The sequence below is a fragment of the Argiope bruennichi genome, chromosome 6 (assembly GCF_947563725.1).
Source record: "Argiope bruennichi chromosome 6, qqArgBrue1.1, whole genome shotgun sequence".
NCBI lineage: Eukaryota > Metazoa > Arthropoda > Arachnida > Araneae > Araneidae > Argiope > Argiope bruennichi.
In genome coordinates, this window is record NC_079156.1 from 86,228,909 (window position 1) to 86,289,856 (window position 60,948).

The 60,948-nt window shown below is 29.1% G+C and overlaps 2 protein-coding genes across 2 annotated transcripts; both read left to right on the forward strand.

Annotated features, from left to right (window-relative positions):
* The first annotated feature begins 16,692 nt into the window (after positions 1–16,692).
* On the forward strand, positions 16,693–51,435 carry LOC129971486 (acetoacetyl-CoA synthetase-like). The gene is made up of 19 exons (XM_056085304.1): positions 16,693–16,797; positions 18,288–18,413; positions 19,528–19,631; positions 22,287–22,404; positions 24,899–25,009; positions 25,702–25,799; positions 27,725–27,839; positions 28,466–28,547; positions 30,823–30,976; positions 34,459–34,536; positions 39,698–39,890; positions 41,958–42,083; positions 42,270–42,383; positions 44,235–44,360; positions 45,386–45,455; positions 46,632–46,690; positions 47,308–47,510; positions 49,575–49,733; positions 51,251–51,435. Exons 1-18 carry the CDS (start codon positions 16,737–16,739, stop codon positions 49,719–49,721), a joined length of 2,085 nt encoding a protein of 694 aa, XP_055941279.1. The 5' UTR covers positions 16,693–16,736; the 3' UTR covers positions 49,722–49,733; positions 51,251–51,435.
* Positions 51,436–54,686: 3,251 nt separating this feature from the next.
* LOC129971811 (glutamate receptor ionotropic, delta-2-like) lies at positions 54,687–55,937 on the forward strand. The gene has a single exon (XM_056085787.1). The coding sequence runs from the start codon at positions 54,687–54,689 to the stop codon at positions 55,935–55,937; it is 1,251 nt and encodes a 416-aa protein (XP_055941762.1).
* Positions 55,938–60,948: the final 5,011 nt, after the last annotated feature.

Sequence of the window (60,948 nt, forward strand, 5' to 3'; positions counted from 1 at the left end):
ATTAATGGTTAAGTTTATGATTAATATTGTTTTTGCAAATGAATAATGCAATTAAATTTGAAAATGAACAAAGTAAAATTAATATGAAAATATAAAATAAATTGCTGATGTTTACTTTAATTTTGAGAATGAAGCTTATCATTAAGACTTAAACATTCTATCATAGCAATAAGAATTTTAAAAAAAAAATACGTTCTTACAAATTCTGGAAAATTATTTTTTAATACTGAACAACATTATAAAAATAACATTTTTTTGTTTATTTTGTTAAAATGTGTATAAAGTTCCCTCTTCTCCCCTCTACTGGCCTCATAGTTACAATGATCTAAAAATAAACAATTAAAGCACTTTTATTTTTATTTTTTTTCAGTAAGAAAACTATTTCAAAATATCATTTAATGAAAAGTTCTAATCATTTTTAATCTGAACTTCAAAGTGAAGAATTGTGTGACAGACTTAAGCTTGATACAACAAATCTTTTAGGAATGTAAACAAAAAAGTTTCGAATTTTAGCCTCAAATTATTATTAAATTCCATATCATTTTTACCGGTAAATTTGCTCGTAAAGTACAAAACTATGACAAACTAGTTTTACATATTTCCGCCCGTCTACGATCACTGGACAACTCTAAACATTAGTAGATACACTTTATATGTGATCAAAAAAGAAAAAAAAAGACATTATTGAAATTTCAAGATGTTGGACAGATTTTGAAATAAAAAAATATTATATAATAAAGTTATATATTATATTATTTTTTTATTATATAATATTATTATTTTATAATTTATTATATATTCATAATATTATTGCATGCAAATATTCATAAACTATTTGAATGAAACAAGAAAAATAAATTTTGAAAATTAGACCAAAAATGCATTTTAATCTCATTAAATAGAAGCAATTTTCTAAATTTTCATACCGGGCCTAATATTTTAATATTGACGATAATAATTTCATTTTGTAAAATATGAATAAATATTTATTTCAAACATATAATATTTAACGAAATAAGTTTATTTTTCCCTAATATTAAAAAAGATAGAAGTTTTAATAAGATGTTCGAACGAATTTTTAAATAATATTTACCTACGTTAATTAACAGATGGCAATTTTTCCATGTACTCGTATACTACTTGTATACTAAGCACTGTATAAAAGAAAAGACGCTTTATCGCTAATGAAAATAAAAAGAAAAGACAACGTAAAAATTTGCCTCCGGCAAAAATTAAAATTAAAATGAAGTAGTGAAATAGTATTAATAAAATCGTGAAAAGCAGATGGAGTATTTTTAACAGAAAAATTCAAAGAGGAAATATATTTAAATATTCTTTGATAAGTATCACGTATGTAAGAGTGGAATGAGATATTGTGAAATGTTAAATGTGGAATTATTTTCTTTTTAAGGATTAATTAGTATGTGCAATAGTTTGATTACAATTAGGGGACCAATGTGTTCATCAGTAATGTTTTTTAATTATTTTTTGAAGCAAGCTGGCAACAAACAACAAATCGATCACGAATTTAATTACATACTAGTTTATAATTGCTTTCATTGTGAAAAATTATTCATATATTAAGTAATTATTTGATATAATATGTCTTATACTATTCATTTTCAATATAGAATTTCTTGTCACATATTTTTATCATAATATGAAAAAAATCAAATAAAATGTTTATTATTTTGACTTTTAAAGTTATGTTCATGATTTAAAAATGCTTATAAAGTCCTTCCTCTCTTAACTTGCTTCTCTCATAACAAGTGGTTAGCATAACGAGCAAAATAAAATGTAAAAAAGTGACTTGTTTAATGGGCGATGTTTTACAGAACCATTTTGCATGTTTTACATCATGGTGTCATATGATGGAATGGGCTATATCAATCTGCATTCAGCTATTATTTGAAGAGCACCCTTGTATTTACATAGAAGAAAATGCTTTCTTCACAAATTCGCAAGCAACTATTTTCATCAACTATTAAAATATCAACTTATGAAAATTTAATAGCCTTTTTTCAATATGTCATGTGTATTTCAGAAATAGATTGTTTTTGAATCAAGATTATTAACTTAAAGTGTGAATGGTTTCCCAATTTTTTTTATAAAAAAATTTATCAAGGGAAGCAAAAAAATTTTTAAAGCTTGAAATCTGGCCATTATTTTAAAGTGGTAGAATAATTTATGTTATTTATAAATGTGTAACTTAAGAGTGAATATTTCAATTAGAAAAGACTAAATGATGTTTTTTTTTTATTTAACATGAAAAGAATTAAAAAAAATTATTCCCCTATAAAATATGAGACTATTTATATATTTTGCCATATAACTAATAGTCCTTTTAATTTTTGCTTACGTATGTTATAAAATGTGTTGCTTCCTTGCATATAAAATACTAGCCGCCTTTGGCGACCAGCCGGTTCGCCAATCTTAATACACATTAAAATTTTAATAATTAAATATTTTATGGAACTCTTATTTTAATTTCTTCTTCATTAAAATATTTTAAAACTTCAAATTTTAATAGTCATATAATTCACTCATAATATTATAAAGGCCTTCAGCCATAACGTAATATGTATCTCTCTACTTTTCTGTTAGCTCCCGTAGAATTTATGCTTTAAATTAAAGTGGAAATGATTAAACTGCAATATATATATATAATATTTTTTTTTACTGAAACGAAGCCTTTTTTTTTTAAATATGAGTACTGAAAATAGAGTCGCTGAGTATTTAAACCTTATGGGCACTAAAGAATATTTTTCTTAATTTATATAATATCTCAAGAAGTTTTCAACAAAATTTTCTCAGATTCATCATGAACAGATCGATTAATTAACAATGTTTAATTTTAAATGCATCAAATATTAAGAAAATAAACAGAATCCTTTGAAATAAACCACCGAAAACTTCTTAACCCTATCATCTTTAGCGTGTTAAAAACTGAAGCCTTACTCATTTGGCGGAGAGTAAATGAAAAGATTTTTTTGGTGAGAAAGTTAGTTTTTAATTAATAATTAAAATTCTAATTAAAAATTCAAAAAACGGGACCCTAGGTGCACATTCCCGACCTCCAAGGTATGCATGTGCCAAATTTGGTAGCTGTACGTCAAACGGTTTGGCCTGTAGAGCCCCAACACACACACACGCACACACACACACACAGCTTTATATAAGTATAGATTATATCAATTCAAAACTAAAACATTTCATTTGTGATTAATTTTCTTGAATTTGTTTTTTGTACTTGTCAATGCCTAGGGAATTTATAACTATTAAATTTAATTCTTTTAATCTTAACTTGTCATATAATCCGTAAAATCTAGAAAATAAAAAAAATTCCATACATTTTTCATTATTATTTGCATTAAAATTGTGTATTATATGTAATAGCACTAATCCACGTGTGGTGATAATCCTCTGACAAATGTAATTTTTTTTTCATCTAACATCTCATGATAAACTGTTTTCCCTTTATTTTGCTTTAAGATGTTTAATGGATTTCTCTAAAAAAAACAGTGATAGATTTGATTCTCATCTATGACTATATTAAAACTTTTTAAATTCATCGTTTGACATTGTTTTTCGTACTTGCGATGTTTAAAGAATTATAATAATTTAAAAAAATAAATGTTTTGATATAGTAATAAATAATTGTAACTTTAAACTAATTATGTTTCTTTATTTCAGCGCCCGAAACGCCCGTTCAAGTAAAGTACGATGATCGTCCAAATATCCCTATAGATTTCTGCTTTACTCTATTACATTAATAATGAGTGATAGCATATCAAAGACCCGTACTTATTTTTTGTAGTGATTTATTCTAAAGCAAATAGGATTCAACCTATCCATACAACATTCCAGTCCCCTCCTCCATTCCATAACCAATAGTTGTAGGAAGGAATCCCATTTTGTATAAATTTCCTTAAAAATACGAGTTTCACTGCGGTTTTTGAGGGTTGTTGAGCGCTTTTCTGATCCTTGAAAGAGAAATTCAGTTTTAAGTACTTAAGGGTCCTAGACCTCCTAGGCTCGCAGAATTAGATGATTAATATAATGTAAACATAGAATTTTACTAAAGCGCATTTCATTATCAATATTACGGTTTGATGTAAGTACGGTCCATTACGGTTTACGTAGGGTGCTTGCAAAGTTTTCTGAACTTTGAAAAAGAAATATAGGCAAATCGACATTCTGAGGTCTGAAGTCACCTAATTTCTTACATTCATAGCATTAGTATTTTATAAATACTGAACTTTCCTAAAACTTATATCATTATGTTGTATAATCTGTATCAGTATCTGTATATAAAATCATAAAGTATATACAAATTCAAACTCTTTTTCATCTCACTCGTTATCAACCTTTTTATTCAACAACATAATTTTCTTGTTATATTTCCAAAAACATAATTTCTATAGATCTATCTACCAAATACTAAAGGTGGTAATGCATTCTTAACATTCAAAGTTCATAAATTAAAGCAAAAAAAAAAAATTATAAATATTGTGTAACATTTTAAACACAGCTATATATCTAAACATGTCCAAACTCGTATTCTGACTTCACTTTTTTAAACATTTGCATTTAAGCTAAGGTGTATGTGACCTTGTCGAAAAATTCTAATAATGAATTTGAATATGAGCCATTGTGGTGGAATGAAAATCATTATGATCCGTGCAGTGGAAGCAACAGGACGTATGTTTTCGGGAACATTTCTTTAATAATCATATTTCACACAAAACAAACACGAAGACAAGACAAGACATGCAGCTAAACAGAACAGCCTATCATCTCATTCCAATTACAATCGCAATGCACTATGGGATGTGTACTTAATCAGGTATCGCCATCTATTATCCAAAGGAGAAGATAGAGTAATGCAACTGCTACACATTGTAATTATATATTTCAATGCGACTTGTGATAAATTTTATCACCTAATAAGCATTTATATATATGAATGAATAACATTATTTAATGGTTTAAATGTTAAGGAAAAAAGAAAATTCCACAGTACATGAAAGTATATTTATATTTTCCTTCAGCGTAATTAAAACATTTCAACTGTGTTTTTTAAATTGGCTATCCCCCCCCTCTGAAACACTTCAAAGCTTAAACAGTGACTCATTCATCTATAGAAAATGTCGTTTATATGAAGAACTAAAAGATCAGATTCTACTGTAGTTTCTGTAAATTAAACAAAAATCCTGAAAATACCTTGACATAAACTCCCAACCAAAACCATTGTGTACCAGTACCTAACATTTTTGTTCAATATACACGCTGTAATCTCCCGATAACGTCATAGATTGTCACTTGCCCTCCTGCATTCTCTATTTCTTTTAAAGAAGTACCAAAATATATTTATCCTCTACACATTATCCATGGAGAAGGAACATAGATAGAATCCTAAATCAGTACTTGCTAATCAGAATTTGCCATCCTAATCAGAATTTGCCAATTTTTATTGTATATGCAAGCTCATGATCTCCAAATACACCATCAGTAGTCACCTTTCCCTTTCACCAGTTCCGTGAGATATCATTAAAAAATATCTTTGGCGGATACCTTAGTTTTTATATCTAGACTGATTTCGCCAATTAATATAATACATTTGCAAGCATAATTGACCAATCAGCATGTACGCTTATTGTGTAGTTATAATTTAAAATTAAACTTTTTTTGTAGTTGTAAGAAACACTTCATCTTAATAGGTTAATATGACTAAATAAAAGCTATCTCCTGTGAGCAGCTCATCGCCGAACGCCTCTATTAATTATTTATTTACAGTAAAATATAAGATTTCAGCTTTTAAAAATGATAAAGGCACCTGCAACGAATGTAATACAGTTAGTTAACGAAATTGACAAAATACCTCATTACCAATAAGAGAAAATGTTATTACTAATATGGATTAAATTTAAAATTTCAAAACTCTGATAGATAAAAAATCTTCATTTTCGAAAATATGTGAGATGTAACAAAATTAAGAAGATAATACTTCTGATCTCAAATAAATTGAAGTCTTCAGAACAATTTTTTAAAAATTAAAAGGAATACTTAGAAATGCTGTAGGCATGCCATAAATAAAAATATTAGAGACATCCAGACTCGTGAAACTAAATTAATGTATTTGAGCTTACAAGTAGATCATTACCAGTAATAAAACGAATTTGTAATCAGTTTAAAATTTCAAAAACAAAAATAATGAACCTTTGAATTAATTGAAAATAAATAACCTTTAAGTTACCCTTATAAATGCTTTAAATCTGATAACAGCTTTTCTGCTATGATCGAAAATGCGAATGAGTTGTTCATCGGAAATAATTTTACACTCGAATAAACTTCATCTATTTTTCTTCTCGTTCTTTCTAAAAATAAAATTTCAATGTTATTATTTATTTTCTTACTATTGATTTTAGAAGTCCTAACATTTTTCTGGGTGATGCAATCATAATCAAGATGAAAAGTGGGGATTGATCCCAAATAATATGAATATCTAACAGATAAACAAAAGAAAATGGTTAATTAAATTTTGATACCACATCTTCGTTCTTTTCCTTTCTTTCCTGGAATAAAACGTTTTGAAATCTAAACTCTACTTATAATAAAGATGTATCTCTCTCTCTCTCTCTCTCTCTCTGTGTGTGTGTGTGTGTGTGTGTGTGTGTGTGTGTGTGTGTGTGTGTGTGTGTGTGTGTGTGTGTGTGTGTGCTTGCGTATGTACGCGTGTGTGCTTGTGTGCGTGTATGTGCGCGCGTGTGTTTGAGCTCTATAAATCGTTTACTTTACAGCTATCAAATTTAGGTACATAAACCTTGGAAAGTGAAAATATGCAGCTAGGAGCGAATTTTTTAAATGTTAAATAATTTAAAATTTGGCTTTTATTTTCTGCGATATGTTCCAGAATACTATTGTACAATAATAAACTTTACATTGTTTCAAATTTTTAAAAATAATCCTTTTAATACCAAGTTAAAAGTCGTGCAACGTTTTCCAGAATTTTGGCAACTTCCGGAAATGATTAGATTCCGGAAAAGATATAAATCTGGATTCTTTTTTACCTGATTTACAAGGACAGAGTGCATTGTTCCCCTAAAATTCAAACTATATATTGCGTAATTTTCTTCCATTTTTGAAAGCTGAGGAATAAGGATTTAGTTTTATATCCCTGTAATTTACGACAGGGATAAAAAAAAGGTGAAGTTACAATACCACGAACATTATGAGATAGATGAACTGCACAGTTACACTTTTAATAGCACCATAATATTATGTGAATGGTCTCCAGCAGAAAAGTTCGAATGCACTTGAACAGAGCGTATATGCGACAATGAAATTAATGCAAATTTAATTCCTGACACTTTTACATTATGATGGGTATGATATTATATTTGGACGATTTAACTGAAATTAAATGTAATGAATATTTCCGTTGAATCAACAGGTGCCTAAAGGCGAGAAATATTTGTGGCCACTATATATTAGTCATAGCTGTTTAAAATAATTTTCTTTTCAGTTGCAGAAGTAGAAAACATATTTTTTGAATGAAGATTAAAGAGGAATGTGTCGAGAGGTAATAGGGGAGGATTTTGTAGGTAGAATTTGTAGAGAGAAGGCAAGGAAAAAAAAATTCGGTAACAATTTGAAGAAAATAATTCCTTCGTTCCCCCCTCCCCTGTTTCCTTTACAGATGCTTATTGATTAAAGTTAATTTTTTCTGTCATTACCTGTCATTCCTAGGTTTCTGAAGAATCTGGAAAATATTCTTATTTTCTTACATGGTAAAAATATTGTGAAAATAAACGTGAAGAATACGTTTGAAATCGAAAAATATTTTGAATTGTCATCAAAAAAGACCAAAATAATGACTTTTTTCTAAATGATGCTTTGCTTTTTTCACTGAATTTTTCTAATATAAAAAAACATACATCGTGAATTTGATATAAACCTCATTATAATCATTTGGAAAAAAATCACAAAAAGGAATGATTATTTATAACTATAACTTTCAAAAACTTTCCGCAAGCCCGGGACAAATATTCTTAACAACACAACATCATGCCGATCAATCACCGATCAGGTGAACTAAAATCTACTTCTAAATGAAATAAAACTTTAATTCGGACACTGTACTCTAATTATTGATATTTAAATCTGCTTTATTTGGCTGAAGGACTTCACAATCTCAAAATATAATACATGACATATTAAAATCAAAAATAATTCATCAAAAACTTCAATCTAAATATAATTAACTGCTCAGAAATACTAAATTATACATAGTTTTATCATTCGTATTTTTAAACCTACTCTATCGCTCATCACTCAAAATCTGTGCAGTGAACACAGCACTTTTGAAGACGAAAAGACGCCTTTAAACCTTTAACACTTTACACCTTTTAAACACTTTAAATTCAAAACGGTGTCTCATATACTCAAAAAGTAACATGCACCTAGAGTTAAGCGCCTATCCTGAATTGATTAAGGAAGATACTGTAGGTTTCTAGTGTTATTCTTTATTTCTCTTTCAGGGTTAGAGTGCACTTTGAAGAAAAATAAGAAAGTTACAAAAAAAAAAATAATTCAAAAAAATAAAAAATAGGTCAAAAAACCCTATTAATAAAATGTACGCTATACAATAATAAAAACACGAAAAAAAGTTAATACAGTTATTTGTAAAATTGGCGGAGATATTTGCAATTAAAATTAGGAACTTTCCGTGAAAACCGTTCATTAACCGTATTTTTTCGGTATTATACAGTTTTTCCGAGTTAAGCAATGGCAAAATGAAATTTAAGCAACGAAGTAAGTAAACAAAAATGATAAAAAAATTCTGAAAAGTGCTTTTTAAAGCGGAGGAAGAGAGAATCGGAAAATGCCTCTTTATTTTTTATATTTTTTTCAGTTTTACCAGAGACTCTTCTTCAAGTCAAGAAAAGTTCATAATTTTAATCGTAAATATCTTCCCCAATTTTAAAAATAAATCAATGAAATATTTTCTTGTGCTTACATTAATGTATAGCAATATTTTTCTACTTGGTCATTTTGAACCGTTTTCCTTTATTTTTGAAATTAATTTTTGCAACTTCCATATTTCTCTTCTAGGGACACTGTAACTTATCTCAATAAATTCAGCACAATTACTTTATTATAAGCACTTAAATTTAAAGGACTTAAAAGGCTTTACCGATCTTCGTGTAGATATATAACGTTTTATATACATGATAATTTATGTATTTATATTAAAATTACCGGTTACCAACAGTTGATTTGGGGTTATGAAGCGTATGCAACAATTTTGACTGTTACATGAATAAAGATTTTAAAAAAGAACTGTCGTCAAAAGGGTCTGATGCAAACAATCTTCTAGCAACTGAAATTAAATCCTTACCGCATCCTCAAAAAAATGTAAACAATCGTGCATACTAATATGGAAATAATTTTCTTTAACTTCAAGCAGGATCTGAATTTTTTTCAATGGATTCACTGAGATTTTTATGAGATTCACTGAGAGTGCATTCTATTAAAAAAATGTAAACAATCGTGCATACTAATATGGAAATAATTTTCTTTAACTTCAAGCAGGATCTGAATATTTTTCAATGGATTCACTGAGATTTTTATGAGATTCACTGAGAGTGCATTCTATTAAAAAAATGTAAACAATCGTGCATACTAATATGGAAATAATTTTCTTTAACTTCAAGCAGGATCTGAATATTTTTCAATGGATTCACTGAGATTTTTATGAGATTCACAGAGAGTGCATTCTATTAAAAAAATGTAAACAATCGTGCATATTAAAATGGAAATAATTTTCTTTAATTTCAAACAGGATCTGAATATTTTTCTAGAGATTCACTGAGATTTCTGTCAATAAGCCGATTTTGGGGAAATTAAAAATGAACTACAATTCATCTGCGTCATTCTTGTTGCATTTACTGAAGTGATTAAATAAAAGATAAAAGGATAAATGAAAAATTCTTTGATAGTTTTGAAATTTATCAGTGTCACGTGATGATATCACGAAATATTTTTATACAATTGCAAAGATGCTCCATATAGAAGATGCTTAAAAGCTTCCAGTTTAATAATAAATACAATAATGTTTACAGACTCGGGAAGTTTAAAATTTGCATCTGTAAAAAAAATATATTTGTAAAAAAAGAAAAAAAAAATAGGGTTTTAGAAAACATGAATAGATTTCTTCTCAGATATTATGAAATTATTATATCAATAAATTTATTACATTTTATCTTTTTGTTTATGTATTATATATAAGAATTTAGCTGAACAATTTTAAATTTAATACAATTTATTAACTTAAAATTGAAAATCAATTCTTCAAAACAGATAATTTAATATTTATTTTATTTTAATTATTATTAGCCAAAGATACATCCTTTCCAAATTGTAAATCTAAATTAGTATCTTTTTCTCATAGTACGGAACAGGTTTTCAGGCATGTTAATAACACGTGAAGACGGTAATGAATGAATTGCTGCACTCCTTTTTTTAAAATCAAACTTAATTTAGAGTCGAAACTTCTTTGCCGATGTAATCCCAAGAGTTTTTATAGTATTAAAGTGAGGTGAACAACATTTTTACACTATTTCAATTCTTTGCTTCCTATTCAGTTAAATGACTTCTGCGCTGCATGCTGATTTACATTTTAAATAATAATTAATACCAATAGACACAGATTTCCTAAACAGATTGGAGCACTTCCATATTAGATGATTAGGTTGTGGCGGATTAATAAGAGCGAGGATAGAACCTGGGTCCTTGCGGTTCGCATCCCAGTAACATGACCACAATACAAAAGCAATTGCTCGTGTAGCGTAGCTGTTAACTGGCTTATAAGCTTTCACCGCAAGATGATGAAATAACATTGGATTGTCTCCCATGCTTCTTCGTTCTCTTTAGTGCCAACATAAGGGATTTTTTAAATGACTAGCTTTAATTCACGTATTGAAAGCCACCATAGAGATAGAATGTGCCAAACATTCACTAATATGTCTAGCCATTTAACAGGTTCTCTCAGTTTGTTTATCAATCATGCATGGATAACAATTTAAACGATTTCGATTTTTTCAAGATGCGATAGCTCCCAATTTGAATAAAAGGTATATAAACAACTATTATCATTAAATCCGGTTCCCATATATAGTTTCATATATGCCTCTATATTTGATATTTTTTGGAGATAAAGATCAAATATCATACAAAAATATTCCTTTTTTTCTTTCTTTTTTTTCTGCGATCAGCTCTAGTTCACGAATTCAAACCAGTCGCTGAAAGAAAATATGTGCCCAAATATTTATTAATGTATCTAGCCATTTAAGGCGCTCCATCAATCTATGTTACCATCATGCATGGATAATAATTTAAACGATTTTGACTTTTACATGATACGATAACTCCAAATTTGAATAAAAAAATATATATATAAACAATTATTATCATTAACTTCGGTTCCCATGCATAGTTTCATATACATCTCCATATTAGATAATTTGAAAGATAAATCGGCATTGGTTTCTCTACACTCTTATCAAATCTCATCCAAAGATATTTCTTTTTTTGTGACCAACTCTAGCTCACAATTCACAAATTAAAAGAGAATGTGCCCAAACATTCACTAATGTATCTAGCCATTTAAGGCGCTCCATCAATTTATGTTACCATCATGCATGGATAATAATTTAAACGATTTTGACTTTTACATGATACGATAACTCCAAATTTGAATATATATATATATATATATATATATATATATATATATATATATATATATATATATATATTATTATTATTATTATTATTATTATTATTATTATTATTATTATTATTATTGTTATCATTACCAGTGGATTCCATAATTCCCTATAAATCTCTATATTAGATATTTTGGATGATAAATGGACTTTGATTTCCCTCCACTGTTATCAAATCTTAACCATAATTATTTCTTTTCTGTGATCAGCTCTGGTCTAAGAATTGAAAGCAGCGAATGAGAAAATATCCAAACATCTAATGATGTACTTACTGACTTTGCAAATATTCAAAGATCGGTGTTATCAGCTGTGCCTGGATAATAATTAAAATCCTTTCTATAGTTTATAAGATTATTCTACATTTTTGTAAATTAAATTGAGATTTGGAACTTTAACTTGCACTATTAAATATCAAATAAAAGTTTTACATATTTTTATACTGGATCGGAATACATAGTTAATTTTTTACAGTGAAACAAATTATTAACAAACATCAGACAAATATTTTATGGAAATCATTTATCCCCCTGCCTTCTTTAGTAATTATTTTTAAAAATTATTAGGCTCAAACTGAATAATATTCGATTATTCGTCAAAAACTTATTAATACATTATCTAGAAATTTAGATACATGTTAGCTTAAGTGTTCCAAAGGCAATGAACTAGTGATCTAACTTTGAACTGAGTTGTTTTTGCTGCATAGTTGCCTAATGTAATTTTTACCAACGAATTTTGTGAAATTTTCAATAGAGAAATACTCGATTAGCTATAATTTTTTAGAAAATGATCATATTTCTTAGATTCCAGTTCATTTCCTTCACCATAGCTGTAAGTATGTCGCGAATAAAAATAATTGGAATATGTGAAATAGAATTTTTTGTAGTGTTTGCTTTTTGTTGCAATTTTCATTATTTTTTACCCAAATTGACGCATTTCACAGAGTATCAATTGGCACAGAATTTCCAAATCAATATTTTTCATTATTTGCAATCACATCCAGAAAATGAACTGAAATAGCTCATTAGGGGGATTTTTCAAAAATTTGTCTCCGTAGATAGACTGATACCTTAACCACGTCATTCAGTCACTGATGTAAAAAAAATGCACTTCAAATATGCTAGATGCTTTGACATGTGCTACTATTGCACTTAATCGAATATAAATGACTCAATTCTCAGTTTTCCCTCACTGAAAATAAACAGTTTAATTGTTTTTTATTATAGTTTGACATTAAATATAAATAAGTAAATATAATTTATGAAAGTAAAAACATATAATTTAAAAAATAGATATTCCAGATAGCAGAGTTATTTTCAAGTTCGTGATTCTGATAGAACAATAAAAACATGAACTTAATGGTGGCCGTTGAAAACACGTCATCTTTATGCACGATGTTGAGAAAATAAAAAAAAAAAATAGGATGCAATAATTTGTTGTTTTTGTCAACTGATAAAAATCGCCTGTTTTTTTTTAACAATAATATTGTCCAAATTACAATTATAATATAAAAATTGTAAAAAGTACATAAGTTGAATCATTAAAAAAGGAGTTAAGAACTATAATCCCTAAACGCAGAAAGAGATGATAATATTTTTCACCATGATATTAAGTAGCGAATATTTGATTAAAGAATTATAAATTGTAATATATAAACTACAGAATGTTATTAACTGCATATTGCTGGATTCGTTTTATCTTCATCAAATTTTACAGTTGAAAATTGAAAATCAAAAATTTGGGAAAGAAATATTCTCTCACTATCTTGAATTAATTTATTCTTGTGAAATCTAAAGTTTTAATACAGAATATACAGAAATCCTTTCTGACACTAAATAATGAAATCAATTACTCGACATGCAAAAGCGAGATTTGCACTAAAATTCTTTCTATGGCGTAATTTTATTTCGCTCTTAAATTTGTCCATAGATGGTTCTGTGCCTCAAAAGCAGCAAAAAAGTAATAAAATCCTCTTAAAGCGGTTTCCTTTTCACGCTTTATTTGCATATAAACTTTTAAGGATTTTTTATTATTCATAAATTTCGCATACAATGTAGTCTTTTCTAAAATCAATGCTAGCGAGACACGGGATTGAAATTCAGTAAATCTGGATGCGGTTACTGTTATGAAAGGCGTACACATTGAAATGTGTTAAGATAATTATTTAATCTCTTCTTATGATAAAACAAATTCTCTGGCAATGTTTTCCTTGTGGATTTTTATATTTTTAACTAGCCGCCTTTGGTGACTAGCCAGATCGCAAATTTTAATACTTGTGGCGAAAGCTTATAAGCCAGTTAAAGCTACGCTCCACGAGCGATTGCTTTTGTATTGTGGTCATGATACTGGGCTGCGAACCGCAGGTTCTATCCTCGCTGTTACCAATTCGCAACATGCTCATTTAGACTTTTAATTAAATATTTTATTTAACTTATCTTTTAACAGCTCCTTCATTAAAACATTGTTAAGATTTAAAATTTGATAATCATATATAATATTATAAAGGTCATTAATACTATTATAAAGGCCTGAAGTCATAATATATATATATATATATATATATATATATATATATATATATATATATATATATATATATATATATAATTATCTGTCATGTCCTGCAAACATTTTTTTTAAATATGAGTGCTGAAAAAAGAGTCGTACATCATTTAAATCTTATGAGTACTACAGAATAAACTTCATAATTTATGTAATATCTCAAGCATTATTCAACAAAAATTTCTCAGGTTAATCATAAAATTCAGTTTTTAGTTTTACTTTCAAAGGATTTAAATGAAGTGAATAGCAATATTTTATTTTGTTTCGGTCTATAAATGCACTTCAAAAAGTTATGAAGCCTAAATTTTAGACAATCCTTTGGTCCCAAGGAATTATATTCTGCGGAATATTCTTGAAACTTTAACTTAATCAATAAATGAACATTTATATCATCTAATGTCAAATCAGATCGATTTGAAAAATAGTTTAGAACAATCAATATTTTCATAATCCCTGGTTGCTGATCGGGTTTCCATCTTTGAAACGGTCGAAGATATGGACTAAATCGTCCATTTTTATTGAATAGTGATGTTCAAATTTTAACGAATCAGTTTTAGTAACTGATTAAATTGATTGAAGTGCAACTCTTTTTATTTTAAAGAATGTCACAAGAATTTTTTTTTTTAAATATGACTCACAGAGCAGAGGATCTAGATAAAAGCTAAACATTCGTTATTTATCAGAGCATTTATTGACTCAAGTTACATAAAATATAATTATTTACTTCATTTAGGTCGTTTTAATAAATGTATTTCTATTATTGAAAGTTTATAAATTAGCTGCTGGACACAGAATTGAAAGGCTATATATTATATATATATTTAAAGGAAATAATGTTTCCTTTAAATAAAGTTAATTTGTTGAATTTATGATATAGATATTGTAAAAATGTCACAGAAAACCTTGTCTTGTATATATTTTTTCTAAAATATATTTTTTCTAAAATATATTTTTTCTAAAATATATTTTTTCTAAAATATATTTTTTATTTATTTTATTTCATACATACACGTTCTGAAAATTACACTTTTCTAGGTTTGCAGCAATAATTAAATTATTTTTTAATTTGAATTTTTGTCAATGTGAGGGCAACTCTTTGATAAAAGCTAATTTTTTTCCCATGAATGCGTAACGCGCCCGTGCAGATTAAATTTTATTTTTATTTTTTGGAAGATAAACTGTTGAAAAATATAGTTAAAATATTTTTAAAAATTCATTAAAAATAAAAACTTACTTTCTAGGTCAAAACATTGATACCATTAAAAAGATACTGTTTTAATCTTTAAATTGATGAAATAATAGTTTTTGTGCGATAACTTTCTTGGAAGTAATCACGAAAAAACGCGAAATTTGAATTAATTTGTTATTAATTAAAATTGTAATTAAAAATTCAAAAAAATCGGTCCGAGGTGCACATTTCCGACATCCAAGGTACACATGTGACAAATTTGGTAGCTGTAGGTCAAATGGAGTCACCTGTAGAGCTCCAAAACACACAAACATTGAGCTTCATTATATAGATATAGATATAGATGTATACAGCATGTCTATGTGAAAAATTCTAATCTGTGTTAAAAAAAATAATTTTTTCCCGATGAGGAAACGTTTAGTGCGTATCACACTTTTCTATACCTAGTAATTAATTTCATATTTAATTGTAAAATGTACCAGTATCTTTGGATACACTCTATATTATTTAAATAATTATATCATTCTAAATATTAGTATAGAAATGTCATCGAAAATGTCTTCTCATGTTTTTCTGAAACACTTACTTAAATTGATGAATCTTTGCATTCTTTTGTATGCGTTTTCTTAAGTTTTTTTTCAAAAAAAAAATTTAATATCTGTCTTGAATTGTAGACAAGTCTATTTTTCAAATGGAAAATATACATAATATCGAAGAATGGCGGCAGTCCATTTAATCCCTGAGGTTTCTTATAACCATTGCTGTTTTTTGCTCAATTTCCACGAAGATGATTATCAAAAAATTTTCCTTCACAATTTAATGATCGAATATTGGCTCTTATTCTTGAAATTACTTCTTTATTCATTTTAAATATACGCCTGACCATGATAGCGTGTATTTATGCCAGCATATAAAAGTGAAAAACATCAACAAAGATATTTACCTCTCAATGTTTTGAAGAAAATTCAGCGATGCAGAACAAAAGAAACGGTTCAACGCTTGCTTCATCTAGATGCAACTTATGAGTACTTTCTCGATTAACCTTAAACTTGTCGAAAAACCTTGGTGATAGTCTTGTTTTGTCACGTTTTCGATATCATAGTTTCCTATTTTATGAATATAAAGTTTTTATCAGTTGCAAATCAGTCACTGATTCAGGTGCTACCACATCTCGTTTCCGATTCACTCTAACTCCAAACATGCCCGTTACTGCTTATAGCCATACTAAAATAGAAGAAGTAGGCTGCGAAGGAATGAAAGGTAAAAATTGACAATCTTTTTATATGAACTACATTGATTTATAAACATATCTAAAATCAATAGAGATAAATAATTAATTATTTTAAAGTGAAATGCGATAGTCAAAATATCATTTCTGATCTAATTTATTGTTATTAAACCTTTCTGTTGGTAGTATATTCCTCAAGAACTCATCATTGGATTTCTATAGTAAACCAAAAATAGGTTTTTTAAAATTTTCTCTTCTATTAGTGGATTTAAATAAAATATTGATTTGTTTTAAAATCTAGGAAACAAAATATAAATTTTAAAAGTCATTGGTGCAAGTATTCTAAGTAAATTTTAATTGCATTCATAATATATTTTCCACTTAATGCAAGCTCAGAGTTTTTTACCTTGCATATTTTTGTGTCTTAATTTCTTATTTTATTACTTTAACAAAAAGCATCTTCAAATGCAGCAGCAAAAAAGACTGTTTTAAAAACATTATAATTTTTAACATTTTGCTCTTTCTGATCGATAATTTCATAAACTATTATTATAATTATGGAATCTTATTCAGTATAATGGAATCTTCTGAAATTTGCAATAAACGGGAGTGTAATTCATTGAAATTATTAAAACACTGCATTGTTATCCAGAACTGTAAAACTTCTAGAAATAAATCAAAACTCAATTTTTAAAAATTTCTTTTTAGAAAACCTTAATGAGATTGAATAAAAGTTTACTAAAAAAATTCAATAAAAATAATAGTTTAAAAATATTTTTATTAATTTATCATAAAATAAGTTTCTTATTTGAATTATTTTCCTTCTTTTATTTAAAGTATATTCGTTAATACAGCATTATTTATTACAAATGTTGTGGAATCATGTATTTATAATTCATTATTATAATTACTACGTAATATTACAATCAAATTTTTCACATTCATTGCCAGATGGGGCCTCAATTATCAATCAAAATTAAATGAAATTATACAATTCATTCATTGATAACTCAAATTAAGTTCTCAAAATAATGAAATACTGTATTCTCATACAATAATTACATAAGGTACATATGATTATGTAATTGTAATTACATAATCATACAATAATTCGCATAACGCCATATTTTCTAATTAATTTTTAATGAAATTTCTAAGGTACTGATTTGGAATTACATGAACACCATTGATTTCTGCTTCAGTAACATTGCTTATAAAGTATGCGTTGTCAACTTCACCATAAAAAAATAATAAATTTCCGGTAGCTCAATTTACAACAATAAAACGTTTTGAAATAATGCATGCATTAATATAAATTGTTTAAAAATCTATTTTAAGATTTTAAAGAACTTATTAAATTATTAATTATTTATAAATATTTTGTATTAAAGCTCTAAATGTAATAAATGCAAATTATGCTTTATCTCATAGAATATGTTGCATGTAAATATTTATCAGTCCTATAATGTGTTTATTTTAAATTACTTTGCAAAACGAACTAATTCTAATTTTCTTATCCTAGATTCGGCAAAGAATCTTAAAAAGGGAAAAGAAGATAATGATTATTTAGTTTGGAACAAAAAAATACCCAACACAGAGCTGGAAAAATTCAAGAAGATCATTGAAGAAAAATATGGTTTACGCTTTGGTAAGTAACGAATAGTTAGTTATCAGTCGTATAAAAAATGGATGTAAATTTTATAAAGAGAATAAGTAAAATTTGTTATAAAAATTTATTTACTGTATACTTTTTTCTAGTTACTGAATAAAATATAAATAATTAGATACTTTTAATATAGATAAAAGAAAATGATTATTAAAAACAGGAAAAGTTTTTTAAATGTAATTTTTAAAGCCTTTAGTGATGAATTAAAGTGTAAAAAATAATTTTCATCAAAAATATCACGACGAGACAAAAATCGTAAAAGCGTAAAAATATCTAATCAATCGATAAATAAATTAATTCGCTTCGAATCTCATAAGAATGAAGATTTTATTTGTATTATTTTTAACGCCGATGTTCTGTTGTTTTTATTAATAATCTATCTATGAATTCAAAAAACCTTTAAAAATTTTAATAAAATCCAAACAATAAAAAAAAGATGTTGGAAGGGAATGCCTGATCATCTTTACACCAACAGAATTCCGAAAAGAAACTTCCAATTCCGCTGGAAAATCAGCCATTGATGTTCTTACTAGTAAATGTGACTTATTTTCTGGTAAGTGCGCTATTGATTTGTAGAGATCCTTCAGGGCATTTGCCGAAGCATCATGCATTGTTGAGTGGAGTTTTCCAAAACTTATTTATTTCTATTTTTCAATGGAAGAGATTTCAGAATAAGTCTCAGTGCATGGTTTCAGCAGAAACAGTTTTAGCCGAGACACCAGCTAGTCCATTGCTATTCAGTCCGGTGTGAGATGAGACTCACTGAAAGTTGATGGCGTGTCTTAAAGATAGTCGAGGAAAAAAGCTTGATGCATTAATGACAAGTCCGCCAATATTAAATTATGAGGATGCGTGTTTTAAATGACATGACGAGTTATGTATTCCCTGCAATCGTGACATCACATCAAAGGCTTCTTCTGCCAAATTTATATCCTTTTCCATTAAATTTTAATAATTGAATATATTACGTTATGTCATCGAATAAGTAACCCATTTCTTCTTTTTCTGATATACAATCATTTTATTATAGACATTAGATTTATTATAGCTATTTTACAGTAAAATAAAATATTGTGTTTTGTTTCTTGGTTTTCAGAATCCTATCGGGATTTACATGAATGGAGTGTAACGAATTTCTCCAACTATTGGGAAGAAGCATGGAACTACTTAGGATTGGTTGCTTCAAAGCCCCACGATGAGGTAAATAAAATATCTTTGTACATGTCACCATTAAGTATTCAAGGATTAAAATATTTAGCTTTTAAAATCCCAAAGCATAAATATAGAAATAAAATATCATTTTCCAATTTCATTTATTTGTTCTTTAATTTTTTGTTATGTTTTTATTGGTCTATATCGTTCGTACTAGTATAAAAATGGAACACACGAACGTTCATCATCTGTTGTTACGTGATATATATATATATATATATATATATATATATATATATATATATATATATATATATATATATATATATATATATATATTGTCATGTCTATCTCCTCAAAATAGACATGAATATCGATAACAATGCCCCTTTAATAATTTGCTTATTTCTGAGACATTTGCACGTACAAAACCATGAAGTTGTAGGTGATATTCATATTCAGAAATCGCCTTTCTGAATTTTGAATTTATTTTATACTATCCGCCTTTGTCGACCAGCTGGTTCGCCAATCTTAATGCTTCGTCAAAATTTTAATAATTAAATATTTTATGTAATTTCTACTTTAATAGCTTCTTCATCAAAATATTTTAAAACTTCAAATTTTGATAGTCATATAATTCACTCATAATATTATAAAAGCCTTCAGCCATAACGTAATATGTATCTCTCTCATTTTCTGTTAGCTCCTGTAGAATTTATGCTTTAAATTAAAGTGGAAATGATTAATCTGCAATTAATATAATAATATTTTTTACTAAAACAAAGCATTTTTTTTAATATGATTACTTAAAACAGAGTCACTGAGCGTTTAAAACTGATGGGCACTAAAGAATATCTTTTTTAATTTATGTAATATCTCAAGAATTTGTCAATACATTTTTTTCAGATTCATCATGAGCAGATCGATTAATTAACAATGTTTAATTTTAAATGCATCAAACACTCAGAAAATAAACATAATCGTTAAAAATAATCGGTCGAAAACAGGTTAAAAAAACTACTTAAAAACCGATGTACTTAAAACTATAAGCATATACAAATAAATATATAACTAACATAAATACAATTTAATTACAAAAGCACACAACTAACCTAAAATTAATTTAAGTCAAGTCAACATCCGTTGAAAATTTTTGTCAACAATCAGAACACAATGCGCATGCGTGAATTTTCAACGACAGTTACGGTAACGCAAATGCGTGAATTTTTCTACGCCAGTTGGGGTAACGCTATGCAGATTAGACATTTTTAATTTCCTTTATTCTGTTTCATTTTAATTCAAAAGTACTTAAGAATGAATCTGAAAGATCGATTCATTAACAATGTTTAATTTTAAATGCATCAAACATTAAGAAAATAAACAGAATCGTTTGAAATAATCGGCCGAAAAATTTTAAGCCTAGCCTGATTAGCGTGGTAAAAAAACTGAAGCCTTACTCATTTGGCGGTGGAGAAAATGAAAAGATTTTTTGGCGGGAAAGTTAGTTTTTAATTAAAAATTAAAATTCTAATTAAAAATTCAAAAAAATGACCTCAGGTGCACTTTCCCGACCTCCAAGGTATATATGTACCAAATTTGGTAGCTGTAGATCAAACGGTCTGGCCTGTAGAGCGCCAACACACACACACACACATTGAGCTTTATTATAAGTAACCAACAGGAGTGATCTCTCCAAAACTTTCTGGCATATTCTATAATAAAGCTATTATCCCAGAAGGCGTATGGCATTTTCATAAAATAGTTACGAAATATTAACCTTTGGCATAAATATAGAGTACTATTACTGAATCTATCATGCAATCCTTGGCAAGTTATTTGGCGATTGGCATGCGGTTAATAGTATCTATGAATCAAATTTGTGTTTTAGAGTTTTTCTCAATCGATTGAAACAAAGATTTGGCACAAAAATGCGCCTTTAGTCATAAAATCCCATACCAAATTTGATATATTTAAGTATATATAATCTTTGAGTTATCACGTTTGCGTGTTCCTGAAAGTACAAACCGACAAAGAGTCAACTCTTAGTTGGACTGGTCCCAACTTTTGACAGATGTCCATTCTATAGATGATAAATCTGTGTACCAAATTTCATATACATAGATCTCTTCGTTTTGTAATTATTGGCTAAAATTATATTCGAACAATCGGACAGACGGACTTCCTCCGAATAGATATTACTCAAAATTTAAAAGAAATCTGATCTGCGAATTTGGTATAAAGACCGTATACCAAATTTCGTCTAACTGAAAGCGGTTTTGAGTTATCTTTGTAACAGACAGATAAACAGACGGATGGACGTTTTCCAAAAATGTCTTTTTAAACTCTGGGGGGGGGGGCTAAAACACGGAGATTCGTCACAATCTGGGGTTCGAATATTTTGACAATTACTGTAATTTCTCTGTACTACCTAAACGAGCAAGAAAAAAAAAACACGTTGCTTCGAAGTGTTTGCTTACTTTCAGGACACTATTCTGCTTTATTCAAATGAATTTATTTCCTATTCAGTCATGACTTTATTCTGACAAGAAGCAATGAAAATTCCCAACTTATGCTGAAAAAAATTGTGAATGAAAATAATAAATAAAAAAAAACGTAAAGTAAAAATTTATCAAAAGAATACATATTGAATGACACAAAACATCGAATATATCATACTTATTTTAAACTAATGTTTTTTTATAGGTTTTCGTGAAGACTGGTCCAGGATTTTTAGACAACGAATGGTTTACAGGAATGGCATTCAATTACGCTGAAAATATTCTGAGGATAAGGGACAACAGAGAAGCTCTGATATACTTAGGTAAGTTGTTGGAATGGTAATTATGAGAATTTGTATAAAAAATGATGTAATAGTTCAATAAAATCTGAGCAACGTATTTTGTAATAAATAAACTTCTAAAATTTCATAAATTTTAGAAGACAGATTTTATTAAATTTATATTTTACAGTTTTATCAAATAACGCTCTGGTGGGTGCAGAAATGGTGAGGGTCAGATATCTCCTATCGATGACGGAACGCGCTTCCTACTGGAAGGGTAGTAACGTGGCCGGTCATGGCTCTTAGGACTCAACCATGGTTCACACCAAAGTTGCTTTCGCGGCGGTCCGGTCAATCAGACTTAATACGAATGCTTTTATTAGGCGGGACGGAATAACCAGTGTGGTTATCAATTAACAAGGTGAAATTTTAGTAAATGTTCTCCATTTAAATAGTTTAACAGACAAGAAAGCTAATAATCAAGATGAACGAACTAATCGGAAAGGCAGCTATTATCAATATATATATAGCCTCCCAAAAACTATGAAAAATCCCCTTCCCGCTCTTATAGCCTGCATCATTATCAGATTCGAAATTATCTCTGTTTTAGCATCTAGCAACAGAGATATAGTTTCCTGTATATAAATCAATCGATTTATCGGGTTTGCTAATGAACTTAAGCATTAATAAATTTTATTATTTATTATTTATACTGACATCATGTCATTTTTTCATGGACCGAATTGATGGTTATTTTTAATAATTTCTTTCGGTATTTTTATTGTTATTCAGTAGTTCGTTGTTTTTTCTATTGGTGCATAACAATTTGGTTCAATCAAATTTTAATAAGTAATTTGGATTTGAGCATTCGTGAAGATTATGGGTAGAAAAGATCCCATTACAAAGAAACAAGACGATTAATGTTATTGTGTGCTTACGCATAAATTGTACAGCAAATAATAATTGTTTATTATTATTTCTAAGTACTCTGCCAATATACATGTTTTCTACAAGAAATTTCAATAATTAATCAATAATAATAAGGTCTGTGATAGTGTTAAAAGGATAGCAGCTCATCTAGAAGGGGCAAATCTTCTAATTAAATAGTGATAGGCAATTTTCCTTCCATAACTAAATATCAAAAAATTAAAGGACATTAATTGCAATTTTCGAATATTTTAACCCATTATCAGGAAGTAAACAAAAAGAAAATGTTGTAGAGATTGTTTAATATATATGTATGATTGTTAACTTATAAAAATAAAATTTAAAAAGTGCTACTACATTTATTATTTAAACTTTACATTAGGTTGAAGTATACTTCAAAATCAAAAATGCTGTTTGATCAATGAGTAAAAAAATATTCTGAAAAAAAAAACTCCGTTTAAATTTTCTACACGAAAAAAAAATGAATAAAAAGTAAATATCATCACACTTTTTTTTTTAAATCCTGTTAATCCCTAACCTGAAAATCATAAGGATGCAATAATGGAGAGGAAGCAGACAAGTGTTGTAAAATTAAGTGAAATAAACGGAGAAGAAAAGTTTCGATTAATCTGGAATCAACCATCGATTTCAATTTAGGAGCTCTCCGATAACCTTTGGATGATCTTACAGGTGTGCGGAAACATTTGATTGCACTCGAATATCGAAAACTTCACAATTAATGGGTTTTCACATCAGTAAACCAGTTTGATGGATGATTGCAATCACTGCTGGAAAGGCAGGAAGATGATCCATTTCTAAATCGCATGATGGATCCTGCTATGGACTTTCCCTTTGACAATCCAACCAACGTTTGAAAAGTGTGGGGGAAAAACTGCCGTCAGGCAGCTAATGACCCACAACAAAACCTTAATGCCTATTTGGTGAGATTTCCATGAAATAATCTTCTAATATTTTCTTCCCGGTGGTTGGCAGTCCATTCAAAGTATAATGGGCGAAGCTATTTGGGTAAAGGTTATGAAATTTTGTATCATGAAGGTGCATTTCTCATTAATTAAAAGAATATTCTTTTTCTCTGAGATAGCATTATGTCGCATATCGTTGAAACTACAAAAATTCAGCCACTGGGTAAGGATTTTGGAGCCAACTTCCATGTTTTCTTGGCCTTACTTCGAGTGATGATTCTTTTCAGTTTACTTATCCCTGCTTCTACTGAATCACTTGAGCAAACTGAGCACTTCTGAATAGAAACTGAAAATTGGCGACCTCAATTTCCCCAATTTGAATATACCTGATTTTTTCTAATAAATTTTCTAAAAATAGAAAGAAAGATGATTTAATGTTATCGATAGAGATGGAGATTTTTTCTAAGAAGATATTTCTTCTTTGTTGGTTTCCTTTTTTAAAAAACAATAAATTACTGTCAAGAACTTAGTCCCTCGTCTTATGCATGCAAATCAAAATATAAAATTAATATAAGAATCAAAGTGCTAAGTAAATTTTCTTGGATTTTTATGTATAGTATAGTTTTCTTATGGAAATCTTTGTATGGTATTTAGAAAATCTTTTTATTGACGTAATTATTTTGCAGATGAGGATGGCAATATTGAAAAGGTAACATTCGCTGAAATGTTCCAAGAAGTGAAATTATACGCTGCTGCTTTTAGGAAGCATGGATTGCAGAAAGGAGACCGAGTAGCTTGTAAGTTAGAAGAATTTTCAAATAAAAATAAAATTCGCGAGGAACTGTACCATTGTAGTCAAATTAATTTATACAATTCTAGCAAGACCATGCACTAGATATTAAGAGAAATCAATCAAATTTATCAAAAAAATTACCAAAGAAAAGAGGAATCAAAATTTTAATATACTTAAATAAGATTTTGAATTAAAAAGCAAACTTTTTCGCTTTTTGTTACATGATATTGCTTAATTATTTTAATACATTAAAATTTGTGGCCGTATCTGCATGTTTAGATCAGCTTTCTTATGTGTGGAAAATATATATCAACAAAAATTATGTGCAAAACATTTCAACTCTTTTTCCAAAAATTTCAGACAAGAAATATTAAAGATAAAATAAAAATCTAATTAAATTAAGAATAATATATTAATTTAATACATTATGAATAAGTTAATAAGACTTGTGTTCTTCACAGAAGTTCATACAACAATTATTTTAATGAGTTGATATGATTTTTTTTTCAAATTTAATGTACGTTTTATATAGTTTTCTTTTATTTGGGTATCTATTTCATTATAACACATTTATTCTTCTCTTGGGGTTCTAAGAACGTTGAAAATAATGAATAAATATTTGTTTAATATTACTTTGGGACAAAAATGAATCGGCTACAAAAATGAATACTATAGCTTTTTTTTTCTTACTTGTAGGTTACATGTCAAATAGAAAAGAAGCAATTTTTGCTTTTCTAGCCACGACAAGCATTGGAGCCATTTGGGGCGGACCTCAGCCATTCTATGGAGAAAGAGTAAATAAGCATTTTAAATCAGATCATTCTTAGTTTAAAATATCCCTTGTGACAATTCTCACTTTCCTACCGAAAGTAGGCTTAAAATAAAACTTATGAGGAATCACTTATAACGAACTAGCTCATAGACCGGTTCTACTCAGAAACCAAATTTTTCGTATGTCTCTCTATTTTCTTTATTAAAAATACTTTCTATAATTTTGTTCAACAAATGTATCTCCTTTAAATCCCTTCTCAGTGAAAGGAACTTTCTAAATTAGTAAAAGCAATTAACTGCCTTCGGTTGAAATCTAATTTAGGGTGCACCTTCATCTCGCAAAGGATGAAAACAATGCCAAGTCATTAACGAAAGTGGATAACATTATTATAAAACATTTATCAGCCATCTTGATTTTTCACTTTGACGGATTGACGTCATTGAATCCATGAATAAATGGGGGGAGGGGCACCCTAAATCAACCAAGTTTTCACATGTTTATGTAGGTCTGTAGAAAGATGAAATCCCATTTTTCGGTTATTGTAACACATGCCCAGTGAATCTCTAATTCTATTTTCCTTCGAAAATTGAACAAATAATCAACAACGAGCTTATACCCGCAATACTTTCAAAAGGTCTGCTGTTGTTTCTTATGGCACTTGTCACGGACAATCCCGCTGTTCGAAGACAGCCGATTTCAACCTAATGGGGAGAGCCTCTTGTTTTTATCGTGGAGCCAACTAGGGCTAAGGTACGACTTGACAACAGATTGTCGCTAACCTTTTTCCGGGGCGGACTTTATTCACGCATTTCATTCAATCATCCACATATCGTAATTTAGACTTGAATCAGAGAACGATCACCCCTGATCCAGTACCCCTAGTGGTATTACTCTCGACATGGAGGACTTCGTGACCGCGACGGATTTATAAGTGCCGGGGAATCTTCTTCCGGCGGGGCTCGAACTCGCAACCTATGGGACGAGCATTCAACGCTTTGCCAACCAGACTATCCCGGCCTAGTTTAAGCTCTCACATTCTATTGCATAAGATTTAAGGGAAATTACTTTCTCTTGGTTAATCTTTTTCTTTCAGTCTGAACTCCTTTATTATATTTCTTGTCATCCTCTATAAGTTTTTTTCGAAACATTCACCTCAAATCTGCATTTCTCGTTCTTGTTCCCTGTCTACATTCCATAAACTTATTTGTATTTGTTTGTGTCACTCTCTTGGTTGTCTTTAATTTGCTTTCCTTTCATCTGTCCGTCTAATTTCTTCTGCTTCATATGTATATCTGAATGTTCATATATATATATATATATATATATATATATATATATATATATATATATATATATATATATATACAACTTGAGAGTAGAATCTATATCATTTACCTTTAAATTCATATTCCTCCGTACCCTCATGCTATGACTCATTGGGTACTAGAAAGTATCAAATAAAGCTCTAAAAGCTCTAAAGTAGCAGACATTTTATTAATGTAGATGATTCTAAACATCATCAAGATTTTAATATTGGTAGTATATATTGTTATCGAAAAAATATTTAGTAATTAATCGAGAAATATCGATATTAAATAAATTATAAAACTTTTTATGACAAGTCATTGACAGTTAATAATAATTATTTCCAACTTTCTCTGTATCTATTTATATGTTCCCTTACATTATAGGCTGCCACGAACATTGTCAGCAAACTCGAAGCTAAATTTTTAATTGCAGTGGACAGATTTCTGGATAATGGAGAAGAGTATAATGTTTTCGATAATTTACCCTTCATTTATTTTATATATTAATAATATTTAGTAATTAATCGAGAAATATCGATATTAAATAAATTATAAAACTTTTTAGGACGAGTCATTGACAGTTAATAATAATTATTTCTAACTTTCTCTGTATCTATTTATACGTTCCCTTACATTATAGGCTGCCACGAACATTGTCAGCAAACTCGAAGCTAAATTTTTAATTGCAGTGGACAGATTTCTGGATAATGGGGAAGAATACAATGTTTTCGATAATTTACCCTTCATCGCTGAAAGTGAGTATATTTTTAATTCAAATGAATGAAAAAAATTTTAAGAGAGTTTAAAAAAATCATTGCAGCTGGAAAATGTGCCTTTTTTCCGAGTATTATTATTATATATTTAGAATTTTTGCAATTTCTATACTTTACGAAATTTTTTCTCATACATTAGTTATAAAAAATACTAAAACAATAATGTCCATATCCGAATATTGTACCTATAGTTAACAAACTTTACGATTAAAAAAGTAAAACGTTATCTCTTATCTATTTGTTAATTATTTTGATATGTCACTTTGGCGTCTTCAACAATTATAGATTTGTACATATTGGTTAAATACCTTATTATTTATATTTCTTTACAAAATTTCATTATTCTTTTTCTTTTCTTAAAATGGCAATATTGCTATAAACATATTTTATATATTTTGGAGATTTAATTTCCTTTTTCAGTTAAGTTTTCAATAAAAAATAAAATCATTTTAGCCTCAATTTCCTTAGAATAATCTATTATATTTATCGTAGTATTCAAATTTTAATCTGGTCAAAATTTATATAACAGAATATTCGACACGCAAGTGTATTTTATGCTAATCAGTTTTATCATTATACTTAATATCAGTTTGAATATTTTTTGACAGACTGCCCTTCACTGGAAAGAATTATTATTGTACCAACAGTCAGCGAAACATTAGCGAGAGATATATCACATATTCCAAACAGGTAATCATTATTCTTACTAATTAAGTATGTTAGTTATATGCAATTGCATGCTCATTTTGATGCTGCTACTTTGTTCTATTTTTCCCCCTTAAAATCCGAAAAGAAAATCTGATCTTCAATCTGATCAATCAACCCAAAACTCTAAGTATACAGAAACCATTTAAATCTAAAATAATAAAAAAAACCAAAACTACACACAAAGGGTTAAGTGTATATATTTTTTTCTTAATATTGATAAATATTATGTTTTAATTGGGATTATGTGCTCTAATCTGCTTCTCGCTAACACAGCTCTACTTAAACTCTCTATGGTTCGAGCTTTTCAATCGCAGAAGTCACCGCTCTTTGCGCGCATGCGCAATTGACGCAGTCTCTGTCAGATTGGATTTTCGTTACGTGTGAGAGAAGGTCAGTGGTTACATATCAGTGTTACAATCTAAATTTTGAAATCTCCAGAGCATTTTACCATGAAATCTTAAGAAAGTATACAAATAAATAAAACTAATCCTGTTTTGTACTAAACATGAAAAACAAAAAAATCTATGCTGACTCTAAGAGGATTAACACTTAATTGCCACTTTATCTGAAAACTGTAACCAAGCTGGTAACAGATACGCTAACAAAACTGACCTTGGAAAAATGCAAATTAGAAGTTGCCTTGAACTTGGATGATAAGAAAGAGTATTTTCCTAGTGTTTCAAGATTCTGTTTTGTTTTTAATCTTAAAAGAGACTAATTATTTTGATGCTATTGCTGCCACTTTGAGCAATGACCTTTCAATGTTATGCAGGCAGACTTTTTTATTATTACTAATCTAATTTCTTTATTTTGGAAACTTTTCAGTGCAATTTCTTTTTTAAAAAATTATGTATGAAATGTTTTGTGGAGCTAGATTAAAAAAAAATAACATTCCCATTAAATCATTTAGAGGGAAAAAATTGACGATGATCGCAATTACTAGAAAAAAATATACATTCGATAAACCACTTCAAAGCAAAAATAAATTAATAAACCACTTGGTTATGTAGGAAATAAATTAAAACAGAAAATCGATATATTTCATGTGGATAAATGGTTTTTCTTAGTTTTAAGATTGATAATGACATCATATTAAACTAGCCGTCTTTAGCGAGCAGTTTGTTCACCCAAATTATTGATTTTTTGGGGGGCCGTTAAATGACTAATATGCAAGATATACCCCGACCTAACCAGGGGCCATATTTGAAAATTGAGGGGACCGCAGAAGAGTAACCCCACCCTAGAACGAAGGAACAAGCGACACTTGATGATATTAGACAATTGCAAACAACAAAGGACCCTATAGAGAGAATGTATATTGTTTTTACATTAGGAAAGAACTAAAGACAAGAACTTTGACAAAATATCGTTAGTAGAAGATTTAATGTCTGTAATTTTTAAGTGTTTAAGAGAGACATCCAATTTCTTGTCCATCTGAATTTGTGTTCTCGCCATAGTGCATAGGCTCTGAACACGTGATTTATAGAGCCTGATTCGGTGCCACACTGATCAAGTCTGATTTTTGCCATAAGTCAAAATTATAGATATTGTGGTGATAATTATATTTATGAAATTAATATAATTATCTATCAATATCAAACAATATTGAAACTTCCGCATTTTTTAAAAATAATCTGTTAATTATATCCCTTTGTAAGCCTGACTCTATGATCAGTCGAATCGAACTTCGGCACTTTGGTTAATTAATGAATCGCACTCAATATTATTTATTAAAACGGTAGAAAGAATTATTTTCATCAAAAGAGTAAATAAACATTACAATATTACTAATTTTGAAATGCCCTACCACGTTTTAAACTTCCTTCTAAGCATTACTTGTCACCGAATTCATCTGATTTGGCACTTTCTACACGGATGGTATTTTAAGATATGCCGCCACAATTTAACATGGAAATCCAACCATTTGACATAGAAGCGGTGAGTCTTAAATTGTTAATAATCCAGATCATTCACAGCCCATTTTATAAAAGAAAAATAGTTTCAGCTAAACTAAAGCACATGGTATAATCGCCAAACTATTATTTTTAAGGAGGATAAATCGCCAAATATGGTAACCTAACTACATTCTTTAGTTGAAATTCTGCAAGCTTTCGAGTGGCGAGATATTTGATAAGTGCTTGGGGCAACTTAGCAGAGATTGGTGAATATTCTGTACCGTATTATTTAGTTCAACCAAAGTATTTCTTATCACTGTCCATATTTATTTCAATCCTTCGAAAATTCGTTTCATTTACAGCTGTTTCCTGGTGTCTTTTCTGGAAAGCGGAAAATCAAGCAATGGAGAAGTTCCGGACATCGTTTTCGAGCAACTTCCTTTCAATCATCCCATCTCGGTCAGTTTCACGTCGGGGACGACGGGCCTGCCGAAAGGTCCAGTGCATGCAGCCGGAGTAAGAAACATTCTATTTCTACATTAATTTATGCCCTTAAACAGGTTTGTGTGGGAAGCAGTAAGTTATTTGATTTATAAATCTAAGTAAAATCGTAATGCAATACATATAGTCATTGTGTGCAGCATTTTGTAGAGCTTGTCAACAAAGCATGCGAGGTAAAAGAACTTGTACAATAATCTTAGAAGAACAATGATAAAAGGAAACTGATTAAGACCTTGAGTGATTTTTAAAAAAAAGAAATATTTATGTCGATATTTTGATGAATATGTTACAAATGTATGAAACACCGCCATTTTTATCGAATACCAAGATATACTTAATAGAATGCCGGGTTTAGGTTTTAGGTTTAGGTTTAGTTATATTAACGTCCCGTTTGAAGCAACACTAGGGCTATTTTGGGACGGACCTCGTCATTTTGAACCACGGTCAGATGACGAGGATGACACCTGAGCTGGCACTCCCCTCTCCAGAATAGAAATAGAATGCCGGGTATTTAGGTAAAGAATGAAATATTAGAATTACACTTCCCGAGACATTGTAAATGATACCTTGACATTCTATGGACAAGTGCTATTATAAAAAAAAAAATATCCTGATAGGCTATTATTTAAGCAGTTTATTAGTTTAGAAACAAAATGTGCACATTTACAAGCTTGGCCACAAAAGGTATGAATATTTTTATGACACTTTGTATATGTATGTACATTATTTCCTTTAAATCTCTACCTTAAGCACATCATCTGATGTTAGTTTAATCCATCATCGACTATAATTTCATCCATGTTTTTTGAAACAGTCTGTTTTTCTTGCATCTGAGATGGGTTTTATAACTTGCCGGTGACATTTAGATGCTATAGAAGGCCTTGATAATCTGTGAAATGTTAATCGTTTCATACGTTGCTGGCCAGGTTTCAGAGCCTTGTAAGATGTCGAAGTATTTTATAGAATATCAACTTTTATACATTGACGGTACCAAACATATTTCATGAACCATTTGAAAAGTCAACAGAGTCAAAGTTATACTTTACCTTGAATTTAATGTAAGCTTCGCAACTGCTTCAGAATTAAATTAATCTAAATATGACTTTTAATTTTATTTAAAAAGAGTACCATATGTTACTAGTCCAAAATAAGCATATTATTTATGCAATTTGTTTATATTTTGAAGGAAGATATGTAAACTGTCAGCTTGTTTTACTTTAATTAAATTTAAACGTTGCAGCGAACAGCAACATCACTTTTAGCATAGAATTTAATTTGTTGACCAAAATTGTAAAAGGACCAGTAAGTAATATACAGAAGAGTATCTATGTTGTAGCAATACCGGTACATTTTCGGATGATATGGCTAAGAACAATTAAAAGAATAACCTTTTTGGTGAATTTTATTTCTTGGAAAGAAAAGAAATATGGTAAAACTCTATCACAGTGAAACATAATTCCAGAAGTTAAAGTTCATGCGAGGTTCAAAACAGGCCTTAATAAATTAGCAGGAGAGAAATTATGTTACATCTTTACCTATGGATAATTGTTATCATAGCAAAAATTTTCTTAAAGAAATATGGTAAAACTCTATCACAGTGAAACATAATTCCAGAAGTTAAAGTTCATGCGAGGTTCAAAATAGGCCTTAATAAATTAGAAAGAGAGAAATTATGTTACATCTTTACCTATGCATAATCGTTATCATAGAGAAAATTTCTTAAAGAATTATATATATTTTTCCCAAGAATTTTCTCAACAAGATTAAATTCGCTTTTAAAAAATATTTCTGGTCTATAAAGAAATTCATTACAAACTATTTATAAAAAATACATTACAATATATATAATTCAAAATTGATGGGGGGGAATTAATAAAAGTGTAATAATACCGTTAATTTTATTTTCTGAGGTGACACATCGCTACAACAATGAACTTATTCTATCCATGTAAAATCACCCGAATTTGGTCCAAATTTATGAAAAGCATTATGCTAAATTAATAAAAACATGATACAGGAAATGTATGTGGCGCAATTGTTTTCAGAATTTATTTAACTCAAATATGTAACGCTGATTTAATATTTAAAAAGCTATTACCTTTCAAATCTAATAGCTAATGAATTTTAGAAGTCAAAATGCCACGAAATAGTAATTGATTCAGAATTTTGAACCTTATAGAATGGTTGGAATCCTAATATTATGATATAACATTTTATAGCCATAAATACAGCCAAAAAGTCAGTGAGACAAAATACCCATTTCGCTTCTCAAAAGAAATATCATGAATGCTTTTGAAATCAATTTTACGTTTTTATTATGGATGAATTTTAATGTATTTACTTATATACAATCCTTTTACTAATTATTTCTTGCAATCCAAATAGCAGAATGTTAAGAGTTTTATGATAAATGTATCATTTTAAGGTGTAATCGCAAAAACTAGTGTATGTGAAAGTGGTGAAAGCAATTGATATTTAACTTGGGACAAAAGTTTTGTCTACATTCTGTAGGAGAATGAAGCAATGAGCTTTATTAACACAGAATGCACAATGACCAATAGCATCGTTACAAAATCTCCTTGATAACATCTGTTACTCAGACAATGAAATACCATAGTCTGAATGCTGATATCTGGTTAGAATATCTTGTACTCATCCGGAATCATTTTAACTTAAAGACATGTTTTGAATGTTTTCTGTCAACTCAGGTTCAATACACGCGTTTCTTTCATTTCGAACTTAGGTTAACCGCAATAATGTAACTTTCCTTCTTAAAAAAATGGCACAATGAATACTCTCATTGCCCTTTCTATTTCATTGTCTGGTAATTACTTCTTTACTGTCATTTTACAATAAAAGCAGTCTTTCGCAGCATTATGTCATAATCGTCTCTAATGACCAACTGTGCGATGGTCCGTAACGTATTTAGCCGTTCTGTCAAGACGCAACGGTAGTAAGGGGAAAAAAATATGTTTTGGAGTGCAAGTTATTGGGTACGAAAGAGGTAATCTTTAATCCACAGAGAGAGTAAATTTATGCTCCATTGCACAGAAGAGAAATAGATAGTTATATCTGCTCATATAATTTATATGAATATATCTATTGTTTGTTTCTTATGGCACTTGCCACTGACAAGCCCGCTGTTACGAAAACAGCGATTTAAGAATGAGGGGAACGTCTCTTATTTTTTATAGCAGCGCCAACTAGGGCCAAGAGTACAACTTTGCTACTCACGCATCACTCATTCGCTTGCACAACCCCTTTTTACAGGAGGGCCCATTCACACATCTCACAGATAGAACAACAGAAGAACAACCATGCCCAAACCGGGACTCGAACCCGGGACGCCCAGATCACGAGGAAGACGCGCTACCCCTATGCCAGGACGCCGGCGAATATATCTATGAGTCTGAGAACAAAGAAACTTAATAAATTTGATTTTAATTAGATTACATATTAATAAAGGAAACACTATGTTTTAAAAATTTTCATTTCAGAGTCTTCTTGGTACCTTGACTCATTTTGCATTGCATTGGGACCTAAAAAGTGGTGATACTGTTCATAGTTTCTATCCAGTAAGTACAGACCTCGCATAATTATTTATAAAGGTGTCACAAAATGAGCGCAAGATTTGAGATTGCCACCATTCGTACAGTAACGTTTTGGCAATCACATTAAAAAAATCAGACAGCTGATAGTTTAGGAATAGCAAAAATGGAGCGTTAAAGCAGGATTTGAATTAAACAAAAATCTCAGTTTTTTTTTTCTCTTTAAATTGTTATATTTTTATTGAATCGTAAAGTAAACGAGATAGGGTTATGTATAGAATATCATATACGGCAAATGGCCTTCAAGGATTTACTGACTCATACGCACTCTTTTATCGAAATTTTCCATGACCATTTTGCAAACATCTAGCTGAATTTCGTTGATGCAGCGTTGAATCTCCCCCTTCTATGGGCACTTGCTTGTGAGTTTGTTGGTATAGACTCTAGACTTCAAATAACCCCATAAAAAGAAATCCAGTGGTGTTGAATCACACGATTTAGGGAGCCAATTCTGACTTAAAAATTAAAAGAAACCGAGTTACCACACTATATAGAAAATTTAAAAGATACAGAGATATTGGAGAATCCGAGGATCTAGTCCAGGCTGTTGGCATTGTTTATTGAATAGGACGAGGGGAATGAAAGAATTTAATTAACCAGACTAAGAGTAAGGCAAGGGAGACTTACTGTTCCAATTGCATTGAAAAATTCGGACATACTTTTAAAATAGCTTTTCAGAAATTAAAGAGAAAAGTAAATATCAATATAAATATTCCAGGGATCAGCTCACCTTCAATCCAAGACAGAGTTATTTGAACGATGAGTAATTTATATATGTATATATATATATATACATATATAAATTACTCATCAAAGTTATGGAATTTTTACTTTAATGAAATTTCATTGTTAAATAATGATGCATTGTACCTCCAAACCTATGTGGATGATTTAGTCTGAGTGTTAATGCTGATTCTTGAATGAAACTTGAGACATTTTTTAATTCAGGTCTTAATGTATTGAATAATAAATTAAAAGAACTCAGGCTGAATATTTCAATAGAGAAAACGTTAGTTGTCTTTTTTAGAGGAACACACAATAATAATAGACATAAAAAAGGATTTTTGCTTTCAAGCGACTACCCATTTTCAAATTAGATAATAAAACTATTAAAATGGTTGACTCTCTCCGGTACCTAGGAATAATTATGGATAATAAACTTACCTGTACCCCACATATTCTTAATTTAGATAAAAAGCTTTAGATACTGATAAATAATTTTAATTATATAACTCGGCCAAACTGGAGTGTCAATATAAATTTATTAAAAGAATGGTACTATGCTGTGATAGAAAAGTCTCTCCTGTATTGTGCTGCCTAGGGATTGCAGTACCGGTATACCGGGATACCGAATACCGGTATTTTGAGCTATTTGTACGATTTTGTAATACCGGTATTCACAAGTTGAAATACCGGTTTTTCGGTATTTACTAGAAATTTTTAAAATTGTCTCCACTAAATGTTCAGGAATCGCCAACATAGCAAAATAGTATACGTTTTTGCTTTTATATCTCCCTAATGGACGAAATTAATGGCTTAATTAATTGCTTAAATCTAAATTAGCGAAACATGGATTATCCCTGAAAGAAAATATTGTATCCATAACGACTGATGGAGCAACAGTTATGAACAAAGTTAGAAAGTTGATTGGTGCAAATCAGCAATTGTGTTATGCTGATGGAATTCAATTAGGAGTAATAGATATCAAAAAATAAAGAACAGAAGAATCCAAATACTGTGGATATAGAAACTTCGGATTCCAACTTTGAAGAGAGTAAGAGTGAGAGTGAGTGATATTGACAATAAAATAATGACAATCTCGTTGTTGAAGAAGATATTTCTAATGAGGATGAAATATTAACCCATCACGAATTGCTTCCTATAGTTTATAAAGTTCAAAAAATTGTTAAGATATTTAAACGTTCCCCTATAAAAAATGACATATTGCTAAAATATATACTAACTGAAAATAAAACAGAATATATGTTAATATTAGATTCTAAAACACATTGGAATAGTTTACTCCTAATGATGGAATGATTTTTGAAACTGATAAATCCAATCCAAAAAGCAATAATCGACTTAACCTGCAAATTAATTTTTCAGATAGTGAATTCGACTTAATATCCAGAGCTATATCAGCTCTACTTCCAATAAAACTGACTATTGAGGCATTATGTCGGAGAGATTCTAATTTATTAACAGCTAATGCAACAATAAATTTCATGTTGCAGTCACTGAAAGAACAGCACACATCACTATCTGAAGAATTATATATTACATTGAAAAATCACACAGTTGAAAGGCACACCAAAATAGAAAATGTCTTATGGTATTTACTTAATTATAATGATTTTAAAAATGAAAATGAAAAAGAAGAAAAGAAAATAACCAATTCAAATCTGATTAAGTTTATAGTAAATTTTCTTAAATATTTTTACCCACAAACCTATACACATTCAGAAGAATACGGTTAACTTATCGAAGATTATGATGACATCAATGTCGATAGTGAAAATGAATTGTCTCTTGAACAAAAATTAGAATTAGCGATAGATTAAAAAAAATTTCAAAGAACCAAACTACAGTACAGAAATCAGCTATATCAAAAACCACCCGACGAGAAATCGATTTAGTTGAAGATGAGCGATATATAGGTAAATACTTGGAAAAAGTATATCGCGCATTGCTAACAGTACCACCAACTAGCGTAGATGCCGAAAGAGCGTTTTTGACAGCTGGTCATTTTTGCACAAAATTACTTTTCAGGCTTAATGATAGTACAACTGATGCATTATGTTTTTTTATTATCAAATTTCAAAAAATTTTAATAGTACCACAGACTGAATAGTGATATTTACACTTTTTTTATGATTTAAATAAATAAGATGTTCCCTTACTTATTTGCGACTCTTTATATACTGTTATATTTTATAAGTTACAAATTATTTTTTGTAACATTTACACTCTCTAATGAAACTGGCAAATAAAACAAAGAAACACCTGTGTTTTCTTTATTTTTCTAAAATTTCTAATACCGGTATTAAAACCGGTATCCCGGTATTAAGATCTGAAAAATACCGAATACCGGTATTGAAATTTTGGTCCGGTATTGCAATCCCTAGTGCTGCCGTATGGACAAGGCACTTAACTAAGCAAAGGATTGCTAAGTTACATACAATTCAACGGGTTTCATTAATTAAAATAGCTAAATGTTACAAGACTAGTCCAATTAACGCACTGACTTTTTTTTTTTTTTTGGAATATCTTCTTTCCATATTGTTGCGAAAAGTCTTTATTTTAAATTCCAGATTTGCATAAAAGGTCCCTAAATTTTAAGTGCATTTTAGATGTTGATAAACTAGATAATAATATTAAAATTAATGATATTTCTATAAAAAATAAAACAATTTAATTTCCAAATAGTATCAAAGATCCTGAATCTGAGGTGCACACTGGCGGCTCTGGATTTAAGGGGCAAGGTTGGGGCTACGGTGTGCATTTTTAAAAATAATAAACTAATTAGAGTTCATTGTTTTAAATTAGCCCCTTATAAGTCTGTTTTCCAGGCTGAGCTGGCGGCAGTTAATTTTGCGGGTAGCTGAGCTTTGGAAAACTACGTCAAAATTAACATTTTTACAGATAGCCTTTCATCCAATAAAATTTTAAAGAAAAAGAAATGCAATTCGAAATTTATTAATATTAAATTAATGATCAAGGCGGAAGGGTTGGTAGGCAATACCAGGCTCTTATACACATTTAAAAAAATTGAAACAGTTTGTTTTGGATGAATGGCAGCGATATTGGAATAGTTCAAACGAAGGTATAAGAGTCAGGGGGTATGTTCCCAGAGTTGATTTTAATCTACTTACGCATAATAAATGCTTATTATTTTTTGTTTCTATACATGGTCATTTTCCTTTTCATTTATATAGATTTAATATAGTAAACAGCCCATTCTGCCTCTGCGGTGGTCTGGGGAATGCCGACTACTTCGCTTTTGAATGTACACACACTAGTCCTTACCACCTCACCCACCCCTCTAGCGAATCAAAACCTCATTCGTTTCTTCGCGTACTCAGGAAAGAGTCTTCGCTAAGGATTATAGGGAAAATTTGTGAAGTATCTAAGGATATTTGTGAGGAAATTCAGAGGAGGCTAGGATGACGGATCTGTGTTTTGGGTTGTTTACTGTCTTGCTTTAATTGATTATTTATGTAATTATTCTGGCACAACTTCTAGTTGTTTGTTTGTTTTACATTGGGTTATAGCTATAAAAAACTGTACGTTTTTGTTCATATTCTTGATTTACCCTCAAGTAATTCTCTTTTTTTTTTCATGTGTTTGTCATTCTAGATCTGTTTTGTATTATCACCTTGTATTTGTGTCATTCACCTATTTTTCACTTTATATAAGGGGATAGATGTATGATTTTAGATATCGGTACATTGTTTGATATTGCTATATGTCTACTATACTACTATGTCTATATGTCACCCACCCTTTGGACATTGTGATTTTTTTTTTGTGCTTATGTGTGTTACTGCTTTCTATGTGTACTTTTCAACTTAATCTCCTGAACCCAGAATTAGCTTGTTAATTATTTAATTTAAATGTTTTATTTTAGTCAAATGAACTATAATGTATACCCTTATTTACCTCCAATATTCTGGCGATGATTGTCAGTCTTTTAATAAATAAATAATGGTTCTCTCCCCGGTGACATTTAATTTTTTACAACCTTTCTGGTAGGTGGGTCGTCATGGGGTAGACCAAGACCAAGGGATTAAATTCTCAAATGTTCGAACTGTTGCCACCAGACTTTCATTGTTTTTGAAATATTGTTCAACAATGAAAATACGTTGTTCTATCGTGTAACGCTCCATTTTTAGTAACCCTAAACTATCAGCTAACAAATGGTTTTTTTAATGGGGTTGCCAACGCTTTGCTGTACGAATGGTGGCAAATTCAAATCTTGAGTTAGTTTTAGGACACCCTTCAGTTCTTTTGACAAAAGATGTAATGTTTGACATCTTCAGTTCAGATAAATTTATTCTTAATGTGCAGTTATAACATTAATAAAATATATTAGTAATTCTGACATAACTATATTGTCTTCGTTATTTAGATGGGATGGAGTGTGTGGAACTATTTTGTCGCCTGCATGTCGCTTGGCGTCAAACTGCTTCTTCATTCCGGCTTTCCATATGGCATGAAAGATGGTTATAATGTCTGGGACGTGATCTCCGAATATAAAGTATCGTTCATTTTCTTAGTAACCAGCTTAGTTGACAAGCTGGAAAAGATAAAAGCAGCCCCAAGTAAGGAAAAATCATAATAATGAAAATACCATTTGAATGACATGATTTTATTGCCTTAAAACAGTGTCCAGAGGTTTCTTTAAATGACTTTGACAAAGTTTAACGTCTAAATTTAAGTTGAAAATAAATGTGTTTTTTTAAATTAAATATTATATTTTTCTCAAATTTGATAAATAAAGAATTTGCTATTTTAATTCTAAAACAGTAAAAAAAAATAGCTTATTAAAAAAATTGTTTTAATAGCAAAGAGAAAATATTTTGTATTGAGATCATCTTTAAGCTTATAAACACAAATTGGGAAAACTAAAAAAAAATAATAATAATAATTTGGAATAAAATTACTACGCTTAAAATAAGTGTGATAAACTCTACTTCAAAAAAAAAACAATAAACAATAGAGATCTGTGAAGTTATGGTACTGATGTTTAATGTAGCTGTCATGCCAGAACTAAATTAACAATTGTAATTGAATTAGTAAATATTCCGGTTAATCAAAACAAGCTGCTGATGGCAGAATGAATGCTCTTGTCTAGTCGTCTAAGTTGTTGTTGCTTATCCCCCATGAATTGAAAGCCAAGAGACCAGGGAAAGCAAAGTGATGTAGCTTCTGAGGATAAAGACCCCTGACACAACCACCTATAGACACACCTCACAGACAGAACACAGGATAAAGAAGAACTACGCCCAAACCGGGATACCCAGATCACTGGGAAGACGCGCTACTACTAGGCCAGGACGATGGTGTCCTTTTACTACATAATATAAAACGAAGGCTGCATAATGCAACTTGCAACTTACAACAAGCATTTGCAAAAGCTGAATTTAAAAAAAAATAGGCTCTTTAGTTCCACATTAATTAAAAGAAATTCAAAACTCCCAACATAAATGATTCATTGAAATGATTGATCGAAATTGTCTCATAGCAAATGCAAAGGATTGATGGCAATGAAAAATAGATTGTTATTATCATCAGTCCATATTATCATCATTGAGAAGTCCTAATGAGCCAGCACAGACCCGATCGAAAGCTGAAATTCTTCAAAGGAAGATAATACCACTGATTTGGGAAAATTAGTAAAGTATTGTGTGTTTTTATCGGATAACGAGCAATTCTTGTATATATATATGTATATTTCGTGTATCTCAAAAATGGTTCTAACGATTTGGGTCAAATTTTATATTTAAATAAGGTTTTACTTTTTAAGTTTATCTATATAGGTACCTTTTCCGAAAAAAACGACATTTTATGCACAGAAAAATGTTTATAACTAAATATGGACATGTGGCTCTACATGACCTACATAAGCGCAACAGAGATGGAGTAGAGTTTGGAACTTCCGTCTCCAAAGCATTTAGTTCGTGTTCGATCCCGTGTTTGCAATACAGCAATTCTTTCGTTTACAACTTTAAAAGAACCATAGAAAAAGATTTTATTTGCAATTTTACAAACAAAAAAAACGATTCCGAACGAAGCTTGGTCTGCCTGCAGATATTTACTTCTAATGTGTGCTATTAAACTTGGTGAAATTATATAATCAAAAAAACATGTCCTTATTTGGCAAAACGTTTAAGATTCATGTTTCTCTATAATAACGGAATGCCATGCATTTGTTGATTGATTCATTACATTTTTGATGAGAAGTGATGTCACATCCATTAAAAAATCAAACTTTTGCGAAAAGAAATCATCATTTATTTATGTTTCTGCAAAGTTCTTTGAATAGAAAAAATCACAGTAATAATATTGTAATGATATCATATTTCATTTTTTTTGGATGAGAACCAGAAATCGTATGAATCAAAATGATGAAGTTGCAAAGAAAGGCGGCAAATTGTTATAAAACGAAATGGGAAACATTATCATTCATGAAATTGATTTCAAATGAATCATTTATTTTTTTAAGATTAAGATTTTATTTCTAGAAGTAAAAAATGAAACTATTTTTCCGTGAATCTAATTCATTAAAGGGCCGTCTATTTCTGCCCTTTCAGAACTTCAAACACCCTTCATTTGTTACGTAGAACAGTTGGTTATGAATACATATGGTTAATATCTTTTTTTTCTAGGACCATCAAATACCAACTTTGGACACTTAAAAGCGATTGCTCTAGGAGGTTGCGCAGTCAAAGTACAAAATTACAAATACATTCAAAGTATTGTCAAAGATGATGTGTTAATTTCATGCTTATATGGTAAGTATGTCCCAAAAATCATTTTTTACAGACTATGTAAATTTTAAAGTTAATAACCTCATCCTTTTGAACATATAAATATTGAAAAAAAAATGATTTATCTGAGATAAGATTCCGTTTGAATGAAGTTTTACATTTTATCATTATACGAGCCTTTTATTGTTTTTGCTTTCTCTCCCTTTCTAGGTGCCACAGAAACATTATTACCCTTCTCTGGAAATGATTATAACTTGCCTGTTTATGCTGCTGAAGCTCAGGTACCATCGCTCGGAGTTAAATACCAGTGTGTAGATGCTGAAGGTAAGATCTTACTTTTGAATACTTCAATATAAATAAAGAAAAAAATATTCTACATTATTTAAAAACTTTCCCAGAATGCACTTAGAAAATCGGCTAACAGCTTTAGCGGTATGGGATGTGCGGGCATAGAACCTGGAACCTTGTGGTTCGTAGTCCAGTAACTTAACAATTATACCAAAACGATCGTTCGCGTAAAAGAGTTGTTAACCGGCTTATATGCTATTCACTACAGTACTCTCCCTCCAGTGAGTCGAAGGTGAGACGAACGATACGGCTGTTGAGTGGTGAAGTATTTTATTAGTTGGTGTCTAAATGGGCCTGTACCCTATTTGAGTAGCGCCAAGCGTTATGGCGAGCTTTTTGTGGGTGCTGATGCGCCAAGTGTGTCTGATGACTTTCGGGTTTGCTGCGTCAATTGAGTCTGACGACTTTGGTTGCGGGTAGATGGCGCCACAACAGCTGTACGAAGGTTGAAGTTTCATTGTCCGAAGTCACCAATTTAGATGACACCAATTAGTTTGAGATGCACTAGGATAGAACCTGGGACCTTGTGGTTCGACGACCAGTAACTAAACCATTTTACCAAAACGATCGTTCGAGTAGGAGCGTTGTTAACTGGCTTATATGATATTCACCACACAGCTTACGTGAAGAAATATCTTTACCATACAATTGCTCCAAACAAGAGATGACCAACAGGATATTTTGCATACTCCGTCTTTGAACGGTAGATAGACTATCATTGAGGCGGCTTTATCCCATCGTCGGATTTTGAAACATAGATTATAGAACAACCATCATACATCGAACAGTGTTTCATTACGAAAGGACACTTTTGGAACCCTGCAAATTTTGACTGATAAATATGGAAATTGACACTGAATAATATATACCTGAGCATAAGTGCTTCCTTGACGGCAGTACACATCTGATAGATTGACAGAAAAGAAAAAAAAGGGATGTTGGAAAATAGTCTTCGATTACAAAACTCTAATCCCTTATAATATTATAGTTCTAATAAATAAGAAGCTCTATTTAAAAATATGAAATTTTGCTGTTTTTTTTAAATGCTTTCGGAAAAATACTGCCCCCAGAAAATAAGAAACTCCAATATCATCTTTTATTCCGCGCAAACATTTTACTTTATTAAAAGCTTTTAATTTTCTCCAAAAATAAATTTGCCTTTGTCCCCCATTTTCTTTAACAGTTATTACTAGGAGTTATAAAACAATAAAGTATTTGCCATCGTGTAAACATTTCAAATTCACGCTAAAACCATGGGGGTCAAATGTCCTCTGACAGAAGTTTGGAGAGGGGAAAATCAGCATAAGTGTCGTCCTCGACGTTTGAGTATAGTACAAAATTACAAGTTAAATCCCAAAGCCCGTCTAGTATTGCTTTAAAATAATATTTTAATAAAATTGGTCTAATCTAATCACTCTTGTGCCGTACGAATATTTGTTGCATAAATTATCATTCTGATTATCTAACAACCATGCCAATGGGGACTATGATGCCAGCCGATCATAGTCCCCATTTAGCATTCAACAACACATTAATCAATCTCAAAACAAACTAAATAAATTTCCTGATTTTACCAAAATATTATTTACATTTTTGATCAAATGTAGAAGGCATTGGTTTTTATTACAAATTAATGCACAAATTACAAATTAATGTACAAGTTATTGGTTGTACATTGATCTAATTAATCTTCATTATGAAAAAGATTAATAAGATTATGTGCATAAGTTGTTAAACATTTTTAGTAACTTTGATTTCACTTTTTTACTTGCAATTATTGTAATTAAGATATCAGATAAATAAAATATTCTTACTTTCTCATTGCAGGTCGCCCAGTTGTTGGTCGTCAAGGAGAATTCATATTAACTGTTCCGTATCCGGCTTTGCCACTTGGTTTGTGGAAAGATGAAAATAACGAAATACTTACGAAGACCTATTTTTCCCAATTTCCAGGTACAAATTTTCAAACTTAACCTGTACATACCTAGTATTACAAATATTTTTGCTTTCATTTTTGCTTAAATACAATACTAGCATTGATGGCGCAGATTTATATTAGAAATCTCTTCAGAAAATTAAATGGCAGAGGGAAATAATTCGTTATTATATTAGAAAGGAATTTATTACTCTGATAAATTTCCAATTTAATTCAATCTTACATATTTGAGTTTTGTGTGAACTTTTATCATAAAAGATGCGATGCCTAAATTTTAAAATTAAAATTTATTATAGTTTCCATTTAGATACAAAATTTGTACTAAACAAAAATTAAACCTGCTTTTGGGATATCCTGGATAACCTGGTTCGTAGGGCGTTGGATTCGCGTCCCTTGGGTTGCGAGTTTGAATCCCGTGGTCACAAAGTCCTCCATGTCGAAAGTAATACAACTGGGGTTCTGGATGGCGATCGTTCTCTGATTCAGGTCTAAATTATAATTTGTCTATGAGTGAATGAAATGCATGAATAAAGTCCGCCCCTTTAAAAAGGGTTGTGACGTGTGTGCAGCTAAGTCACACTCTGGGCCCTTGATGGCGCTACTGAAAAACAAGAGACGCATTCTTGGCTTAAATTCACTGTCTTCTAAGATCAGTGGGCTTGTCTATGACAAGTGCCATTAAAAACAATAGCAACCCTGCTGTTTCTTCATTCCCTACACATTTTTAATTGAAGGGCTTCCTTAGTCTAATTTCGAAATAAATTTTTCTCAATAATTTTAGTATAAGAGAGAAAAAAGCAAGACAAAAATTTAAAATTTTAAAAAATTTGTAGAATTTCAGTGAATTTGCTTTAAAATGAAAAAAAAAAAAGTTTTCTAATTTAGCTTTGACTTTATGTTCTAAATATCCTGGTTACTACTATATCCCATAGATGTCCAAGTTGTCAAAATGTTAATGTATCCTTAAATATATCATAAATACCCATAAAATTCATTACAAAGTATTGTGAAATGTAGCATTATATTATTCAACTTTTTACAGGTGCATGGTTTCAGCATGATTCTTGCTACATCAATCCCAAAACTAATGGACTCGTACTCAAAGGGAGAAGGTAAATGAACAATTTGCAAGAGGTGTGAAGATTATAAAGTCGTCTTGACTCATCAAATCTGGTTTCCCTTTATTATCATTAAACTGAATAAACTATCAAAATAATTAGAAATTTAAGAGGCTTCTTAATTTATTATAAAAATATGTCAATAATTTATTACACCTAGCAGATTCGACAATCAATTCATTCGCCGAAAATATTGGTTGTGTTTTAATTCAATTAAGTTTCTTATGTAATGTTTGTTCATGTTTCTCTTAACAAAGTATTTTAATCTTCGAATTGTGACAGTCATTAAAGCTGATATATTTCAATAACATTACACCTGTTCTAATGGAATATTTCCAATGGAATCGAATCTAATATGATCATAGTGCCATTAAAACTTAAGATTTCTGTTAATCTGTTTCAAATTGAATTATATCTTTTGTGGTAATTTAAAATCACTTACTAATTCCACAAGTACAACGTCATTTCAGAAAAAAGGATAAGCAAAATCTTTCTTCCTTAACTTTCAACATTAGAAGAAGAATTCGCGATTAAATATTCAATGATACAATGAAAAACGATGTGAATTTTATTGAAATATTAAATTGTATTGTTGGCAATAAAACAAAAAATTCATTTAAACATTTTTTTAAAAAAATCAAGAAAATTCTGTATAAAAAAATCAGTATTATTAATAAATTAATTTTTAAAAATATTTTTAAATGGAATTAAAAAAATGAATTTTAGTCACTGGTATTTTCAGAAGTCATTCTAGAGAAGGTCAAAATTACACCAAAATAATTTTCTCAAGACGGCAAAATAATTTTCAATTAAAATTCTAATTAATTTTTAAATCCTTCCGAAATGCACATTCTTACCATTTAAAGTACACTTACGCCAATTATTGTTTATTCTTTGTCAAATGGTATATCTGGTAACGCATCAACACATACATATTCACAAGTCTCCATTTTCCTTTAATATTAATAGAAATTACATACACTATAATGGAGTATTGAAATTAAAACAAAAAAAAACATAATTATATTTCAGATTATGAGAGAATATTAGGTATTATTTTTAAAATATCAAGCTCAAGTAAATATTCTTTCCTTTTGTTAAATTTTGCAAATTAGAATATTTTCTCAGAATGAATGAATTCAAGATTTTCATATTTGTAATTTTTTTCAGTGATGATGTACTGATTCAGAATGGGGAACGATTCGCATCAGGCGACATTTACTTTGCAAGTAAGATGCAAGTTTCAGAATGCCTTTATATTTAAAATAAATGCGAGGATTAACGTTAATGGATCTTATCTTTTTAATAATAACTCTATCTTATTAACATCATATTTATTATTTCTTATATTATACATATTATGCATGAATGCAAGAAATTTACTGTCTTAATTTATTAAAAAAGTAACGTCATCTCTAAAAGAGTAATTGTCATCATATTACAAAAAGTATTTAAAAAAGTCACAAGAGCATGCGAGTTTAATTAAATTTAAATATATTATAAATGTACCAATAAAGGAAAAATATATTCTCTAATAAATTTTTTTTTATTTTGATTTTTAAATCTTGAAATCAGTGCTTAAGGTAGATAGGTTAAGAAGTATTATAAATCGTTCATTACAAATTTTATTTTTCTGCCATTTTTAAAACAAGTGTCATTCTAAAAGTTATTGTATTATTGGATAATATCTCAAAGGTTTTGTTTCTGTTTTTTCCAGCCTTTGATTGTCTATTATTTAATTAATATTTTCTTTATGAAAGTTTAAAATATATTAAAGTTCCATAGATATGATCATTTTTTCCTGAAACTTTGTAATAACAAAGATTATTTATCATTTTCTTTCCAGTTCATGACATTGAAGAGATCCAAGATTATATTTGTGTTGGACAAACAATGCCAAACGGAGACAACAGAGCTATTCTCTTTCTCAAAATGAGAAACGGATACAAATTCACCCCTGAATTTAAACAGAAAGTTGTAAACAAAATTTCAAATGAGCTTTGGATAGATTATGTTCCTCAAGTCATCCTGGATGTTCCAGACATTCCTGTAAGTCTTTAACAGGTTTTTTTAATTGTGTGATAGATTTTTTAATTAAAATATTTTTTCAACTTAACGTAACTGTAACCTCAAATACAAACGTGAATATTGACATGAAAATAAACAAATTCCCTGGTAGGTACAATAATGGTGTGTGGTTGAGTTACTCCTACGTCAAGTTGTATCTATATGTGAAGATATACATAGTTTATATTTTGTATACGGATCTGTAAAAAATGGTTGACCTCCTACACTGAGTTGAAATTTGGAATATTCTTCAAAGACTATTCTTGACCAATATGAGAAAGGAAATAATTCATTTATTGATTGCTAATCGTCTATGGAAACCAGTTGGCTTACCGAGAATATAGGTTTCATTAATTTTAAATTAAATGATTTGGATATAACTTCATGCTCATGAATTCCTCAAATTGTCTGATATTAAGGCCACATTATTTCGTCTTACATATATTCTGTTCATTGTAAACGTGAGCATATATAATGGGAACCAGACCCATATCATAGCATTATTAAAAATGTAAAAGCTCAATTCATTTCTCATTTCATCTTAGTTCATTTTTTTAAAATTAATTCTATTAATTTTTGTAATATTGCAATTTTATTTCTTCTCTTTTTCGTATTAAAAAGTATACAGATAATAAAAGAATCCTCTTTCTATTCTTTCAGAAATGAAAGAGAATCGCGAGATTAAATATTTGTTGAAAGAAGGAAAAATTGAATTTCAGGGCAATTATGTACTCTTTTGTTAAAAATTAGAAGAAAAAATTCAAAAAATTGCCAAAATGCAGGAAACTTTTGCAAGAATATTAAATTGATATTATTAAAAAGACATTTTTTTATTTTAAAAGATGTAAAATTTATTTTTATTCAATTATATTTTCGGACTTTATAGCGGTAAAATGCTAAAATTTAACTGAATTTTCAATTAAAATTCTAATAAAATTTTCGAAGAAATCGCTCTAAAGTACGCGTTTCCATTCTCCAAGTTATATATATATATATGTCGTTGCTGTTGGTCAAACTCCAATACACACATACATATTTATAATTATTATTTCTAGAGGTAATAATATTATTATTCAATAGTTATATTTAAGTTGCCAACTTCTATTCTCATTTGGAAAGATACTCTAAAATACATAAAGAACAATTTTGTAGGTTGCATGAATTTTAAAAAAATGTGTATTGTTGAAAAAATTAAAATTGGACTAATTTTTTAAGTCCCCCATTCCTAATAAAATAATAAAATATTGTTTAAGAAACTACTCTTAGAATAATACCGTTTTAAATAAAAATAAAAAAAATTGACACATCTGCGACCATAACTGACCGAATTACAAAGTTATGAATTTCCTCATTGTAGGCCAATTAAAGACGGTTTCTAGAGACTCCTTTTAGAAAGACTTTCAAGAAACAATTTTTAACATATCTCTGTCGATTATATCATTGAAATGGTCTAAAATCATCAAAAATTGTAATTTTTAAACTTGCTCAATTCAACTTCCCCACTTTTAGTCAAACAAGAGTGATACCTCTTTGTTTAACTTGTTAGTATGACATGATTATTTTACTAAATATGACTTATATAACTGTATAGAAATTGAAATTTCATAATTGGTTTTAGCAGTATATTCATCGACTCGAACAGCATAAAAAAATTCCATATATCATTTAGAGCATTATTTTTTTAGCATTCTTATTTAACAGTTTGAAAATTAGTTAATTGCGAAGATCGGATTTAAATTTTGTCATTCTACGTAACTATAACTTAACTATTTTACAATAAAAAATAACTAAATGAGTAATTATTGTTGCCAGAGGAGAAATTTAAATATTTCTGCACCAATCATAAAAGTATTTAATAATAAACTCATCAATGAGTTTGATTATGGAATACTTTTGATTCTTTACAGACAATTCGAAAGTGGTGAAAAATTTAGATCACAAATCATTGGCAGGTTGATTCATACTCAATATACAATAACAAAGGCTTAAATAATATTTAAACTATGTAACATCATTGTTTTACAACTTGTTTCTTCTTTATTTTAGTATAACGTGAACAATAAAAGAATGGAAAGCGTAGTTCAAAAGATAGTGCAGACCAATCAGGTGCCAACTGTCTCGAACATCAAGAATCCTCAATGCTTAAAGAATTTTTGCAGTAGGCCCGAAATCACAAATCCTGATCAAATATAAGATGATTAAGAGGTTGGTAATTTATTTGACATACTAGGGCTAGCCTCTCGATTACTGATGATTTTTTCTTAAATAAAGCTTAAAATATTATCTTTCATTTACTTACTAAGAGCTTGTGGTGATGTTCATGTAGCGAGAGTGTGTGGTTACCGATGCTGCTGCGCCAAGTGCGTCTGGCGACTTTGATTACCGCGCCAAGTGAGTTTGACGACTTTGGTTGCGGGTAGATGGCGCCACAACAGCTGTACGAAGGTTGTATGTTTATCGTCCGGGTCACCAATTTAACAATATGTGAATGCGCGAGGATAGAACCTGGGACCTTGTGGTTGGCAATCCAGTAACTAAACCATTTTACCAAAACGATCGTTCGGGTAGAAGAGTTGTTAACTAGCTTATATGCTATTCACCACAAGCTGAAAACTATCTGCGGTGAAATCGCATTCATAGATTTTGATGTTAATTTCTTGAAATTTTTACTTTTTATGTACGAAAGTGTACATAACTTTTCCATGTGCGTATTTGTTGTCGTCGAAATAATAAATAAAATTGTAATAAAATTTCAATTTCTACTTTATATAAGAAAAAATTTCATATGAATGAAAAACTGATAAAAAAATTACAGCCTTTTAGATCGAGCCAATTTTACTTATTGTATAAATGAGCAGCCTTCGGCCATCAACTATTCGAACTGGAGGTTAAAAGAAATAAGTTATCATTAATCATATATTTAGAAGACAAGAATTTTAATACGAAATAAAAACTGACAAAACTGGACGAATGATTGAAATAATGTTCTTTTGTTTTATCAGTTCGTTTCTATTGATTAGATATTGGCAGAAAATAAAGTATTGTTTATTTCAATTCATAATAGCTATATTATTTTGAAGATACACTATATTTAACAGATAAATTTAATCACATTAGTCAATTTTAATGAACTATATACTTTACAACAAAAGCACATATTGTTTTAAATTAAATTTGCTCAATAAACAAGGGACGTTCGGATTAATTAGCTACATTTGCAGAATGACGAAACTGATTGGTCAACTTAAAAAGCAAAATCAATCCAGTTGTCAAGTTAAGGAACTTTATCAGAATTTTTTTCCTTTCAGAGTGATTGTAAAGTGCAGTGGTATTTTTGATTTTTCTGAAAACCACTACTGCATTTAAACGATGCTGCACGTGTGAGCCAGGAAATTATTCATAGCATATTTAGGTATTATGAACTTTTATATGAAACAAAAACTATCGAAATCAGTTACAAGCTATAGCTGAAAAATTGCAGTGATCTAATGATTTTGGAGATATCGCTCGAAAATGGAGGTTAAAAGAGACAAGTTTTCATTAATGATATATTTAGAAGCCTATAATTTTAATACGAAATAAAAACCGACAAAATTGGACGAATGATTGATATAATGTTCTTTTGTTTTACCAGCTAGTTTTTATTGATTAGAGATTGGCAGAAAATAATGTCTTGTTTATTTAAATTCGTAATAGCTTTAATTCGTAATATTATTTTGCAGGTACACGCGTGCAAGAAAATCCATGATGAATGGAACGTACGCAGCTTATCCACTTTTGATACCACTTTTTAAAATTCTTCTACTGCATTTTTATTTAATTATTTTCCATAGAGGAATAAACATAATTTTTTTGTGTGTGTATGATGTATTTACAAATAAAGCTTGATTATTTATAATATTTTAAACGGAATATCGTCAGTAATTCGAATTCCTTATCAATTCGCTTCATTGTCCTATAATGTAATGCTGAAATATTGCTTAAAATTTGATTTTATTTTGGTTACTTTGAAGTTACTTTAGTACTAAACATTGTAAAAATTTATTTTTACACACTTTTATTTAAGTTACTTTCATCTATATTTTAAAAGTGGAGCATTTATAATACTTTAATTTTTATTTACTTCTTGATATGTTAATTTTAAAATTTAGAATAGAGTATTCTTTATGGCCATACACTAGTTTAAATTTTCAAAACCTAATTTTATTTAGTTCTGATTTAATACAAAATTCTTGGTATGGTAAAAAAAATTAAGAAAAATCGTTAACAAAATTCAATAATAATCATAGTAATTAATTATTAAATATATAAAAAACTAAGAAGTAAAGAATAAATTTAAAAGAATTTTATTTTATTGCAAACTCTTATAAATGTACTGATTGTTTTTATTTATCTTTTTATATCTGAAATGTTTTTATAATTAAACATCATCGTATCTTGGGGCCCATTGTGTATTGTTTTACGTGATAATGTATTTAATCAGTCACGCAATAAAATATTCATAACTTTTTAAAAGCTGTTTGAATATGTTAGATATCAGTTTCATCGTTTTTTTAACTACACATTTATTTATTTAAAATGCTGTTTATTAATTACTCATTGCAATTTCTTAATTATTAATTTTTTTGGAAATTGCTACTGTTATCGCTTTATTTACTGAGATTGCTATTTGATTCTTTATGTTCTATGTGTTATTAAAACTGCTAAATTTTAAGCCTTTTTTTAATTAAAAATCATTGCTTTCTCATGTGCATTTTAAGAACAAATTTTCCAGACTTCAACTCTTGTACTTTATTTAGCTTGGAATCAGCCTACAGCCTCATATCCTGATTTTCACATATAGTTTTGAAAATTATACTGTTGCAAATTTATTTAAATTAATAAAATTATATATATATATTAAATATATATATATATATATATATATATATATATATATATATATATATATATATATATATATACATGTATATATATACATGCATACTATGGATGCTTTACATTTGAACATCAATTCGTTTAGCTCCAAAACTACTTTGGTGTTAAATCAATTGTATTTTGGTGTTAATTGGTTAAAAGTATATAATTTAGTTAAAAGGAAATATTTAGCATTTGATTTATTGTGTGATGCTTTAAGAGATTAAAATAAAAATGAATTGTTTAATATTAAATTGAGCATTTTGAGAAAATCTCCATTTTGATGGATGTTACTATTATATCTAGCAAACATTCCTATTAGGCCGTCTTCAATTAGCAAATAATTTAATAAAATTACTATGTGTCTGTATACCTCTTCCATGTAAAAATTACAAATAAATATTTTATGTTATATATTGATGTGTGTGACTAAAAAGTTTTCATTCTTTATTTGAGTTCTATCGTAAATAAAAAACAATGAGGTACTCTGTTGATAGTTCTCAAACACTTTAACATTTTCACTTCTTTCCTATTATTTTCAAACAAATTATTTGCTACTATTTCCAACAAATATGCAAGTAATAACATTCTTTGTTAGCCTATTTTAAATATAATTCTTATTGATTTGAAAACATTTAATTTACGAAAAAAAGGATGTCATAATCATCTAGAAAATGTTGATGCATATTCATTTAAGCATATAAAAAAAAATTTGTATGTTATACAGCATAAGCTTTTCTGACACTGCTATCTGTACACATTTTACATAAATATTTTAAGCGGAAAAAATGAGTTAGTAAAAAAAACCAGTTATTATAATACAAATGCGAAAAGCAAGTTTTCACATTTTCACTTAAAATTCTTGACTTGTTAAAATCATCAGTTTCAAATATTGACACTTTTTACTTTAATCAAATAAAGTGCATTAATATATATATATATTACTGTATGTAATAAAATGTTCTATTGAAAAAATTCTCTAACAAATAAATCTTGTAAAAAAGGTAGAGATATTTTAAATTAAAGAAACATCATCATTATTTTGACTACGCTTATTTATATAGAGGTAATAAAAAAATGACTCAATTATAAAGTAAAGACGATTTTAAATAAATTATATGAAACTGTAGAATTGATAAAAAGAATCAATAACTATTAAAGAACTTATAAAAAGAATCAAAAAACAAAGTTAATTCAAATTCCAATGTAAGAAGTAGAATTTTCTATATAACCGACAGAAATATAAAGTCCAAAAGCAAACACGAATTCATTCACGAAAAATAAAATTATTTAAATTATATCCATTATAAACAACAGAAATACATATGAAAACTATTCTTTATAAAATATTTTTTTTTGATTGTTATTAAAGATAATTGAGATAAGTAGCTTTTTCCAATGTTATTTTTGTTAATCGTGTTAAGACAACCAAATCAAGCAATAACTTATTAAATGGTATCAAGATTTAATGGCTATCTCTATTCTTTGTATTTTATTATAAAAGCTGGAGAAGAAAAAGCAATTGATTTATGCATAAATTTCAATTTAAATAAAACTCATAATTTCTTCTCGTCAAACAACAAAAGGGTCAATATAAAGAGTTTTGCATTTTTTTATCAATAATTTACCATCTGGAAAACAATATTCCTTGTTAAAGCAAATGGTTGCTAAAGACGACAAAAATCAAATGATCAATCAAAAGTGAAAATGATACAGTTTGCTTAATGATGAGTTTAACTATGGAAAGAAAGACATATGCTAAAATAGATGGCAATTTCCGAAATAAAGATAGAATAATTCAACAATATTTGTATTCATTGCATTACAAAAACGCATTATTGATTTGTTTTGTTCAGCTTATCTGTCAAAAATCAATGTTAATAATGGAAAAACTGCCTCGGGTGAAAAACTGAGAAGCTGGACGGTTATGTTCTTACGACAAAACAATTTTATTGATTACTTTTAATAACTCTTCTTTTGATGTATAATTTTCCGATGTGGTGTAAAGGAAAACGATTAACTTAATAACAGTTTAAGGTAGTATGCAAAAATGCAATTTAAGAAAACAACAACTATTTATCTCAAAACAATTGTTTGTCATGTAGTAAGGCTTTATATCAGATTTGCCTAAAAATGGTTTTACTGGATAATTTGTAGAATTATCTCATCCATAAACTGCCAGCGTTGTGCAAACACTTTTTTGTAACTGCCATGAGAGGGGATCTCTTATATTTGTAAAAAATGAAGTTTCCTAATTTCTTAAGAGTAGCTGTGTTACCCCTCCGACATCTAACGGAAATCAGCTATCACGAAGACGGAAGCATATTCTTTACGGGTGGTGTAGAGGCAAATTTCATCCAGGTTTTATCTCAACTACTGGGATTTCACTACCAGCTTATTACTCCAGAAGATGGCGAATGGGGGCAAAAGACAAGTGATGGAAACTGGACTGGCATTGTTGGACTAGTCCATCGAAATAACGCAGACATTGCAATTGGTCATTTGACAATTACTCCAGAGCGGCTAGCAGCTGCTGATTTCTTGCCTTACGGTGTTGAAGAAAATTCATTTGCAACCAAGCGACCACGGTTTTTACCAAGGGTGTCATTCTACACGCTACCCTTCGACAATCTCGTATGGATTCTGATCCTGTGTACAATCTTAATCATGCCATTTTTATTCAAAGTTCTTTTGCACATGAAAAAGGCTTTCCGAAAATTGTTTTTGAAGATGCTCGGAATTATTCTGGGCCAGCAGACAAATATTGAACCGAAGAGATCTAAGGACAGAATTCTCATGGGAGTTTGGATATTTTTTGCGTTTATAATCGCATCCTCTTACCGAAGTGTGTTGTTATCTTGCATGACAGTTCCATTGTATGAGTTAGATATTCGAACCATTAAAGATTTAGCCGATGCCCTGAGAGAAGGAAGATATACAGCTTCATACGGTGAGGGATCAGTTGACAGAGAACTTCTTATGCAAAGCCTTGATGAATCGTTGAGGGAAATTGGTAAATACATAGTTCCGCAAAACTGGCTAATCGACAACAATATTGTAGTAGCTCCGACCAACATTAGTAATTACCATGCTGTTTTCGGGCCAAGATTCTTTTTTCTTTTAGAATACGGGGAAGAACCTTATACATCGAAAAGAATTTTTAAAGAGACCATTTCGTTTTGGAATGTGGGATTAGCTGTCAGAAAGCAGTTTTGCTGCAAGAAGCAGTTAACCAAGCAAATCGCTATGATTATCAACACAGGCATTTATGAAAAAATTTACCAAGAGGAGTTATTTAAAACCAGGATAAACTTTAATTGGAAAGAAGTTGAACATAGTAAAATAACAGCTTTATCGATGTCCGATTTATTAGGAGTTTTCGTTCTTTTGGGTGCAGGTTATTGTATAGCTTTGTTTGGATTTCTGCTGGAAAAGAGCAAAATAATAGCAGAACATTTTTTTGCCAATTTGAATGATCATAAGAGTGGATAATTAAATTGGGCCCACCTGCTTTCTATAACTTCATCATCTTTCTTCAACCATTTGCTTCAAAATTTCTGGACATGTCTTATTAGTTCGGCTTTTTAAAAAATATCCACGCATATTTCCAATGTAAAAAAGAGTTATAATATTTCAAATCAAAATTTAGATACCTGACTTGTAATAATGTAATTGCCAGTCAGCCTCAATGACTCTTTTTGTTCCTAATTTCTTCATTTGCAAAGAAAGTCATGTCTCTTACCTCCCTTGATTCTATCATGACTTTTCTCCATTAGTTCATGTCTAATGAACTTGCAAATTATAGTGAGTATTGAATAAATATATTTAATTTAAGTAATGTAGTATCGAAAATAATAGAAAAATAATATTAATTAATAAAAGGCTCACATCTTTTTTATACTGGACGATTTCCTTTCCTGAAATTTTATCTATGGAATAAAATCGGCTAATAAATAAATAACTTGTGGCTAAGAAATAACTTCTTTTTTTATTAATTAATCTTTTATTTATTAAATTGCTGATTAATATAATGCCATTTATAATTTTCAGCTGTCGACAGCATTCTTAAATAGACAGCCAGGTATCTATATTTTAATGCAATTTATTTCTGATGTCAATATAATTTTCAAAAAATTCATCTAACCCTTTATTTGCCGACGGTACATTAAAGTATCGTTTAAATCCGGCTGATATCTCCGTAATATGACTATTTTTAACAGTATTTAAAAGAACACTTAGAGAGTACTTCCAATGGAAAGCAGTAGATATAAACTAACAACAACATTAAAAAGCTTTAAATATTCATTAAATTATTTCAATTTATGGAAAAAGTTTTTTTCTTCTTCTTTCTTGGGTTTATTCCTTACCAAAACTTAACTAATGGTTCAAAACTAAATTTGAAAAATTGATGGTAAAATAATTCAGTAAATATAGGGTTAAACAATCACAAATTTACATCAAAGTAATTAAATAGCATTTTTTTTATTCTTTATATTATCAACTGATCCTATAAATAATAGATATAGCCAAATAATACAAACATCTGTATGAAACGATAAGAATGAATGCCTTGTAGCATATTCTCTCGTAAAGTACCAAATGTGCTATTCAGAACTGCTTGATAGAAATTCATATATGTGTGATTGATATAATTTGAAATGCATTAAATTTGCAAATATTGTATCATATCATTAAATGCATTTACTTTTTTACCATAAGACATTGTTAAATGTAGAATTTACGGCCTTGTTTCTCATCTATACTTCTAATAAAGCTCAATGTGTTTGTGTGTGAATGTGTGTGTGTGTGTGTGTGTGTGTGTGTGTGTGTGTGTGTGTGTGTGTGTGTGTGTGTGTGTGTGTGTGTGTGTGTGTGTGTGTGTGTGTGTGTGTGTGTGTGTGTGTGTGTGTGTGTGTCTACAGGCGCTCTACAGGCCAGACCGTTCGACCAACAGCTACGAAATTTGGCACGTGTATACCTTGGAGGCCGGGAATGTGCACCTCGGGGTTATTTTTTCGAATTTTTAATTAAAATTTTATTTATTTAAAAAAATAAGCGAAATTTTAGCGTGTTTCTGCTATAACTTCCGAAAATATTACCGCACAAAAAAGATTTTTACATCAAGTTAAAGATCAAAAATTTATCTTTTAAATGATACCAAAATTAAATTTCTATTTTTAATTAATTTTTAAATAAATAATTTAACTATATTTTTCAACAATTTTTTTTGTACAAAATAAAAATAAAATTTAAGCTGCACGAGCAGTTTTGCATTCATGGGGAAAAAATTAGCTTTTTTCAAAGTGTTGCCATCACATCGATTAAAGCTCCATTTAAAAATAAATTAAATCTTTTTGGAAATGAAATCTGCAAAAATGTGATTTTCGTCACGTGTCTGTAGGAAATGAAACAAACATGAAATATTATTTTTTTCTAAAAAATAAATTCAAGAAAAATTATTTTATGATCTTTTACACTATCTGTATTATTAAATCAGTTTTATTTTAAGGCAAGTTTTGTTTAATATGAACAGGATATCCATTCAAATCAGGGCCACACTGCTAATTTGTAAACCTTTAGTAATAGACACAGATCTGCTAAAATGGTCTAAATGGAAAATGATTATATTTTATGTAACTTGATCCAATAAATACTCTAATATATAACGAATTTTTGATTTTACATAAAGCTTCTGCTGTGGAAATCACGTTTAACAAAATGTTCTTGAAACACTAATATTTTAAATAAAGAATTAATTTCCAATCAACAAAATCAATCACTTAAACTGACTGATTTATAAAAATTTGAATATCACTATTCAAAAAAAAAAAAAAAAAAGGATAATTTTAGATTTTTCATAGTTTTAAAGATTTTCATAGTTTTAAAGAAAATACGCCAATCAGCGCGCAGGTTTCTCAAGATTAATTGGCCTAAAATTATGAAAATGTTGAGTTTTTCTAAATTTTTAACATTCAAAACTTCATAAGTCAGTCTTAGTTAATCGTGGAAAATAGAAACATTCATCCGTTTATTTAAAATTTGGTGTGTCCAGAATATTTCTCAGAATATGATACCTTACTGCATAAAATTTAGACTTCATAATTTTTGAAATATATTTATAGGCCGGAACAAAATATTATTATTGATTTCATTTCAATCCTTTTGAAAGCAAAACTAAAAACTGAATTTTATGCTGAATCTGAGAAATTTTTGTTGAATTATTCTTTGAGATATTACGCAAATTATGAAAAATATTTTGTAGTTCACATAAGACTTAAATACCGAACGATTCTGTTTGCAGTACTCATATTCAATAATAATAATAAATAAATAACAACAAAAATGATAAATAAAATAAAACGCTTGGTTTCATTAAAAAATATCTTTACATTAATTGCAATTTCAGCATTTCCACTTTAAATTAAAGTTGAAGTTTTACCGGAAATGACAACAAATTAGCAAAATATATATAGTAAATTGAACGAAACGATCTAAACAACAGTATAAGTTTGGTATGACTATCAAAATTTGAAGATTAAAAATGTTTTGTTTGAGAAGCTATTAAGAGACAAGTTACTTAAAATATTTAATTGAAAATTGTAGCGAGCGATCAGACCGGTGAACCGGCTGGTCGCCAAAGGCGGCTAGTATATAATAAGTTAAATCCCTCAAGTCATTCCTTGTTAATTTCCTCTCAAGTCATAGGATTTTCTTAAGACTTGCCTTATTTGTATGCATTTATAATATTTTTGAAAGTTTTAATCTTTTTGAAATATACATTATTATTCTTTTTTTTTTTTTTTTTTTTTTTTTTTGTATTTTTGAATATTCATATTTACTATATTGTGTAAATATCAAACAATATTCCGGTGCTATTTTGATTACTAAATAAATTCTCAGGCATTTTCCGTGTGAAAAAAAAAATCTCTATCATTTATTTTGATATTTAAAAATGTATGATAAAAGTCTACATAATATTTTGTTTGAATGAAATGAATTATATTTTATTTGAATTGAAATCTATAATTGCACAAGTACTTTCGAAGACAAATTTATATTTATCTTCAGATCTGTAGCAATGAAATTCTATATTCTGTAAAATTTTGAGATATTAAAAGATTCATTTAAGTTTTGTGCTCAAATCTTAATTATTATTATTATTTGTCATATCATTATATACTATAAATATTATCAATATACAATAAAATTATTTATTCAATGATGAAATTCTTATAGGCTCATTGCTTTTCTATATAAGTTACATAATAAAATGCTTCCAATAACTTCATATCAAAATTTTATTTTATTTGCTAATTTTAAAGTTGAGAAGTATTATGAGGAAAAAAAAATTCTGCCTTAATTATTGCCAACAAGTGCTTTATAAATTAAGTAACAATCTTCTTAATATAAAGATATTGATTGATATTTTAATGAAGCTGTTCAATATTCTGAATGTAGTACAATATTGAAAGGTACTGAAATATTTCTGAGTACTTTGATCTGTTTGGAAACGATTGATATATTTGTGAAACGAATAGTTGAGGACCTAATATAAAGTTCATATTCTTATCAATAGATGGCGCCATGTGAATAACAAATGATGCGGATAGCCACTAGTAACCTTGAACTAAAGACTGCCTTATAAATACTTCAATGCAATAAATAAATCAATAACTACAGAAACTCAAACAAAGAAATTTTACAAAAGATACAAAAGCTTTTTTCAAATATTTTTGATACAGCAAAATTTAATTTTAAAAAAATCAAATTATCTCTTAATACAATTCTTGCACATTTTGGATTTATAATTAAATTAAAAAGGCCATTAAAAAGTAAAATGTTAGAATCTCGCAAATAAAATCACCAAAACTATAAAGATTTTTTTTTTTTTTCTGTGAAGCTTATTTTCTGAGTTTAGATCTTATAATAACGAATTCTAGGCATCGAGGAATGACCTTTAATTATAAAAATAAGAGTTTTTTTTTTTTTTTTTTTTTTTTTTTTTTTTACCAGTGTTGTTTTGTACTGAGCTGAAGAGAAGTTTCATTTTTGCCTGAAATAGCAGCCCCCGATCACAATCCGCTTTTCGACATCCAATGTTTTTTTTTTTTAAATTTTATTTTTATTTTTATGTTCAGTATTGAATTATCGAGAACTCTCTTTATGCTCAATACTAAAATTCAAGCCCATTTTAATCAAAACGCGAAAATATGCTAAATATCACAAGTGAATAATACCCTGGTGCTGCTGCTAATTATTCTTATTATTTCGGTATTTCGTTTACTAATGTAAATATATTAATCAAAACAATATCTCACAACATTAAATCATATTTGTAAAAGTTAAAATGAATTCGATGTAACTTTGAAAACCAGCCGGAGAGATTTGCTCAAAACTTTCTCGTATATTCTATAATAACATTTGCCCTGGCAGGAACGCCTTACTTGATATTGGCGTACAATATTTACGAAATCTTAACTTTTGGAGTGAATTTAGCATTTTT

Coding starts and splice junctions, on each gene's coding strand:
- LOC129971486 (XM_056085304.1), top strand. CDS start 16,737: ATGCCCGTTACTGCTTATAGCCATACTAAAATAGAAGAAGTAGGCTGC. Junction 16,798..18,287: donor AGGCTGCGAAGGAATGAAAG/GTAAAAATTGAC, acceptor TTCTTATCCTAG/ATTCGGCAAAGAATCTTAAA. Junction 34,537..39,697: donor CTGTTCATAGTTTCTATCCA/GTAAGTACAGAC, acceptor TTCGTTATTTAG/ATGGGATGGAGTGTGTGGAA.
- LOC129971811 (XM_056085787.1), top strand. CDS start 54,687: ATGAAGTTTCCTAATTTCTTAAGAGTAGCTGTGTTACCCCTCCGACAT.